Below are 70,342 nucleotides of genomic sequence, written 5' to 3'. Positions count from 1 at the left end.
GAGAATAATACAGAGATCAGAAGCAGTTCTGCACTGAAGGGAACAGTGAGAGACAGGCCGTGAAAGTGTTTTTGTTTTTTTTTTTATGCAGCGCTTATATTTCTGTTTCAGTTATAAAGACCCTTTCTCTACCAGTTTATTTACTTCAAAACCTTTCTGTTACAAAGTAGAGGTACAACCTTAGGAGGTTTCCTGTCCATTCTGTGACCGGCCATTTTAGGTGTGGATGAACTTTGAAAATGTTGAGAAATAAATTTTGAATACAGCCTACTTCCAAAGCTTTCCTTTAAGGTTGACAGAATCATTAATTCTCATTCAACAACAACAGTGTTTAGAATGTTTCAGTTACAGATCTTCAGATTTAGAACATCTTTCCTGATCTGAATTTCTGGTGCCTTGTGTAAGGACAGAGTCAATTCAGTTTGGCTCCCTGCTGCACAAGTGGATTCCTGAGATAGGAAATGAAAGAAATAGGAAACAGGGAGCTTACAAGTGACTGATGGTTATTTTATATCAAAAAGCAAAGTAAAAGTTTAGAAACTACACAAGTTTGATAGAATTAGGCACAGAGGAGAAAGACAATAAAAAGGTTGCTGAATATACAACCTTCATTCTGACAATTTTCACTCATTTTGAGGGTCAGGGAAATCAATTTTATTTTAATTAACGCTTTTCAATACCATTTAGGAAATAAAAGGTGGGGAAGGACTTTGCTGCACTCTTTGAAAGGCTTAAGTAACTGAAGTAATAGGAAAGGGAATGCCTGAAAAGAATGTGTTCTTATTTTACTGTTGTGCCATATTTATACATATTTTATCCATATTTATATATTCATCTAGTACAAAGAAAGCTCTCTTTGTCATATGTGGTAGAACCTGTAGAGGATTAGTTGTGCAAATGTAGCATAGTCTGTGAAATAAAACTTAGAATATGAACATCACTTTCTTCTCTCAGGACTGCAGAATTTCTCCAAAGGCGGTTTGAAGCCCAGCAGTACAAGATCAAAGTGGAAAAACAAATGGTAGGTAAATACTGAACCACAAAATAAATCTGTAAAAGAAGGAGAATAAAAATCCAAAGATGAATGGATGTCTTTGGAATGGCAGTCTGTAACACCGTCAGGTAGAAGGTTTTGCTCTAGCAAATTCCCTGATCTGCTCTTCAATGTTCATCCTGAGGTTTTATTTTCTCATATGAAACTGTAACAATGTATAATTCTACTGTGACTTTTTCCTCCAAAAATGTACACTTGCCTTACTGCATTCTTCAGTGGAACAGGGAGAATGAATTGAGTGAGCACTGAAGGAGAGGATTCTAAATGAAAACTCATTTGCTCTGGGATTCATTTGTGCATCCATAGGGACTACGACCATCCTCTGCTGACCCATATCATGACCAAATACAGCAGCAGAAAATAAAGGAAGAGCATCTCAAAACCCATCAGCAAAACATGTCTAGAAAGAATGAAATGAAAGAACAGGTAAATGAATTTTCTTCCTTAATTGCCTAAAACTGTCTTCTTATACTACTTGACAGTAGTATTCCTGGTATAAGAATTCTTTTTCATCAGACTGTCTTTTTGATCATCAATTCTTTTCCATTCTTTCCCATCTTTTTATAGAAAAACAACATACTTTTCTAGTTTTGCTTTTGGGTGACAGAGAAAACAAACTGATACTTCTATCTTACGTGAACATATATAAATACATTTAATCTTTCTATCTTTGGTTTATTAAAAACGTATTCTACCCTACTGTTCTTTTTTAGGAGTATTTGAAACAATTGCAGAAAATTCGGGAAGAATACCACAGTGATATAAAGGAATTCAGATTTAGAGCAGGAATATTCCAGGTAACAAAGCTCAGACATATGGGTAGTCATATTTACTTTTTTATGCTAGAATGCTTTATTAGGAATTGAACATTTTTTTAAAATGTTCCCTAGGAGAGCCAGAAAATACAAGATAAAACCTATCTTGTGAGGCAAGGAAAAGCTGAGCACCAGTCTGAAAACAAAGATACATCTGGAACAGGAGAAGAATCACTTCAGGTATCGGTACCATCTCCATCTAAATAGGTCTTTCTGAGCAAGTCCCACATGGTCTTTCATTCATTCTCTGTGACAAATCTGTCAATATCAGTAGCATCCTCCTCAGTGATCCTGGATCTGACTTTTACTAAAATGAATTCATACCAATAAAATGGCTTATAGGCAGCCAGAGCCACATTAGGACAGAATTTAGACTCCCAGTGATTTAATGGGAAAAGCATGATAATGAAAAAGAAACAATAGATTTTGGGCCTGCCTGGTGTCACCTTACTTCATGGGCTCTCCATCTTTGGAGAAACTGTATAGATGTTTTAAAAAGTAAAATCTATAAATTGTTGTGGTTTCTCCTGAGGCTGAAGACATGCACTGATTGCCACAGTTCACTGAAGAAGCTGTATACTATTATTTACTTTGCTTTTCTCTGACAGGTTCTAACAGAAGACAATCATACGAAAAGGAGTAATTAAATATTTTTAGGTGTTGCCAGAAAATAAGATACTGCAAAACATGGCTATACTTTCACAGGCATAGGCTTCCACTAAAATCTTAATTTTAATCACTTCCAAAGTTTTCCAGAATGAAATGAGTCTGAGTCATCTTGTATGTGATCATAAAAAAAAAAAAGATGTATTATTTATATCTTGACACAGTACTGTATCTTTCAAACTTGGGTTTTTGAAAAATCAGAGGCTTGCACTTTGTGCAAGAATTTCTGTTTTTCTTTTGGCCAGATAAGCCAGAATTGGCAATGAACAGAATATTTTTACAGATCTATGTACAAGGAAATTCAAGACTATATTTGCTACTTAAACAAGTCTCTTTCTTTATGAGGTATACACATACTCAGTTACAAAGAGTGTAATTCAAACTGGGTTTTTTTTCTCTCATTCCAGGACATGGAGGAAAACTTTAAACAAGTCAGACTCCAGGATAGGCAAGACCAAACAATATTAGAAAAGAAACATAACACAAAAGTATCCATCTTTACTGTTTTTTGGGTTTTTTTCCATTTTCTTATTGTGTCTGTACATTTCAAATTACTGTGTTACTGTGGTAGCTCTGGAAATGAAGTTATTTGAGAGTCAATTAAGAGTGCTGGTTTTCTGTTTGTTTACAGTTTATATCAGAAGAAAATAAATAAGCTTTTCTGATCATTTGAGGGAGATTCCCTTTAGATATTCCCACCTAGTAGTTAATCTCTATCTACTCCTCATTATATCAAACTGCATTAGTTGTGCATGGGAACTCACGTTTATTCAAAGTCTCAGTAAAGTCAAGTCAGATTGCTAATTTTAAAATATTTTGTTATAAAACATGATTCTATATACTGCTTTTTAAATCATAGAAGGGGATGGGAATTGAATTAGAAATGCACATAAGATACCAGGAAGGTTTCTGACCGTAAGATCACTGTGAAGTGGACTAAAGGTCTTTTGTGAAATATTGCATGGAAGCAGTACAGTATTTAGTTTTACTTCTGGTTGAGAACCAGCTGCAAGAACCAACTCTGTGTTGCAACTCTGTGTATTGCAATGATTTGAATTAAATGAATATCAAAGCCACTTAAAATCAAAAGTGGTTGCAGTAACTTAAAAATATCACTAAAGTAAAAGGATTATATTTAAAGAAGTCTATTTTTGTCCAATGTGTTCAACTTTGATCTTGTTAAATAGAAGAAAAATGTTGTTAAATAGAAGTTATTTTCAATAGAAGAATAATCTTCAAATTTGTAGTTCCATATAATCTGTGTACTTTTAATTAAATGCTTTCATTTATTAAAAAAATATTAATAATGTGAATTTTCTTTAGGGAGGAGTAAAATTTGAAATTAATTTAGATTTATGTTTTCCTGAGGAAGACAGTATTCAAGAAGCAGAGGTATGTTTTAATTATATTCAGAGCATTTACATTAGCAATCTGAAACCATGGCAGCTCCATAATCTAAGACTTGTTTCCATTACCATCATCCTCTGCCTTTGTTACAATGAAGCTTCCTATTGAGGATTTGTTGACATGTTGCATATGTCTGCCCTTCTGCAAGAGGGTAACTGCCCAGAAGAAATTGGGTGATGCCTGGGTCAGTCTTTCACATGGTAAAATATGAAGGAGTGCAGATATTAAAATTTCCTAAAATGGGCATGAGAGGAAGAACTTACCTCAAAACTGAGTTAGTCTGAAAATGCCAAATTTAATTTGTAGATTGTTTTAGTATATTTCTGTTTCTTTTCACTAGTATTGTATCGCAAAGCAGGAAAAACTACAGACAACATGTGTTTTCATTTAGTAAAATTACATTTGTGGCTAATCAACATGTAATAGCTACCTATTAAGATTTTTATTAGTATATTAGAATTTTAAAAAATATTCCTAACAGCAACAGAAGATTATATTTCTAGTATATATATTTTAAATTTCTAAAACACTATTTTGTAATTTTATTGTTTCACATCTCTGTGGAGCCCCGTGCAGCCCTCTGATGCACAAATCACAATGTGGCTTCTGAGTCCTGCTGCTTCACTTTCTGTTACACAATTTTCCTGTGCATACATGAGGTTGGCTGGCAAACACAGTAAAATGGGAAGAGATTAGCTATTGTACCATATTTGTTTACTGTTCCCAGAGTAACTTACTGTTTTTTCAGGTACTAGATAAACTCAATGAGACTTTAACTTTTGTGGATGGTGATAACCTTAAGGAGAAATTAGTGGAAGTTTATGAAAATCATACAGACAGAGCTTTGGAAGAACTGTCTGACTACCCAACAGGTATTTATTGGGGAAATGCAATGCTGAGTATTAATCCTGAAAATTACATAGGAGTTAGGTAAATTCAGTAACTCCAGGCTATAGCAAGTTCATCTCATGAGCTTTCTTTATATCACATAATGTTATAATCACATGGAAATTTACTTTAGAAAAAAAATCCAAAGAGCTTTGCCTCTTCTTTTTCTTCCCCTTAGAGTCCATACATTGTATGAAAAAAACCAGAAAACAGTGGCAACCTGGAGCCCCTCAGACACTACTGGACTTTTTAGCTGGTGCTGATGTCACATCTGCATGTCCTACTATGGCTGGAAACGAACTTGGTGGTGAGAAAGTTTTGGTTTTCAGTGAAAGCAGTGAGCACCTAAAATTCAGCCAGACTGGATTCATCCATACCTGAATGTTCACGTGATCCAGCAGGCTTTTACCTGCAGGACTTTGTAACATCAGAGGTTATTGTATGTGTTAAGCCATAGAAAACAGTTGTCACTTTCCCCTCTAACACTGCAATCACGTTGTGTTGCTCATACACATTGAGAGTGCTGCATTTTATGTATCACTCTGTGGCCGGGGTAAAAATCCCAATCTATTCAGCTCATCAATGCCACTTTCTCAGGCTTTGAGCTGATGACACACAGAAACTAGGGCAGTGAGTGCCAATGCTGTCCTGGAATGTGGTGGAGTTGTTTTCCCTCTGCACACAGTGGTGGTGCTACCCAGTCACAAATGCCACCTCACCCAGCTGTGGCTGTGGTGGTGCTCCACTTCAGAAAAGTCCCTACGGTTCTTACAGTACTACTGCATATATTCCCAGGCAGATGAGTATCTCCAGTGACTGGTTTCTGCAAACAAGGAGCTCTTCCAGCATTCCAGCACGCTCCAAACACCCGAGATAGACAAAAAAATAACCTGAAGAGTTTTCATAGATAGTGAAGACAAAGCAGAATATTATTAATACACCAGCTTTTGTTGATTCTGCCTTAGATGAAAGACCACAGGGCACAAAAGAAACAGGAACTTTTTTTAAGCTCTGTCAACCCCAAGAAGCCAAGAAGTTTCAGAGCAGGGACTGCTCAATGAAGCTGCACCTGTCTATTCCAGGCTTAATGGAAGTTACTTAAGCATTAAAACCGGTGTTAAACATTTTTAGCAATGAGTAGTCCAGACTAATTTTTCCCTATCCATCAGATTAAGTACTTATAAAAAACTCAGGCATATTCCATAAAGGAAAAAAAAAAACAGATTCCAGAATTACATAAATGGAAAAAATCAGTGTCGAGACTAGAAAGTCTCAATCTGACAAAAGGCAGTGCTGAGCTACAGTCATGCTTTAGTGACCTGAGAACCTTGCTGTTCTTCAGCTGACCATAATCTGTCTGAAGACATCCCAGAAAACAGGAAGCAGTGGAAACAGACACCACCAGAGACACTCCTGAACATCTTAGCAAAAGCAGAGCTGTCTGAGGATTCCTTTATCTTTTTCGAGGAAGACATAGGTAGGATATTTTTTCCTGTAAATTCTGCATGTTTTTCTTTAGTGTAATATTTCTTCTACCATTGGCAGAGGGTGTGTGATGAAAAACAACATTTTGAAGCAGCTGGCAACCTAGAAAAACAGGGAGATAACCTCTGCTCTGTCCTGAAGCACTGAGAGGCCCCTTCAGGATGTTGTTATTTTCAATAGCAGGGAAAAGGCCAAGCCCTACTTACTGGCTATTACCTTCATATGTAATTGTTTCATTTGCTTGGGTAGACAGAGGAAAGCTACTACTGCCAGCATGTTGGCAGGTACCACAAACCTGGATGTAGCCCCTGCAACTGTTGAGGTTGAAGAACCCTGTAAAAAACATTTACTCACATACATGGTGACTTAAATGAGTGGTGGCTTTACAACATGGTCCATGCTGATACAGCTGACACTGCAATTGATTCAAACTCACCTCACTGCAGCACACTTTCCTAAAGTAAGACTGTTTCAGAAATTACATTTACTTTGCATTAACAGAAGTGTGGTATTTACACTGCTGTAATTTGAACAACGAACACTTCAAGCATTTAATTATCTGCTATTCCTTTACACATACTTTTACAGTTTTCTAACTATACAGCTGAAGGAACGTTTCCCTTTCTTTACAGAAGGGAGATTAACTCTGTTGCCTCCAAAAGAAAACAAGGAAGATGATTCAGAAACCTACTCTGCTGTTGCTGTTGATGAAGGTAGACTTGAGCCAAGATCAGATGATGAAGACACGTAAGTCAAGCACATCAGAAGGAAAATCCACACAACTGGACAGTTTTCATGAAATGACAGGCTGCATTGCCTAAAGTTTTTCTGTGTTCTTAAAAATTCATAAATAAAGAAAACTTACAGAGTCTGCTAATTTAACTTTTAATTCTGTAATTTGTCACAGCCAATGCTGTCATTAAAAATCACAGCAGAAATATTAACATGGCTTTGCAGCTCTTTTCTCCTGCCTTTTAAATACAGGTAAACAATCTCACAGAGACAGAAGAAACAGTTCACATTAGGTGTGTTGCTTGTATATTATTTATAAAGTGCTTAAAAAACCCCTAAGAGTCCTTGAACTGAGAAAGGTTTGTAATAAAGTTATATTTATTTAATTAATCGAATTCTCTTGTTTTACTGTGCAGGAATTTTGAAGATTCTGAAGATGAACTCAGACACGAGCTGGAGGAATCTCTGGAAAAGTTGGCAACTTCTCCAGCAGAGAGAACCATAGAGTCTCACATCTTTTCAATAAATAAAGGTCAAACAGATGAAGAAAAGATGAGTTTACCTTACAAACTTGGAAAATCTGATGATGATTTAGAAAATAATCATGGGTAATTTGGTGTTGATGCATATAATGAAAAGATTTAAAATTAATAGAAAGCTGTAAGTCTTTTGTTTTAAAGGAAAAACAAATCAAGGTACTTTTCAGATGTCTTGAACATTGAATAATCCTCACACAGACTGAAATGCTGTTTCATCTATTATCCTAAACGACTTGGACATACCTGACAAGTCTTGCTTGAGCAAATTTCTGATTGTGTACTCTGTTTTACCATTTCTGTCTTATGTAAGAGTGTCCTATTTTGTGTATTTTATTTCCCTAGATAAATCAACTCCTTAAGAATCTCTTCCAGCTTTTCATAATCATTGTGTACTGCCAGTACAGCTTTGTAATCTACAGTTTCATTTACACAGTACTCACCATACATAGTAACATCAACTGCTCAGGAGTTTTAGATAGTAGCAATAAAATGGTTTATTAGTGCCATGAGAATTGTGCATTCCCCAGTTCCTAATAAAACATGTAAGTATGTAGGTTCTTCCAACCATTATTTTTCCATATAAAAAATTTAATATAAGCCAAGTGAATCTTAAATAAAGGGAAAACTACAGTCTATAGTCTGATTTTAGCAGGTTTTTTTAAGAATCACTTGTGTTGGAAAAGATCATTGAATCCACCTGTAAACCAAACACTGCCAAGTCCACCACTAAACTGTGTCCCTACATGTCTTTTAAACACCTCCAGGGATGGTGAGTCCACTCCTTCCCAGGGCAGTCTGTTCCAGTGCTTGACAACCTTTTCTATGTCAAAATTTTTCTTAATATCCAATATAAACCTCCCCTGGTACAACTTGAGGCCATTTTCTCCTATCACTTGTCACCTGGGAGAAGAGGCTGACCCCCCCCCCCCCCCCAGTCACACCCTCCTTTCAGGCACTTGTAGAGAGGGATAAGGTCCCCCCTGAGCCCCCCTTTCTCCAGGCTAAACACCCCCAGCTCCCTCAGATGCTCCTCATAGGACTTGTGCTCCAGACCCTTCACCAGCTCTGTTGCCCTTCTCTGGACACACTCCAGCACCTCAGCATCCTTCCCGAACTGAGAAGCTCAAAACTGACCACAGGATTTGAGGTGCAGCCTCACCAGTGCCAAGTACAGGAGGACTGTAGATTCTGGGGGAAAAAAAATCTGGTTACAAAGGCTACAAAACAAAAGTGTTGACTTCAAAAAGTGTGACCGTGAGTAGAGAGCCATGTAACAGGTGAAGACTGAAAATACTCAATAAATAAAAGAGGTTTCTGATAAATAAAAGAACTTCCTGATGTAGTTCTGTTACCAAAGCACTATCATGGTTTGTGAATCCAGAGGGTTTTTAAGTGCACCATACTCTCATGTAGTTAACTTAGAAGCATTTCCTTCCCAGTAAAAAAAAAGTCTCTGTTTAATAAAGCAGACAGCCTAACAGAAAGAAAACCAACCTTTTTATTGAATGGGACCAAGGGATCTTAGCTTAGCTATATTTACATGTGCCACACAGTCAAAAAAAAAAAGTTAATTTTACCTATATTCATTTTACTTATATACATTTATTTAAATAATGGCTCCACAGATAGCAGGAATGTGTCTTCAAAATGCTGGTCAGAAAACCTGTGCACAGAACGCCGAGCATTTTCTCTGACCTCCAGTCTTTTCTCAGGAGACAAAGAGAAGATATAAGCCATGGTCTCAGCGTAACTGTCCTCGTCTTCTGCCAGGAAGCCTGTGACATGTCCTTCATGAGGTACCACGATGTCCAATTTGGGGCCTCCAGAATTGTGAGCCAGGATAACTGTGCCAGCTGCCATACATTCAACCACTCCTGTAAGAGAGACAAAAAATGCTGATATGAGCATGCACATCATGTGCTTCGACCTTCTATAAAACACTGGAAAGTTAAACCAGCAGTTAAATTCACTACAGACTGCCATTCCAAATCAGCTGGAAAAATACAGTGAAAATGGTCCTGTAAGAAACACAAATTTGAATTTTTCAGTTCTAAGGACTGAAATCATAGTTTCTCTTAAACATATAACACTGAAATTAGAAACTGGATATAACTGGTTAATTTGTGGTTCTTGTAACATACTTGATTTTAAATGTTTGGAAGATGCCATGAAAAAGGTTGACTATGCACATTTCAATCAGGTAATACTCAGAAGTTCAGTATTTTGCAGATGAACAAATCTTTATAGCTTTTGACAACTCAGCAAGACACTAGTAAAAATTGTTATCTGTACATCTTTATTTTTGATGGAAGAAACTTTAATGAAATGAGGAATGAAATGGGAATCAGTAAGCTTTCCTCAGCCAAAAGCAGGGGGATAGGAACAACATAATGTATACAGCAACTTCAATTCTCCTCCACGGTTCCAGAACAGACTCAGTAATGCTGATTCTTCTCAGTTCTCATTTGATTTCTATAAATTCCCTCAGCTCAAACATTGCCTACTATAAATAATGCTCCAAAGTTTTGGAATATGTTTTTTTATACATAAAACCCCCGTTAGATGAAGGTGAAATCCTGCTCAAATTCAAAATCACAGTGCAATTGCACCACTTTTAAAAAAACAAAACTGTTCTGTGGGAGAAAAAAAGAAGACAATTTCCAGTATTTTGCAGTTGCTTCTGAGAGACAATTCAGTGTCAATTTTTTTATACCAAGTTCCTACAGACCATAAACTACTACTCCTGACACTTAACCGGTATTCTAATAAAGTCGGAAGACATTAACTGCAGTTTAATTACATTATAGCCAAGTATGGCATCCATCTGCTTGGCTACTAACTTACCCAACCGTTGTAGGTCTATAGCAGATGGGCCCATCTAATCCCAACAGAGCTCCATAATTAATTCTGGGTCCCAGCTCCTCTCTAGCATTCTGCTCCATGCTACACCAACTAATTTAAGGGCTTGATACATTTGCCTCAGCAGAGATACCTAATGCAATGAGATGGCCTAAGGCACCTGGTGGTATCTACAGGGGGGGCTTACTTATACCAGACAGGATGTGTGGGAGACTCACACGCCTGAAAGAGCAGCTGGAGCCCCATGACATATACTAGACATTTCAAATGGCATTTGAGGCAGGTGAAACACAACCAAAATCTCTAACATGGATGTCTACACATGAACTGTCTCTAAGCTCCTCGCACAGTCAGTGAAGCCAATAGGGCACAATTTAAAGTGCTGAAACAGAAGCACCTGCAGCCTCCTGAGGCTCCAGAAGGCTGGCAAACCTAACCCAAGGACAAGAAGGTGACCCATGACCTTGCAGGGCTATAGCTGGAGGTCAGCAGGACATTCTGGGCAGCACAGATGGACTACATCTGTGTTTAGGTGACCAGAGGATGCACAGAATTAACAGCCTATGACTACAGCACTTCAGCCTGCACTACAGTAGCACCTAGTGATGCATCACCTGCACCACACCTGCACTGCTCCTGTAGGCTTTTACGGCAGCTCCACTGCCTCCAACGGGAACAGGAGCTGGACACTTGCTTGGCAAGCAGACCTCTATGCTCAGACACCTAGGGACAAGCAGCTGAACACTCAGGAAATGTACTGACCGATCCCAAAGTGCTCATTCCACATGGTATGCAGGCCAATGGTGGCCTCGGCCAGGTGTCTCTTCAGCTCCTCAAAGGGAATGTTTATCCTGAACACCACATCGTCACTAACTCCCAGCTCTTCACACAGGCGTTTCAGGTTATTTACACGCTCCTCATCTTGCTGGTTACGACAGCCACCAATTAAGATCAGCTTCAGTGATGGCTGCGGCCCCACTCTCTCTTTCAGCAATTTAGCAAAGGCTCTGATTTGCAAAGGATGATCTTTTTCAGGCCTGAACTGGCTGACAGAAACAATGGAATATTCACTGGTGCTCTTTTCCACTTCCAGTGGAATATCCAGGAAAGTCTGAACATCGCATGGTGGATACACAACACTAGTGCAAGCCCCAGCTCTCCAGAGGGAAAGGATGTGATTCAGTGTCCAAGAAGAATTCACCATAACCACATCACTGCAGGAACCAACCAAACCGTACATGAAAGCGAAGAAGTAGTAGTAGACAAGCTTAAATTTGCTGAAGAGAGGACTGCTTGTAATGAAGGCAGCATTGTTAAACCTGGTATCCTGATTCCTCACGACAGAGAGCATATCGGTGCTGATAGTGGGATAATGGACGTAGCATCCAACGCGACAACCTCCTAGGTATTTGAAGAGGGGAATTGTGAAGGCATAACCCATTGAGTCAATATAAATATCAGGAACACACTTTAGAAGAGCTTCCCAGCCAAGGAACACTGATCCTAAACTTTGTCCCAGCAAAGTGAAGTGAGGATAAAGAGAAGCTTCCACAAGGAAGCGTTTTTCTAAAAATACAAACTTCACAGGATGGATTAACTTAATATTGAATCTTCTGAAAGCACCTTCTACTATTTCTTCTCCAGTGGCATCTCTATCACCAGTGTAAACAACACATGTTACATTTCTGTACCTGTAAGAATAAAGAAAAATAATTTCATATTCTTCTATTTTTCAGCAAGAAACTAAAATATAATCCACTTAAAAGTACTCAAGAAGAATGTGAAAAGAAATGTCTGGCCAAAAAATGATTTTAACTAAATTACACTTTTCCTTATATTTCAGGTTTTTTTCTGATCTGCAGAAAAACATACGGCTGAGAAATTGGGGAATATTTTAATTTGAGTAAAACATAAAAGGAGCTCAGTATTATTCTACAGACTTCAGAACACCTTGCCCTACATTAGGAGAGATCTGTCTACCACATAGCAGGAGAAAAATGGAAATTATGGCAAATCAATGGATGCACCCATGTTAAATCCACTTTAGGTATTAACTCGTTTTGCCCCCTGCACCAAGAGGCAAGTGTAAAGATGATCAGTTATCTACTGAAGAGTTATGACTGTACAAAGTTCCATACCAGTAGTGGAAAACTGAAGAGGAAGGAGGGTTTCTCTTAAGGAATGAAAGGAAAAAAAGTGAGAGGTGCCACAGCAGGAAATACCAAAATATAAAGGCATGAAGTAGAATGCAACCACATGAAACTCAAGATGTAAAATAAAATGTAAGACCAGTAGATTAATGACACCTACTTAAATATGTAAAATGCCAACATATGCATAAAGAATGGCATCAGAAGCTAAGAATGAAATATGGTGTTTGATAAACACATATGCTTACTTTTTCTGGAGCGTTCTTATGGCACACCACAGGACTCTCTCCCCTCCACCTCCTGCATTACAATACGGGTGAAAAAAGGCCACCAGCAGTGGCCGCTTCCCATCTCCTCCTGCTGAGCTCAACTGTTTCTTCCTTTGTATCCAGAGCCGTATTCCCCACAGCAGTACCACCAAGCAGACGCACAAAATTCCACTTAGAAATAACGCAGGGAGTAATAATGAGCACAGCAATCTGAAACAAGCCGGAAATTTTAAAATATGTAATTGCTTTAAAGAAATACTATGTATGACATCGAGCAAGAAGCGTTTAAAGGTAGAGTTGCAGGGAGTTGAACAATTTCTTGAGTTCTTCTAATCTCAGAAATCACCAGTGTGTATGACTTTTACAACTACAGAAATGAAATCACTACTCTGCATTATGCAAAGATCTCTTTTTGCCCTGCTGCTACCTTGCAATCATTTATTATTGTTTATTCATGCCCTATATGAGTTATCTATATGAGCGTGCTCTACACACTTTGCATCCCCTTAGCAACCTGGCAACACACAACTAGCAGAGTGACTTCTAAATTGATTTTTAAGAGGGTTTTTTCGGTCCGATCTCCTCTTTGCCTCGCTCTACTGTGAACTGCTTTGGTGCCGAGTTACTGGGGCCAGGCATTTCCCATTCCAGCCTTCAGTTCCCATTCCCCGGAGGCATGAAGAGCTATGCCAGCTGTCCAGAGCAACTCTGTGCGGCTTCCCTGTGTAGAGAGACCCGTTTCCTCCCGTCTCTCAGCCACTGACAGGAATATTCCCCCCGCTCTCCACCGCCTCCGTGACAGCTCTCCTAATCCTGTAGCGGGAGGATTCCTGGCCCAGGAGCCTGGCAGGGAGAGCGCCTGTGCCGCAGTGCCGCTACGCTTTGGGATAAACAGCGTTTACTCGGCCGCTCCTGTTTACGAAGGGAGCGACCCACGTGTCACGACTGACACATAAGGAAGCACTTTCATTTTGGGCCGGGAGCGGCGGAAAAGCACATTAACCCCCCCGAGCCCGGCGGCACAGCGCGGAGCCGGGCAGGGGCCACCCCGGGGGGCCGGAGCAGCGCGGCCGGGCAGGGGCCGCCTCCCGCCCTCCCCGCCCGCCGCCAGGACGCGCCGCCCCCGCGCCCCGGTACCTGAGGAGCCCACACAGGCACAGCCCTCCCGCCACCATCTTGGGCAGCGCCGCGTAGCCTTCCCGGCGGAAAGGGCGGCTCCCGGCCGGCGGGGCGGGACCAGCCGGGCCGCGGATCCCGGCTGGCAGCGCCCCGGAGGGGCGGGAGCGGCGCCGCCGCTGCCTCCGCCTCCTCCTTCAGCTCCGTCCCGCCTCCTTCTCCGCCTCCTCCTCGCCCTCGCCCCACCCAGCAAACACAGAACCCGTACTCCCGTGAAAGGAGGGAGCGCCGTAGGTTGTGGAGCGGACTGTGCTCCTGGTGGGAAGCGTTTTTCTCAGACATGTCAGAAGAGAGTGGACAGCAGCACAGCACTGGCACAGCTTAGTCAGACATAACCCGTGCTGCTCCTTGAATTGCGCTGCATCCTCCTCAAGTGATGTCCTCGGGTTCCGCGGGCAGGATGGAAGGGGGGGCACTGTGAGGAGGCGGAGGCCTCCCGGGAACACGGGGTTTCTTCTGCATCCCACACTCCCCCAAGTTTTGCCTATGTAAATGCTGGCCCTTCTCTCTAGCCAGGAGAGGAAGGGGCTCGATATCCTGGCTTGCAGCCCTGCCGTAATCTCCTGCTTGTCAGTGAATTTCTCATTATCGAGAGATTATGAGACTGCGACTGTGTGCAGGTTGATGTTGTGAGGCCGAGGGCAGAGTGTCAAACATAGCCTGAGCCTGGCACCGTCTCCAGAAGGATCCCAGGAACACGGTCATGGAGTCCGTTTCCACTGGAGGTTATCTCTAGCTGATACACTTTTCCCCCTGCTTTGTCTTGACTGGAAAGTATAGGCACAGACCAGAGGGTCAGTGTAGCAGTAAGACTGAATGGTGCAGTTTTGTCAAAATCTTACTAATGATGTGTCAGTCCACGTCAAGACTTCATATACCTAAAATGTCTTCCTTGGAACAACTTAAGGAACTCATCCTGCTCTCCGGGGTCCTGGGAAGCGTTTAGTGAAAGTACCAGACTCTCTAGATCAGGACAGGCTTTGACAGAACAATCCAAAACATTTCTGATCTCCTGTCACATTGCTACATGTTTCTTTTCCCCCACCACACTCTCAATTTTAAAATAATAAAATGCTTTATATGGGAAGTTTGATCCAGATAACTCATTCTTCAGTCTCTTGTAGAATTGAGGCTGTCCAAAATCTGAGGGAATTTCAAACCTTGTTTCTTTAAACAGGACCTTTCCAAAAGGTAAATTGGAAGAGGTCTGTGGGAGGTCCAGCAAGCATGGCCTAACATTTCATTTCTGAACCAACAGCTCTCATAAGGAGGGTGCAACAGGCATTGGTTTCTCTCCCTCAGTCTTTTACCTCTTCCCTGACAGAGCTGTTGCCTTAAAAGCATGTGGAATGTTTACAGAATAGATCTCTGCTGGATTTACATCTCTCAACTCAGCACACCTTTCTTTCCTCAACATTTGAAGATGATTGCCTGAGTTCAGAGAGGAGGCAAGTTATTCTAGGGAACAGGAAGTCCAGACTATTTTAGATGATGAAATTTATGTTTCTCCCCACTGACTTGAAAAGGAGTCCTTGGTCACTCCCTTGGAAGGTATGAATCTTAGACCAAGTCTTTAAGAAGCTGAAGGACCACAGGTCACAGCTTAATTAAGATGAGACTTAAGTAATAATGGTGAAGAGTTCCTGGAAGCAAGAGGACTAATTAATGAGGGACACACCTACATACCTGGCTTTTGAATTTCACTTGCTTGTTTAGGGAACAATCTCCATGGTGGTGGGAGTATCAAACAGTTTTCTCAGCTCTAATAATTTATAGTTCACAGAATCACAGAATGTCTGAGCTGGGGAGGAATTGGTTGGATGGATGCAGCCAGAGAGTTGTGGTCAATGGCTCAATGTCTAGGTGCTGTAGCTGGCTTGGGGCAATCCCACACATGAGTACAGAGTGGAAGAACTCATTGAGAGAAGCCCTGCAGAGAAGGGCTTATGCAGTTCTCATGGACAAAAAGCTGGACAGGAGCTGGCAATGTGCAGTTGCAGTCCAGAAGGCCAACAGCATCCTGAGCAGCATCAAAAATAGTGTGGCCAGCAGGGCGAGGGAGGGAATTCTGCCACTCTCTCTGGTGAGACCCTACCTGGAGTTCTGCATCCAGCTCTGGTGTCTTCAACACAGAAGAGACATGGACCCGTTGGAGCAAGTCCAGTGGAGGGCCATGAAGATGGTCAGAGGGCTGGAACATCTCTCCTATGAAGACAGGCTAAGAGTGTTGAGTCTGAAGAAAAGAAGGCTCCAGGGAGACCTCACTGCAGCCTTCCAGCACTTAAAGAGGGCTTATAAAAAGAGGGAGGGTGGCTTTTTACATGGACAGGTAGTGATAGGACAAGGGGCAACAGTTTAAAATTAAAAGAGGAGCGATTCAGATTACATGTTAGGAAGGAATTCTTTATGGTGAGGGTGGTGAGGTACTGCAACAGGCTACCCAGAGAAGTTCTGGATTCCTTATCCCTGGCAGTGTTCAAGGCCAGGTTGGATGGGGCCCTGAGCAACCTGATCTAGTGGGTAGCAATCTTGACCACAGTAGAGGGCTTGGAACTAAATGATCTTTAATGTCCCTTCCAACCAAAACCTTTCTATGATTCTGTGACCTCTGGAGGTCATCTTCTCCAGCCCCCCTGCCCAAAGTGAGTACCTAGAGCAGATTGTCCAGGACTTAGTCCAGATGAGTTTTGAATACCTCCAAGGATGGACGCTGCACAACCTCCCTGTGTAACCTGTGCCGGTGCTTGGTCACCCTCACAGTGAAGAAGTGTTTCCTGATGTTCAGAGGGAACTTTGCATGTTTCAGTTTGTGCCCATTGCCTCTGGTCCTGCCACTGGACCCCAGTGAAAAGAGCCTAGCTCCTCTTTGCACCCTCCCTTCACACATTGATGAGATCCCTCTGAGCCTTTTCAAGGCCTCAGCAGTCCCAGTTCCCTCAGCCTTTCCTCACAGAAGAATTGTCCCACGCTCTTACTCAGTTGTTTTATTTTATTTTTTTTTAGTCCCTCTAGTGGTAATTAAAAACAGATGTATTAATACTTCCAAAGTTCTTCTGTTATCTTTTCATTAATCACAGGCTATTCAGCTGCTCATGTGAGCAGTATGAAAACTGTGCTGCTGACAGACTTGCAGACTGCAAAGCTTACCTTTAATGTGCGAATGGCCAACGCAGGCTAATTGAGTCATCGACACACGGCAACTTACCCACCTTCATGCATATGTAGCAGAGGATATTGCATGCATGCATTTAGGGTACTGACAAGAACTTTAGCAGGAGCAGTGATGAGCTCTCTGTGGTGTTCCCACTCCAGCAGTGAGAATGCAATTCATAACCTTGTCTGTAAAAATTCCACAAGGCTGACGTGCCAGTGGAAGTAAACTAGGCTTGTTATGAAATCAGTTTTGTTTTCACCTTCCCAGAGATGTACCAAGTTTTTAATCTTCTGTTGCCTCTGTAAGCACTTTTTGTCCTGTTTTAATTGCTTTCCTTATTAAGCTCCTTACTTAAAAGTAAATGGGCTTTCTAAAGTGACCAATATTTAGAATAAATAGCAGAATCCACTCACTGTGTGTTCTCCCCAAGCCTGCAAGGCATGTGAGACAGTTTTAAAGTATATTTTTGTAACTCTCATTCTTTCTGAGTACCCCTCATATGAATAACTTAGTAAGATAAAACCACTGGCAAGTATTAATAGAAAGAAACTGGATTAATATTGTGTAAGGATATTCATATGACAGTCATGTGGTCTGTTATACTTTCTTGTACAGTTAGTTACTTTCTTTCAGAAATATTCACTGTGTAGCACCAAGTCTCTTGTTCAGGGCTGCTGTCTGAGCTACCAAAATGCCTGGGACCGTTTTTAGTAGATGGAATCTCAGATCGTTCATATACACAGTAAGTTTTTTCACTTTTGTATGTGTCTTGTGATAGGCTGTTGAACATTACAGTACATTTACTTTTCATTGCATTGTAACAGGAGGCAGAAATAAAGTTGCACCAGTTCTGTGCTAAATATTTGTGAAGCAAAATCCAAGCATTGGCAATAAATTATGGCATTGATAGGAAAAACACTATAGGGTTATTTTTACTGATATCTTGTAATATTGAAGCTGCTAAATATAAGCAATTCTAGTAATTTCTTTTCCACTGTCATCTTTAATTCTGAGTTACATGTTCTAGGGCATAGGTGTTCACACCACGTATCTGTGAGCAAAAGCTGCCCTGCTTTTTTTTGGCAGAAGCAATGAAGAATTAAACAACTTGGATCTACAAATAATTTTTGCAGGAGAGCCTATAAAGCACGTTTATTTATATCACCAGGCAATTTATGAAGGTTGAACCCATATCTTTTGATTAACAGAAGGTTATTTTCACACAAATTGTTTCAGTTGGGCAAGGACCACGAAGGAAAACAAACTGGTTCCTGTAGATTTTGACAGTGTTTTAAACTCCCATGGAATCTAAACATCTGCCATTTTTTAGAGTGGCTGAAGGAAATGTTTTCAAGCAACCTCAAGCGCCGGCAGAAATGAGATGGCAAATGATGTACCCCTAATGATAACATCACTGAGCTTGCAAAATAACATGGGGACTCATCTTAAGTCCCAGCTTTTTCAGGTGGAAGTTTGGAATTCTTGAGGAGCTAGGGACCAGTTCTGTGGGTCTGTAATAGCAGATCCAAACCCTTTTTGCTTTTTATTCTCCTTTATGCAGATAGTAATATATTTGTGGCCATCTGCACCTAATTAGGACATGAAGGGTATCATGAAGGACCACCTCTTTTACAGTCATACCTTAATACCTGCTTAAATCAACTGTGAAACTCCTCAGGGAGCTATAAAACTTCACCGTGAATTTTTTACTGAGTGAGGTGCTTCCCTTTTCAAACTTTAAAGGATTCACAAAACTTGTTCACTGCACAGACTTGTTCAACCTGCATTTTGCCACATGTGTTTGTGCCCACCTCTCTGCCTGCTTCAGGAAGCAAGGAAGAGTTCTATTCAGATGAAAATCCAAGTTGTTTCACATGGAGCCAGGACAAAGCAGGATTTGCATTCTGTGCTCGTGTCTGGCTCCTTGGCACTGATTAGGAAAGAGAAAGGAGCCAGAAACTGCCTGCAGAGCAGGACAGAAGGGAGTTGGAGGAGACTGTTTGGCTAGTCCAGGCACGAGATGTGGGTACTGTGCCTCATCACCTCCTCTGACTTATTTCTATTCCAAGGATGAAGAAAGCTTGAAAGGTTGGTGATTTTCCCATGAAGTAGATTCAATCAAAGATTCTCTTTCAGGGGTGAACTGGGGCTGCTTAAAAGTAGTTCCCTGCTGCACTACCTCTTCTTTCAATAGGCAGAGGTACCAGGAGGGAATGATAAATGAATTGAGCTTGAATTTCCATGGCTAATATCTATGCTTTCCAGGAACTGAGGGCAGTTAATAAATCTCAGAAGGTTGCTCAGCAACTCTCAGGGTTGGTACTTTCTTTTATGCTGAGCTGTAGAATGCATTGGTTTTGACTAAATGTGTCCTTGGAAGAAACATTCTTTGCCTAGAGAACAGACTGATGTGACCTCTGGAAATGAGAGTATTACTGAGAGCTGAATAAACTCAATTTCAGAGTTAGAAAGCTTTTTTGTGTTTTCCTTTTCTCACAACTTCAGGCTCCCAGGAACTGTTTCTTTGGGAGCTAGATGTCTCCAGTTTCCTCTGTGTCCTCATGCAATAAATGAATGCTGTTTTTACAGTGAGTTTGAATCATGATGAGCCAGTGTGCATGGCATAGGAAACAGCCCGAGACAATGTCTGCATTTGAAACCAGGATTTTAACTGTATTTCAATCCAGGTGTTAAATATTTCAGATAAAAATACTTGTAAACAGAAAGAGGTTGACTCTGTATTGCCATTTCCCTTAGATCTTTTTCAAAGCAACTGTTTGCATGGAAGAGATTACAAAAAATTTGTAGCAGTTTCCTGTGTTGATACTTTCATCCCTGACTGTTGCTTTAGTTCTGACATTTGTACCTGAATTCTTACCAATTATTGTAGGCTGCCAGTGTTACATTATTCAATAGGGAGTTATTATCAGGTACTCCAGCAGAAAAAACCCAAAGAAACATAAAATAAAAAAACCAATGACAGCAAATATATTTTCATTTTTATTTTTTATTTCTCTTCTTCGTTTCTGTAAGTCTCTTCAGTGAATCAGTATGTCTCTATACAGGCAAGTTCTACTTATTTTCATGGTCACTTGAAGTATGTTTTTTGCACTGATAGAAACTGGCAGCTCTATGCCTTTGGCTCTTCCCTGAGAGTTAATGTAAGTTTATGTGAGATAATAGATGTGGACAGGGCACTGTTATATAGTTCTTAGCCCTGGATAGCAAATAATTGACAGGACTTTTGTAGAAATGCAAGTTAGCTGAACAGCAGCTCACATACGTTACAGTTTTGATCTCTGACAACTGGAAACAGAAAAGCCTTTATTCCATGTTCTCATCAGAGGTTCCCCTCTTCACTTCTTGACTGCTGGGGCAGAGTGGGTCAGCCAGAGAGCTGGAAAATCTTCTTCCCTCTCTAAATTGAGAAGAAAAATGCACCTAAGGGCAGCACTGTATTTGGGGAGGCCCCGGCTGCTGCCCCTCGTGTCCTTCAGCCCCACCATGAGTGCGGTGATGCTGAGGTCAGAGGTGTGGGAGCACTGCTCTGGCTTGTTTGCTCGTGGAAGGACAGTGGTCTTGCCTTGGCAGCACGTGGCACAGTCCAAAAGGGCGAGAGGTGGAAGGCAGGTGAGAAGGGCCCTCATGCCAGCCTGGTGGGGCTGTGCCTGAGCCCTGTGACACAGGGTCACCTGAGAGATTGTGCTCTCTGCAAGAGTGAGGCCACAGAGAGGGCTCTAACACCATCTTGCCTTTTTCTACCCAGTAACTGCAACCATTCCACAGGGAGAGGGAAACAAGAAGTAAAAGACCCAAACAAAAACTGGAAACCCCTCTTCCCAGGCAGAGTTTTGCCTGGATCACTGAGAAAGCAGACAGGACTTTGCTCAAGGCACTATGTTGGAGGAGCCCAGCTGTGGTGAGGAGTGCAGCTTTCAAGCTTATTTAGGGATTTGGGAGTTTCTGGAAACTCCTCTCTTTGTGTATGTAGGTGGTTCCTGCCAGTCTGACATAGACAGAAATAACTGTTAAGATAAACTGAATTTGGTCTTGCCTTTACATATCTAGCCTGCCCTAACAAAGGCAGTATGTTTGTATTTTAGATATGGCATCTGTAATGCAAACACAAGATGCTGGTTTGTTTTTTTTTTTTTCTTGAATTCAGAGGCTGAGAAGTCGACTGGCCATAGAACCTGAAATACAAGCTTAAATGAGAGTTATCAGTTTCTGTCTTGTTTTTGGTGTTTTGGTTTTTTTTTCTTTCCTTTTTCTTTCTTTTTTCTTTTTCTTTTTTTAGTTCTTTTTTTGGTATACTTTACAAGTATGATGTGATTTATGCTATTTACGTAGTCTCAGGTGCTTCATCAAATCTTTGTTTCTGTCTGTCAAACATGAGCACAAGAGTATTTTGAAACAAGTACTGGAAAGGAACTAATAGTAAGTGTAAATCGTGTGGACTGTACTGTTGGGGACAGTTTGGAGGGTATCTACTGTGTATGGAGGTCACTTAAGACATAGGCTTACATCTGTATAGGGGAAAACTTAATTGCAGATTTGGCAGGGCATCTTGGGGTCTGCTATTAGTTTGCCTGCTACAGAGTGAATGGCTGCTTACTTTGGGAAAAAAAAATTTAAAAATCAGTCCTCTCATTTACTTAAATCACAATTCAGAGACTTATCACTTCATATAATCAAAGCAAGTGTAAGAGATATTTTTAAAATGCTACAACAAATACTGAGAAGTTTACAAAATAAAAGTGGAAGTAACACTTTAATTATTTCTTATTTCTAAATGTGGATATTAAATATTAGTTCACAAGTAATAGCTCTTTGTTTTCTCAAATTAGCCTTTAAAAACAGTTACTTTTGTAATATTACTTATTCTCAAGTTGTATTTGAAATATTGCTGTTAAAATGGGTAAAATGCAGGTCCCTTTTCTCCGCATGGAATTCTAAAAAGCTTTTGCACAAACTTCACAAGACAAAACCAGCTCCGAGCAAGAGTAAATCATGGACAAGATCAGAAAATTAAGTTGGAAACACAGAAGTAAAAATACTGGTTTTGTTGTGGTGCTGCCTGACAAGTTCTGCCAGCCTTCTTAAACTACTTGGTGCATAAGCATTAGTGGAAATCTTGACTCAAATTAATTAATGCAGATTGCAATTGTTCTTTGCACTTAAACTCTGACCCAAAAGGTGTGCCTTTTTGTGAGATAATAAGATCAGCCTGGTAGTTTCCAGGCTCTTGAAAACAAATTTCTGCAGTATAAACAGATAACAGAAATTATCATAATGAAACCAACACTACTAAAAGCAGGCAAAGTACCAAGTCCACACAATTTGTGATCATACCAAAAGCTGTGGAATTAAAAGAATCAGTACATGTTTTGGGGCCCTGTTACAAACAAGGTACTTCGTTCAGTTTTGCTGGTTTCGAGCAAACAAACCTTTTTTAAATATTTGGAGAAGATTGAGTCTGCTTCCTGAAAAACTGAAGCCAAAGTCTGAACTGATTTGATTTGAAATGAGGTCATCAACTCTTATGCAATTTTAATCACAGCAGGTAGGAATTTGTTTCCCTGTATTTCAGATTTCCTTTTTTCCTTATAATGTAAGAAATAATGATTATGCTTCTTCATCTGTTAAAAGCAATATCTATACCATTAATGCTATAGAAACACTTGTTGCTGACAGTTTTCTTATGACTGTGGCCAAAGAGTTCTTTCTGATTTTGTGGCTCCAAACTATATGCCAATGTAGGTTAAGAGAGAGTTTTGTTGCTTCTTCAATACAAATCAAGTATGGCCTTTTTCTTTTATGTTGGGTAACAAGTATGTCAGTTAGGAGAATAAAGGACACAGTTAAGTACCATGAATATGACCAAGCTTCCGCTGAACTTTCAGCTGCAATTGGTTGATTCACGGAGGGAATGTGAGGCTTGAGTTGCTTAGTAGGACTGAAAAATGATTGTGGGGCAAGCGCAGGGATTTGTTTGAAGAAAAAGTGGATACCTTTACTAACTGCTTCTCTTTTAGCTTAAAGAGGGCCCTGACAGAGGAGAAATCGTTGTTTCACACAAGGGCTGGGTGTTTCACACATTCCCTCTCAAGCAATGTTTAAACAATTTGTTGTTACCTGTGAGTTGCCAGCACTGTTGTTTGTGATATTACATACTTTACTTCCCCCCCACCCTGACTTCTTTTTTTTTTTTTAACTCAATGCTCCATTTCCTGCAGTTGCCTTATATGTGTTAAAACCAAATACAATCTAACTCTTCTATGATTGGGGAGCGAAGGAATTCAAACATTTTAGCCGACAGCATCCTGAAGACAAATTAGGAAAAACTCAAAATATTGTCAAATATGAAATGACTTGTGGTTTAGCCTTGTATCATTGTTTGTATGCCTCATTGTATTCTTGTGATGATTTTATGACTGTGTTTTGGGATGACTGTATCATTGTATTTTGGTGGCTTAAAATGCTGTCTGAAGAGGAGAGTAGGAAAATGATTAACATCCAAAGGCAAGACTGGATTTCTAGAGTGATATATTAATACCAATACATCCCTCTTTGCACTGATATGAAGTGCACACATCTGAACTGATTCCTCTTGTCTGTCTGAGGGGTTGCTGCCTTAAGAGTAAGGCTAACTTTTCTGATGTGTTAAGAGGAAGGAGATTTGGCACAAAATAACCCCCCTTTTGTTCCGTCTGGATCTCAGGTATTACAGGGACTTGGGACAGCTGAGTGATAGCCCATTCAGATCTAAGCATCAGAAATGCAGAGCCAGTGTGGCACTGCAAGTCCAGGTGTGCTCAGTAAGAAGCACCACGGTTACAGATGCACAAACATTCACGTAAGTCTGGTTGTGCCCAATGAACTTTCAGAGCCAGATCTGAAGTCTGGTGGCATTCAGGAACTCTCATGGCCAAGTACAAGGTAGTGTCATTTACGGAGCAACAGAAATGCAGATAGTTACTGGATTGCTGGTGATAAATACACCATCTGAGAAGCATGAGTGAATACACAAAATATGAATAATACAGCTGGTGACAAAGACATTAAATTGCCAGATGGGTCTATAGGGCTAAAGTACAATCACAAATACAAGCTTGATTTCTGAATTTCCCAAAGAAGCACTCAGTATAGCTGAGTGTTCGAGTCCTACTTCATAGGCATTCACAAAGGTGGAGTCTCCTTTAGCCTCCTGCCCCACTTAAGCTATATCTGTATCATTTTCTTTGAGGGAGGGGAAAAAGGGAAATGTTAAAGTTGATGTCATTTCATGTTTAAGTGTAGTTTGAGAGACTTTGGTCATACATGTAAAGCATGTACAGGTTTTAGTCTGTTAGCATTTGAAGAGACATGAAAAGTAATATGTATTTTTGAGTTAGTGAAGCAAAGTTCAGCTTTTGCTCACCATTTGGGTCATTCCTGAGGCTTAGTTCCCACTAGCTGCACTGTTTTAAACAGGGCATGAGCACACCTCCATGCTGCTGCACCCTTTGTTTCATGCCTCTCTTAGGGTGATACACCAAGCTCCTCCAGTGTTTCTGCTCCTAAGGTATGCAGACACTTTGTTCCTGATGAACTATAGCAAACTCATGTGCTCCTTCTTGCTGAACTTTGTTTTTCATTTTTTCTCCCCACACAGATAAAAGAAATAAGACCCCCTAACCTCCAGATCCGCATTTTTTTCCTTCAACCCAAGCATCTCATCTTCCAAGGCATTGTTAAGAGTATTTAAGATGCTTTCTTTGGGCACAGAACCAGAGGGATTAAACGCAGGCCAGGATATCCTGTAAAGCCAAGGATGAATGCACCTGGGAAACAAAATTTATGTGAGAACACATTGTTCTTGTGTGTTTATCATGTAATCTGATAATACAGGTAATATAAAGGGGAAAACATGTTTTATCAGTTCTGAGCCTTTAAATCAAAGGGATTTAATTTTCTTGGAATGTCCTGTGTTTTCTGACATGAAAATGCAAACACCATTGCTGGACACTAGCAGAAAGCTGTGAAGGCAGCAGGCATGTCTTCTATTTGCCATCTGAATTTCATGCTACCAAGCCAGAGTGATTCCTCCGGATGAACATCCTAAGCTGTGCAAAATCCTGCCTTAAACCAGAGTGGTATTGGTATCAGATGAGAAGGGCAACATTGCCTTTCCTATTTCAGCTTTAAGTAAAAGGCTTACCCTCAGTTTGCAGATGACACAATTAGCTTAGTCTCTAAAGGAGCAATTAATTGAGATAGAATGGAGAAAATATTTTGGAAACCAGTAGCAGTCTGTTGGAGTGCAGCAGCAATCGCAGAGGTTAATTCCAAGCATTTGCCTTACCTCCCTGGGAGGCACTGCCAGCCTTGAGGTGCCAGTATTGGATCCCTTCCTGAAGTGTCTCCTGAACCATAAGAGAGTTGTGCAGTGATTGATGTGGGGCAGGACCTCTGAGCTTTCAGTCTCATGTATTAATGTAAATAGGAATTACTTCGCTTTAAAAGATGCTTAGTGGTTTCTGCTTTGTGAATGGTGTCTCTTCTCCAAGAGCTGCTGGACACTCTATCAGTGGCACAGGTTTCATTTGCCATTGCTCTGCTCCAGCCCACAGGTAAACTAGGTACTGAAAGTGGTTAAAATATATCTTATGTCCCTTTCATCTGAAGAACTATAGCAAACTTTTTTCCCCCAGCCAAATAATTCTTTTTAATGTGGATAAATACCTTGAAAGGTGAATGTGCTCAAAGCACAACTTCACGTGTTTTTTCTCTATCTCCAAATCAGTGTTCAGGACTCTGCTGAAGGCAAAGGACTGTGGGGCACTAAGCAAGAATTTCTCTCCATTGCTGTTAGAAACAAACAGATTTTTACCTTAGGGTTGCTCAGAAGCTGTGGGGGGAAAAAAGGAGGGGAATAGGAGAGAAGATACTCAACATCTTGTTATTCTGTCAGTCTAAGTTGAGCTTTCCTGGTGAACCTGAAATGAAGGAAAAAAACCCTTAAGTTGTTTTTACAGCCTGTTTCATCACAGGATACTTTCCTGAATATTAGTTACTTGCAAAAACATGCTAGGTAGGGTTTGGGATATTTTTAATAGTAAAGATACTGTCAGAGATGACTGGATCAAATATATGCTTTATTGATGGCCAGAAACTAGAATTCCAGTTCCCCAAGAAAATCTAGAATTTGAAATTGCCATTATTTGGAATTTCTGAATATCTTTGATTTGGGATGAGAGGCCTGTTTTGTTTTAGAAGGACAAATATTAGTTTTTAACTTTATATATGTACTTAGTATGTAGTAGATGTAGCTTGGTATTTAAACACGTTGTGCTGAAATTTTTCATGTAAGTCAAATTATATGATTTTCAATTGCTCATTTCAAAATCAGTTAAAATCAGTAATTCCTGAAATTATTTCACCTTTAACACAATTTTCTTTTTCAGTAAAATGTTTGAACTGAAGTCAGATGTTGTTCTAACTGGTTTCACTGGTAAATGCAGAATGAACACAGATACATTACTCTTTGTAGTAATTCTCTTTAGAAGAACCATTTCTCAAAATGTTTTCAAAATAACCCTTTTTAAAGGTTTAATATTATCACTGTTTTTTTATATTACGACAATGATACAAAACAGTGCTGCAGCAGTATTTGGAGTTTCACTTCTCTGGCAGAAGACCTTTTTTTCCCAAGAACTGAGAATCCATAGTATTGGGGAAGTTATGACAGGGAGACAAGCTAGGATGCTAATGTCCTGCATGGTGGCTTTTTGGACCACTCTCTATGTGACACGGGTGTGTGGGGTGTACCTCTGCCTTTGGAAGGAAGAAGAATCAGAATTTGTCCTGTCATTGGTTTTTAGTAAAGCTAGCTGATGGTATAGAGGCACATTTTAGAAAGTATAAATGTTATACTAATTCTTTTGTCAGGTGGAGTGTCTGTCATTGATCCCTCAGGTTTTGTGACATGACAGAGATATGCTGAGATTTTGACCCTGTGTGCTAACCTCTGCATGGGAGTAAATTTGTTACTTTTTCCTACAAGTCCAAGAGATTCTGATTAAATTTAAACCAATTATTTTAAGGCTTGCATGTGCAGTGATATCACTGCGCAGCCAGGGAGGGTGGAAATTGCTAATACATCTATTATACTTTATAAATTTTATAAATGCATGGCCCTGTTCAGCGGTGCCTTCAGAAGGGGACTGCACTGCTGTGGACTTGGGAACAGGTGATCCCACTTACTGTGTTAGCACAGTGCTGTGAATTTGCTGTGGGCAATCCCAGAGAAATATATTCAGGCTTGGCTCAAGGCAGGCAAGTGGCAGTACCTGTTGTGTGTATGGCTGTCTAAAGTAGATATTCCTGTTGTTGCCCAGAGAATTTAAGGAGAATGTATCTTACTTTCTTCCTTTCTTCCTTTCTGGCACTAATTGCTCATTTAATTTTTTTGGTTAATTGGTTTTTAGTAAAGCTTGCTGGTGGTAAAGAGACACATTTTAGGAAGTATAAATATTGTACTCACTCTTTTGTTTTCCCTCTTGAAACAAAGAATGAATGTTCTTGTGCCCTGAATGAGTGAAAGACCTTTGGTCTAGGAGCCTTATCTAATTAGGTAATTGTGGACATGTTGTCACTGTTAGAAGGGACTTCATTTTATCCAAGAAATCCCCAGTAATTTTATAGAAGAAGGAAACAGAACAGTGTTTTCCCTGTGTAGGAGCTGTGATTGTGCACATGGCCACAAGGAGCTAATGCCTGTCTGTGTGGGCTGGTTACACGCTGGCTGCTGCACACAGGTCATGTTTGAGTAGCTTGTGAAAGACAGCCTTGGCTGAGCCTGCTGCAACGCCGTGTGCAGAGATCAGCAGTGCCGAATGCAGTTTGGAAAGCACCAGGGATGCCAATTGGTGCGAAACATTCAAACTGGCAGGGAGAGCAGGTAGCTGAGTGCAGCAAGCAGCCTACATAAGGATCACAGGTTCCATCTGGGATTTTGTGATGAATGCCTAATGAGCACATGGATTAGACGGGCAGAAGTCTTCATGCTTCTGTAAATGTAGCTGAAAGAAGCGTGGCTTACAGGACACCAAATAACTGTTCCCGTAAAACTTTTGTTTGGCGTTGCAGCATTTAAAGTCCAGAAAAATAATGGAGAGAAAACTGGACAATAAAATGAAAAGGGAACTGTCCTACTTAGCTACTTTAAACGACAGAAACATATCCCTGGTGTCTATTCGTAAGCAGCAGGCAGCTCGTGATGTGCCTGAACTACTGATTATTGGTGAAAAGTCCAAGACAGCATCGCTGGTAAAAACAAGCAGTAACTTGCAGAAAGAAGAGGAACTTTCTCAGAGTTACTCCATGGGAATGACAGAAGTCAATACAGTTGAAAGACAGGTCAGTGAGCTGGTGTGTGTGGGGGGGTGTGTGTGTGCATGTTGGGAGGGAAGTGGTGTTTCTGAACTGGTGAATTTAAAACAAAGCATATTGGACATGGGTTGTATATTAAAGGAGGTTAAACCTTCTTTATCTAAATTGTCTCAATCCCCAGCATGGATGCTGGCCAGCCCCATAACAAGCAGTACAAATGCAAAGTCCTCTGGAGATCCTCTGAAAATAATCCTTGAAACGAGATATTAATGATGACTTATGCCATAGAACCTAATGAGCATTGTTTCAGCTCCACCTCTAATAATACAGAGTGGTGATTCTTAGGAAGGAAACATAATAGTATTTCTCCCTTTGAACTGCAATTGCTTGAGTAGTTTGACAGAAGCTCATACTAGTTTGTTGTCTGGAATAACAGAAATTGCAGAAACATTAAAAGGTCCTTATTGTAGGTAAGTAGTTTATTTATACCTACTAAGTGGGTGCTAGTGAAGTTCTTGATAAATACATCTGTGGCAACTTTTTTTAAAATTCAGTGTTGTATATAACTGTGGTATTTTTGGAGATTAACTGCTGTGGTGAAGAGACTTAGATCAATGCTCATAGAAACATGGTGAGGTTTATTATTTTAAAAGAGGTTTTGCTGTTTAAAATGTATGTACATTGCAGTAATGTAGTTTGGATCAGTGAATATTGTGAATATTTAAGGAAAAGAAACTCTCAGAACAAAACTCAGTTGGTTGGAGTATGGCGCTAATAATGCCAAGGTTGTAGGCTTGATTCCTGCATGAGCTATTTGCTGAAGAGTTGGACTTGATGATCTTTGTGGGTCCCTTCTGACTCAGAATATTCTGTGATTCTGTGTTTTCATGTTCTTTGAAACTATGTATGCTTAGAATGGCTGAAATAGTGTCAGACTGGAATGAAATAACAGCCAGAAGAGACCAAATATACCTCAAGGCTTTTTCTGCCTTGAGTTACTTCTTGTATTATAAATGTTTGCTAGAAAACAATCCTGACATAAATGACTTTGTTCTACCAAAGGATCTCTTCTCTGTATTCAGTTCACTGAGGTATATATGTTGCTTGTACTGGTGCTATGAAGAACATCACAAAGAGGTTTGCCTTGTTTTAATTCTAAATTATAAAGACATTTCATTTACAGCAAGCCTTTCCCCTTTCCCTTAAACCAAATGTGGTTTATACAGTTCCCTTTAATTTAAAAGTGCCTGCTAAGGTCTCTGAGGTTTGTTGACTACAGTGTAGGTGTCATTTCAGTAAGACTGGCTGCAACTGCCTAAACCTTTTCCCATCATCTGTACTGTTAGAGAAACCTGATCCCAGATGGGGAATAGCAGTCCCTTGGCAGAAGCATTAGTATAATCAACTTAGTATTTTAGAAACAGAAGCTCCATAAAGGCTGCTTGGTAGTAATATTCTCATTGAATCTTGATATTCAGGTTTAGAGGTGTTTTTTCCCTCATTTAAGACTCAGGAACTGTTTGAAAAATAACAAATTGTGTTATAACTAGGTACTGAATATAGTAGCTACTGACATTTGTTAATTTTAGTTTGGGAGAAGAGGGAGAAAGAACAACCAGTTAAGATCTAATACATTTAAACAATATGCTCTAATGAGATGCACTGAAAAATGTTAAGGAGGGAGAGGATTGATTTTCTGTCTACTCAGAAGTGCTGCTGTTACAGGCACAAAATTGAAGACTCGTGACCTTTGATGTTTTTGTGGCTGCTTTGCCGTCATTTTGTTGTTCACTGTCTGTCTATAATAAACTGGGAAACATCTGAAGCGTTTAATTATTAGTATGTGGCTTTTCAGTTGTGTGCTGCTGCTGCCTGAATCCAAAGCCATGAATCAGGCGGTTGTGAAAGAAGGAAGTAGGGAAGGTAAAACACAGATAAGATAATTCTTTGGCAGTTGTGTGCTCAAAGGTAAGAGGGCAATAACTGATTTCAGCCCACAGAGGTGCAGGGAAAAGAGCAGCCCAAAACTTCTGGACATAGTGGATGAGAGGTTAAGTGAGCTCCAGAATTTGTGGATGAGCAGGCAGGGAGAGGCAGAGGGGAGGTGCTGAGTGGGCTGGCCCCCATCGCCTCCCTGGTTGATCGTGTGGCATCACCCTGAGGAGTCTGGTGCTTGAGTTTCAGGATGTGAAAGTTGCCATCCCTGCAGGCCAGGCAAAGGAGGGCAGGAGAGCAGGACCAGCCAAGGGGGGAGAGCCTTGCTGGATGAGCAGAGAGGAGCAGTACTGTGCTGGATCTCGGTGGGCATGATGCTCAGGGAGTTGTGGAGTGCATCTGTCACAACCTCAGCCTTGTGCTTCAGAGGCCAAGAGTGTTATACTGGCATTTTGGAGGTGGCTGCACCTCTTGGGAAGGGGAAATGGGTGGAAGGATGGCTTTCCTGGTGACAAGCCACCCCACAATGTGACCATGAAACACAGCAATGGAGGCAGCACGGGGACTCAGCCAGGGTGGCTGGTGGCTGGGCCGTGAAGCCAAGGAGGGCACAAACCTTGTTGAGTTCACAGCCATGGTGTTGCATCCATTCTCAAGACATGGGTCACCATGTGTACGTGTGTGTGTGTCTTACCCAGTGCTGTGGTTTCCTTGTCTTTGGGTTTTTTCTAAGTTCAGTTGTTTTTCTCACATTTATTATGTATCCCTTCATTGCTTGAACTCTCAGCCTTTGCACATCTGAATGGGAGTATCCAAAAGAAGGAGCCTGTTTTGGGGGACCATGGGTCAGCATGATGCTAGGCCTCTGAGGGTAGCCCTCATTGGGGTGGGTTTGCCCCACCAGCCATACAGACCATGGGCGAGGACTACCTTTCCCAATGGACCTGTCATGAGCTCTGGATACTATGATGCCAAGAGCTGTATGCCAAGGGCTCAAGACTTGGTGCTTCCAATCCAGCAGAATCTCCCTGCCCTGCTCCACCTCCATGCTTTTGCAAACAGTTAGTCCAGCCCCAGGGCATATTCCTGTTGGATGATCTTCGTCCTGCTGGCTGGAGACAGTCAGAAAGTGGAGCATGAGCATCTGCCTCTTCCAGCTGTTCCCAAGCCCTGCTTTGCCCCAGGACGGGCATGAGTGCTACAGCTCCTGTCTGAGACATCAAGGGTTGTTCTTCATGCCTTGTTTTTTTGCTTTGAAATCCTCATACTGGACATGTGCTTCAGGTTCCACGCTCCTGCACATTTGCTACTCATCTTGGGTCTGGTTCAGAGCTGTGTCCTGTAGATGCAAGTGTTTTCCAGCCAGCTCTGGTGCTTTCTTTAAAGCTCTCTCCATCTATTACTGCTTCTGTGTCATTAATTTTTCAAATTTCTTCTTTTTTTTTTTTTTAATTGTTCATATGAGCTTCATAACTTCTTTGTGTCAAGATTCTTAGCTTTCAGACTGGAGCCTCGGTCTGCTATGTGCTTTCAGTTCCAACCTTTACTTGCAGAACAAAGGAGGAAAAGAATTGTCATCATTTCATGTGCAATTATTTATATATTCTTTACACAGATACTGTAAAAATATGCATGAGACTGGTAGAGCAAACAGACTTGGTGTACACCTGCCCTTAAATGTCACCCATTCTCCTTTGGTGTGAGAGACGAAAGAGTAACTATGGCCAGTTCTTTCAGACATTCCCTTCTGGATGTAGAGTCAGATGCATTTCCATTATTTCATTCATGTTTCTCTCTAGGCAGAAACAAGCCTGAGACTTCCAAGCACCTTCTTTGGCATTTTTGGTGGTGATTGCTTCTCTGATCCTCTTGCAGATGGTGTCTCTGAATTACTATACAGCCTCGTAGATTCCATTTTATATGTGGGTGTTGGCTGGCATCAGGAAACCCTTTTCTGACACCCAGCACGTGCCTGAGGAGAACTATGGACACATTTCTGTATGCCTCATCCACGTGTCCTTACATGAATCTGCTGTTTTCCTCTTGTCTGGTGTAGAAGCACTCTTCTTGCAATTACACACATAGATGTATTTGTGCCTCTTCTGTTTGTGGGGTTTTTTTGAAGCTGTTAAAAACAATACTAAAGGCTTTGTAAATATTTTATTTGTGCCTGTGCATATTTCTTGGTTTTGGGGGGAGGTTCTTCAATGTTTTGGCACTTGTGTGTTTTTGGTGGGTTTTTTTTTAAAGGAAAAAAGCTTTTTAGTTTTCTTATATCCACATCCCCTCTATTTTTCCCTTGTCATTTAAAAATTTGTGTGCAAGGATTTTTCTCCTACAGAGCACAAACATCTGGTTTTGACAAGTAACAAACAAAAAAATTTTGCCAATTCTTCTGAATGTTGGGATAGCTTTTTATGCAAAACATAAAGCAGTGGCCAAGTTTTGAAGTTTCTGTGGCTTACAATGCATTAAAATAGCAGAATCAGTCCTTGCTTTTATGTTTTTCAAAAGACTGGATAATGAGAAATACCCTCTAATATTTTTACACGATTAATTTGAATTGCTTTTATGTCATGGGGTACCTAGGAAAACTGAGACAGTAAGGAGGGGGGTGGAGGGAACACACTGGAGGACATAAGGCCTGTGATGGTTCCTGAGTTTCATCTGCAAGTGGTGGCCAGACAGGCAGTGAAGCAGAGAGCGGAGGATGCTCGTCTTGCCTGTTTCACCAAAGGATGCAGAAGGCAAATGCCTTTGTCCTGTGAGCCTAAGTACACACACAGGGTGAGCTTCTGTAACTGTCACACAGATTTCACTGGGTGTTTGTGATAAGAGCAGGCCACTGCGAGCAGTGTCCTTGGGGGACTGGAGACAGGGAAGAGCAGATGAGGGACAATATTCACATAACAGTTCTTGAGGCAGAATTTACAATAAGTTTGAGTTTAGGCCACATTTGAAATGTGGTGGTTGAGAGACTGTTTTCACATGGGTTTTTTCCCACACGCAAGGCCAGGATATTATTTCAAATTATGGGAAGTCACAATAACAGGAAGACACAAGAATGGGAGTGTCTTGGTTGTCTTTGTGTGGTGCTTAAACAGGGAGCCACCTTTGCAGGGAAGTCTGATTAACTGTTAATGCTTTGTTTTGAAAGGAGGTGCTTGTGGCACATTTCCATGTATGTTGGGGATTTCACTAGCTTCTGGAAAGGGAAGTGCAAGGAGAGCAGTGTCCGGGGTGCTGCCAGGCCTGTGGGAGGAGAAGGCAAAAGAGGATGCTGGGACTAAAATATTCCTGTGACTCTTCTTTCCCAGCATCTCTGGAGTGCAGCCATGAGGCCAAGCAGAAAGGGAGGGAGCAGGAGGGAGAGTTTGCTGTCAGGATAGTTGAGGGGCTGCACCATAATTCTGAAGAGTTGAACTTGCTCATTCCTCCTCCTGTTCTAACAATTACAGTATGGAAAAGGCTGAAAGCAAATTTCTCGTCTTAAATTTTTGTTGGTTTGGTTGTGACCCCAGACCTCATTATTCCCAAGCTGTCTAAGCGTGAAACAAAATCAAGTTAATGAATTTTGAATACTGCATCAAATGAACTGGATGCAGTCTAGTGTTACTAAGCAGCCTAAATGCTTCTCGTCCATGCTGTGGTATTGAGAAAGGAGTTTTCTTGTGGGTCACAGGAACAGGATCTGCAGTACTGACCCTGATCCAGTGGCCCCTTCTCCAGGCTCTCCCTGCAGTAATGCCCAGCATCGGACATTTTACTGAATGCCAGAGAGCCCAAGGCTTTGCAGGCAAGAGAATAGATTTATCCTAGTGGCTTTCATCTAGATCTTTAGTATTCAAAGTTGCCCTTAACCATGGACGTGAATTTTCATGTTCTTTCCATGAAATCTGACAATCTAGGACTTGTCCCTGCCCTTTTCAGTCTTCCTCATCACATGGCTTCAGCAACTGGAGACAGAGTCTGTGCTCTCAATACTTGTTCTTGAGAAGCATTGGTGCTTTTTTTTTTTTTTAATATTTCATTTTCAATTGAATTGAGTGCATTCAGCTGTAGAGTTCCGGTACTGCAGAGCCCATGATCTGACAGAGATAGTTTACTTCTGGCTGGCCTATTTCAGTACTGGCCATCCTGAAAACCAGTGTTGGATCAAATCAGTGAGTTACTGTAGCACAATTTACAGTCCTTCTCAGGTGACTCACAAGTAGGTAAATAAAATTAAACGACAGTGAAAATATTTTCTTGTAGTTCTGTGTCTTTCAAGGCCTTTGTTAGATACAGATTTCAAGGTGTCCCGGTTTGAGACAAATTAAGGGAAATGCTGTGGGAGGAACGTCCCCTCTGATAGAAGGCAGGTTTCAGCTGCCCCTCCCCCACCAGGTTCGGAAAGAAAATTCATCGAAGGAAAGTGAAAAAGGGGAAAAAAACCCCCTATTTATTTAACAAACACAATGTACGCAGGCACGTGAAAAGAATAATGCTAAATAATAAAACCTCTCGCTGTGGAGAGAACCTGGTCAATTTCAGTCCTTTCTGTGGGTGTGGCTTTCTCCTCTTCGGAGCTGGGTCGGCTTGGGCCCCTCCGGGCCGAGGTGTAAGGTCTCCTGGCCGATGTTTTGGTGTTGTTGAACGGTCCAAAAGAGAAGAAGAAGAAACCGAAGTTTCAGGAAAACTCCCTGCTTTAGCTAACGAACAGAAAGCTAGCTAGAAAGTGGGAGAATGTCACTCCCTTCCCTGCTGCAGAGCTGAGCTGAGCAGCCGGAGCAGAAGCCAGCGAGCTTATCTCTGTTTTTGAACACGGCGCCGGAGGAATTCCACCGGCTTCCCCCCGCTTAAAGGTCTGCCTTAAAGCTACAGAAAAGGCACAGGATTCGTGTCTGGGCATAGAGCAGGCGATAGGGGATACACATCATAAAGTCACCCCAAGACACAACGTAAAAGGTCTGTATATTAAATGCAGAGAGCCCAAGCCTTTGTGTGCATGCATACAGCTCTTCAAGTATCATGCAGCAGACCCTCCCTGCACCAACTTGTTTCAGGATTCTGGAAGAGTAATGATTCTGTTTTCTTGGGCTTTTTGGTTTTCTTTGGTTTGGTTTGCACTCCTCCTGAGAAGTAGCAGGTTGGCCAAACTGGGCCAGTTTATGGTCTTTTGGAGAGGCAGTCAGCGCACTCTCTACTGTGACCCATTGTGCCAGTGACAGTGTGCTCTGAAGAGCAGCCCAGGCTGTGTGATGGAAGTGTCCTGTGGCTGCAGAGAACTCAAGTTTTAAATTACTTAGTTGGGGTACGAATATTGAGTCAATTCTGCTTTTATATCCCTAGTCAGTATTTTCTAAATTGACGCTCAAGAGACCTGTCAGAAGCCTGGTTCATCATCATGGGCATAACTCGCTGGTAATACATTCAAAGTGTAAAATAATGTTGTAAAGGGTTAAAAGGGTTGTGACCCCATAAAGGCTTGTAAAGGTTTTGGCCATATAGACTGACTTGAGAGCACTTCTAATATGTGCTTGAGAGCATATGCAGACTGTTGTTGCTTTTACAGGGCTGAAGATAACATGCATTTATTTTTACTTTTTCTTCTTAGGCTTTGTCCAGCACTGATTCTCCTCCTGGTTGTGAGCTGAAGCCTACAATGAAACATAATTTTGCTTTTGACAACATGGGCTATGAGGAGAGCTCTGAAACCATGCCCTCTCCACCTTCCCAAGAGCATAGTGTGGTAGTCAACATTGTGGGAATGACTTGCCAGTCATGTGTGCAGTCGATAGAAGGCCAAATTTCCAAGGTGAAGGGCATTTTGAGAATTAAAGTCTCCCTTGAGCAGAACCATGCTGTTATCAAGTATCTGCAGTCGGAAATAAGTCCTGAACAGATTTGCCAGGAAATTCTGGATATGGGCTTTGATGCCAACATAGCAGAAGATAAGTTGACAACAGCAACTGTAAATTTGCCAAGCTTGAAAGAAGCAGTAGTTAAGCTTCGGGTAGAAGGCATGACGTGCCAGTCCTGTGTCACCAGCATTGAAGGAAAGATTAGGAAACTACACGGTGTAGCAAAAATCAAGGTGTCACTTGATAACCAAGAAGCAATTGTTGCTTACCATCCTTACATCATTCAGCCTGATGCCCTCAAGAGACACATCAGTGACCTGGGGTATGACTGCACCATTAAAAGCAAATCAGCCCCTTTGAAGCTGGGTGCCCTTGATCTCCAGCGCTTGCAGAATGCAAACCCTAGGGAGACACCTGCGAGTCTCAAGAGTGATGGGCTGGATCCACTGGTCACTGAGATGGGTAGCACAGCTACAGTGACTTTACAGATAGAAGGCATGCACTGCAAGTCCTGTATCAGAAACATCGAAGGAAATATATCAGATCTTCCTGGCATAAAAAGTATTAAAGTATCTTTGGAGCATAAATGTGCTGTGGTACAGTATACCCCAGATTTAATCACCCTGTCAGCTTTGCAGCAAGCTATTGAATCCCTTCCACCTGGAAACTTTAAAGTAACACTCCATAATGGTTCAGAAGCAGGCAAAGCAGCATCTCCCTCAGGTGCTTTCACATACGATCTCATCAGACAGCCACCACAAGGCACGACACTTACGGCTGTAATTAAGATTGATGGCATGACCTGCAATTCTTGTGTACAGTCCATAGAAGGGGCCATATCACAGAGGCAAGGAGTGCAGCATGTAGCAGTTTCTCTAGCTGGCAGTACTGGGACCATACACTATGATCCAGCTGTCACGAGTGGAGAAGAGTTAAGAGCTGCCATAGAAGACATGGGATTTGATGCCTCTGTACTGACAGGTAACTTTTTTCTTCTGTGGGTAGCGTGCCAAGCTGGGTCATGCAACATCTTCACTGAGATTCCTTTCTGGAGAGAAACTTAAAGCATCACATTGACATTGTCTCTTCTGAATGTCTGGCCTGATTCCACCTTGCTTAGCAAGGGAGAGAGGTTTCAGCTGTAGAGCACCTTGTTTTGGCCCTTAATAACTGCAGCAGTGGGTATAAGAGCTGAGTTACATTATGAAGCTAAAAGGTCTGAGGTGCGAAGTCTTTGAAATAGCTCATCCCCTTACCCCCTGAAGTAGGTTTCTTCCTATGTCTACAGGCTGCTGTAAGTAGACCTATCAAACCAAATGTTTTCATTTATATTCCAGAATAATAAAACCTACAAACTTAATGAAATGTCTTTCATTTAAAACCACTTTTTACTTAGTTAAAACCTCTTTTTAGCATCTTTAGCCTTTGAACTTTATTTCTCAAGTATTTTTACCTGCCTTACTTCACTAAACCTCGCTTTAGGCAAGGTAAGTGGCAAAATGCAGGTACTCTTTGGTGGAAACAGCTGCTTTTACATGTCAGCTGCAGTAGTGTGTGCATTTTGCACATGTGCTCAATGTTTAAAAAGTTTTGATGTACAATCTCCTCTCTAGCAAACTTCTAATGTGGCGATTTTTACCTGCTTCAACTAAATATATCAGCTTTGAAATACTGATGTAGTTTACCTGAAATTAAGCAGTTTGATCACAGAAAACCACATCCTATTCACTTCTCTCATGGTTCCAATCCCTCTGAATCTGTGGTACTACTACAAATGAGGAGGGGCCTTTATGTGGCGTTAATTATGATTTGTTAGTTTATAATTTGTTGGTAGGAGACCTTCCAATACATCTGTGGAAGAGGAGGGAACCCCTTGTGTTTAACATGTTCAGAGGCAACTCCTGCTCCTTTACACAAACCTCTGCCCAAGGGAGGTAGTTTGTGAACACAGCTCGAGTTGTTGTGTGTCTGTTCAGTATCTGGCAAAGGGTAAAAATGTTTGCAAGAGGCCTGTTTGTGTTCAGGTCTCCTGGGTGCTTCCAATACTCATTTTGCAGTACTTGCACTGTGAATACTGTGCCATAAAGACAAACCTGTTGAGAAACTTGTTGTTTTCCTTGTTGAGATGAAGTGATATGAGTTCTGCACAGATGGCAACAATGACAGAATGGATATGACTGGACTACATTCTCTGTGCTGGATAAGGACCTTCTAGATACCAAGATATCTTTATCAAGTGGAGGTAGCTGTCAGCTCTAGGCATTGAAATTGCAGGGAATCATTTGCCATCTGAAAGTGGAAAACTAGTTCTGTAGAGTTAAATGGTCATGCAAGTTGTACTGGTGAATGTGTATTTTTATAAGCATAGTAACAACCTATATTACTTCCATGTGGAGACCAAGGTTATCATGTCACTGTCCAAACAACAGTGAGGGTTTGTGTGGTTGATAAATATGACTTGTTTGTACTTCTGCATCATCCAGTCACACTGTAAATAGTGTGTGTTCAGTGTATTGTGCATTTATTCAAGATACTGCTACTGGAGAACGCTGGTGCCAGCCTGATGCCAGCAAAGCTGCCGTGAAACCTGGAGCTCCAGAGCCTCCTCACCAAGGCTGTGCCTCAGATGCTCTTCCAGACAGTCCTCACCTTGATGGGTCAAACAGGCGCAGTGGAGCCACAGAAGAAAAGTGTGTTTTACAGATCACAGGCATGACCTGTGCATCGTGTGTATCTACCATTGAAAGAAATCTGCAGAAAGAAGATGGTAATAAATTTAAGATTCCTATAATGAGTCTATCAGCGACAATGGGATGGAAAAGGCATTCTATGAGATTAATGGAAGAGGCTGCCATACATCTGGAAGTTAAATAGACTTAATGCTCTTTCTTAATGCTAATGTAACTATGCCACTGTTCAACTGTCCTATTGCACTGGTGGACAAACGATGAACATACTTGCAACAATAATTTGTTGTAATGTGATAAAAAATTCAAATAAGTCTGAAGACAAGAACGGAGAAATGGTTCTCATTTAGTTTTCAGGGCCTTGTTGGTTTACAAAGCCATCCATCTCGTCCAGAGCCGTTGAGACCTCTGGCATGTTTGTGATGTGAAACTTACCCTTCAGGGCATATTTGCACAAGCAGGTACAAACAAATGTATGGCTCCACTGCCAGAGTAAGCTTAGGCACAGTGGTGTTTACTAGTCTAGAAGTCTTCAGGCTGGGGCTGCCTTTCCTCTGGCCATGTAGAAGATTAACAGATGAGCCTTAGCAATGTCTGGTTTCATTTGTATCAGCATGCCTTTGGGAGGTTTTGCTTTTGATTTCTGTGTCCCCACTCTCCCAGTGGTGGTCTCACTGCCTTGATTTAAAAATTAAAAAATGCATTAGGTCTTCAAAACAATTTTATTTTTTTGTCTTGTGATTTTTATGTTTTGCTTTTCAATTCTAAATGTAGATTTCTGTGGGTTTTTTTATTTATTAAAATATAAGGACGGGTGGAGAACAGGAAAATAAAAAGGTCTAGCATTGTGCTGTGTGGCTCGTTCCAAACGACAAGAGTCTAGGGTAGATCTTGCAGCTATGGGTGTAAAGATTGCTTCCAAACATCCTTTTTGTTTCATTACATCATAGCAAAACTCACCTCCTTCCATGTGTAAATCTTGCAATTCCTCTCATTGCTAAAGGAAAACTCAGTGTGGCTGTGTCTCTGTACAAACTTTGCTGTTGTGACTAGGGAACAACACTAGAAGGAGGCAGAGAGAAATCAGTAGGCTTATAATACCTCTAAGTCGTTACAGTCCTTAGTGAGAGTCACTTGTAATATTTTATTTTTGTTTCCCTCAAGGGAGCTACATTATCTAATATTTTTGTTATTGCCACTGCAGGAATTGTTTCAGTGTTGGTAGCACTGATGGCAGGTAAAGCAGAGATAAAATACAAGCCAGAACTCATACAGCCTCTTGAAATAGCACAGCTGATCCAGAATCTGGGTTTTGAAGCTACTGTCATGGAAGATAATGCAGAAACAGAAGGGCAGGTGGAGCTTCTTGTAAGTCATGTGTATTTGAAATTATATGTTGGTTTTGGAAAAGTCAGGTCTGGAAGACTCATTTTCTTGCAAATACCTTTGCTTGAGCAGTTGTAGCTTCAGCAGCTCAGTTCTGGCTGGTGATGCTGTTTTTTTCATAATTGCTGAAATGACAGAATCAACTTGTCTTAAAAGAACCTATCTGTTGGGGTCCCTCCCCAAAAGCACTGAAATAAAAAGTGATAGTTCTATGTACAGATTAGACTCTTCTTAGAAAGCAGAAATGAAACAGAAAGGTTTTTTTCTCTTAAGGCACTTGAGTACAGACTGGGTAACTGAGAATGTGTCAACAAATATGTACTGCTAATGTTAAGGGCTTTGTGTAGAGGTCTAGGAACTTTGGGTAAAATCAGTAAAATTAGTAAATTGTTTATATGAAGGATGGATTCCTCAAATACTAATTTTTATTCTCTGACAAATACTTACTGCAAGGCAGATAACAACAGTCTGCTGCTCTGTTAATAGATCACAAAGTGGGAACATGCCTTGTTGAAGCCACAGGAAAATTTACATAAGTGAGATGAAGTTACACATGCAGAGTTTGGCTTTGGCAATGTTGATGTAGGTGTTGATGGAACTCTATTAGTTAGACTTTTACAGTTAATAGCATGTGTGAGTGTTGCCATACAAATACATAGCTGTGACTAGATCTGCTGTCTGCACAGTTTTATAATAAAAGTGGATAGTTATGTAAAACCTTTAGACTGAGGCCTTGTCTCAAGTACACCTACAAATATTGGGTGAATGTGGGGGATTGCTAATGACTCAAAACTGTGTTTTATTTAGATTACAGGGATGACTTGTGCTTCTTGTGTTCACAATATTGAATCCAAACTCATGAGAACAAATGGCATATTCTCTGCCTCAGTTGCACTTGCGACTAGCAAAGCTCACATCCAGTTTGATCCTGAAATTATTGGCCCTCGAGATATTATAAAAGTAATCAAGGTAGGCTTTGGAAATTTTTTATGTATGGACAATTACCTGGTGAAATTTAGAAGGAAATAAAGCAGCTGATATTTAAGAGGTTTCACTGATTTTGTAGATGCCATAGTTATTGCCATGTTTTTACACTCTTGTGGTGAGGCTGCTGTGCTCCGCAGGAATGCATAGGCTCCCCAGCTGTTACTCTAAAAATACACATACTAAAAACTACAAAAAGAACCTTTTTTCATCTGTATCTGGCAAAAGTGTCCTATATTAATTTTTTTGCAATTCTGTATGTAGAATGACAGTCATTTCAGTGAAGTGTTGATAATTCAGAAAAAAATTATTCTTTCTCTTGATAGTGAAAAAGGCTGTAAAAGAAGTTTTGCCACCGCTCATGCCACAAGTATTACATATCTCTGTAAACACTTGCATCTGTTCCCACATCTTTTCAAATCAAAACAGCTTGTGATACAGCCTGATACTAAATGAAAAAAATCCTGGCTTACCAGTAATCACGCAGATCATATATTCCACTGTTATCATGGCCCAGATGTGGACAAAACTTCTTTCTTTTTTTGTTCCACCAGAAGGGAAGAGATCATACTGTATGAGGTGCACACAGTGAGTAGTCAGGAGGACAGCAGAGACTGTTTGCCTGCCGTGCTGTAGAGTATTTACTCAGAAAAGATCTCCTAGACCACAGAACTGATGCAGAAGCAGTTATTAGCATGTTAACTAGTAGACTGTTCAGGCTGGTAGAGTAGTTCTCTAAAGCATATTTTGCCACAGAAGCATTTCATGATGCAGGTATTGTTCTTGCAAGTGTGCTTTGGGTTTTTGGGGTGTTTGGGCGGGAGGCATGGTTCTACTGCAGTAACTCACCCGAGTGTCAGCCAAAGCTGGCTTTTTGCCTGTATTTGTTTCTGGGATGCTTTCCCCTCCAGTTTGTTGTTCTATGGGTTTAAACTGATTTTAGACACTTTAATTTTCGATTTCAGGTGTATCTATTAAACTGATGAAGTGTTAGGGACTGGCTCACAAGGTTGCCCAGTGGCTTGTGCATTTTTACTTCCTTTGTGGTATGTCCCATCTCTCCTAATTATTCCAGTGGAGGTGAAAGGGCATATATTTCCCTTTAGGAGGAGTACAGCAGAATTCCACCTGTCAGTGGAAGCTTCCTTTGCCTAAGAACTTGGACACTTACTGCATCTATACACTGTTCATGTATAGGTACCAGAAGTCCTTTGCAGTCTGAATTTTGAGTACTGACTGAAATATCCACTCATTTTGGCAGGATCTATAATAAATAAATAAATAAATAAGGGGTTGGAATTTATTAAATATGGAACAGTGTCCTTTTCTAACATATCTTCTTAAAGTAGTGTCATTTAAGTGTGTTATAAGTAATATGGTTAGCTTCATCAAAACAAACTTATCTTTCCTTCTGTTTCAATAAAAAGGAAATTGGCTTTCATGCTTCTGTGGCTAAAAGAGCTCCAAATGCACATAACCTGGATCATAAAAAGGAAATACAGCAGTGAGTATTTCTTTTCTCCCTCACTAATGAACATGTCCAGATCATATCTTGTAACTCTACTCCCCCCAGTGCCCCTCCCAGTTAATTAGATTATTCTTGTGTAAAGCATGTTTAATTTTACTGTTCATCATTTGGTTCAAGTACTTTTATTACTTTCATTAGTTTTAGTTTTTAACTGCCAGAAGTCTATGTAATTGAATACATAGAAGACACTGAAGCTGTTGCAAAATACTGGATCTTTGAAAATATCCCAAAGCTGTGTGTTAGTACAGTGCTAATAACCCCAGCCCTGAGCTAGCAGCACAGTTGGGCCTGAGTGCTGTGGGGTGTAGAAAACCCATGGATTTACAGTTTTTCCTTTTCAGGTGGAGGAAATCTTTCTTGTACAGCCTAGTGTTTGGTATTCCTGTTGTAGTCATAATGATTTATATGCAAATACCCAATGGTGGGGACCGCGGGTCTAAGGTGCTGGAACGGAATCTCATTCCTGGATTATCTATTTTGAATCTTCTCTTCTTTATCCTCTGCACTTTTGTTCAGGTATGTCTATACTACTTCCTAGGGGTTTCCTTTCTATCCATCTCCCATTTATGTAATCTGATGTGATAAAGACAGGCTAATGGAAAGATTTAGTGGATTAGGCTTGCCCTCTTGTCTGTACCACCTATGCAGAATAAAGTGGCACTTTTCTGCAAGTTATCCATTGTGTATTTACTCATTGCTCTTACTTCTGCCAAAGTTGCATCAGATACTATCCAAGTGGAGAAGGTAATATTAAAATAAAGAGATACCTGATTGTCTGCAAACTAATTGGGTAGCTGTAGGTAAATCCTTTCATTTTCTATGCCTTGTTTCCTTTGCATTGCTGAAGAAAAGGATGATATTTTCTGGTTTTGAGAACAAGGAAGTGCAAATTAGAGGATGTCAATGGAGTCAGTCTCCTAGTAGACCTGAAGTTATATCAGTATCAAATTTGTGTGGATCAGCAATGCCTTCCCTTATGTACTAAATGGTTTTAGTTCTGCTATGGGCACTGTTATGTACTCTGCAATCACTGCTGTGGTTACTGTTGTGATCTTAATACGAGTCTGTCCATGCTTACACCAACAGTTCCTGGGTGGATGGTATTTTTACGTACAAGCTTACAAGTCACTGAGGCACAAGACGACCAATATGGATGTGCTCATTGTACTGGCCACGACGATTGCTTATCTGTATTCCTGTGTGATCCTGATAGTAGCAATCATTGAAAAGGCAGAGAAAAGCCCTGTCACTTTCTTTGACACTCCTCCAATGTTGTTTGTGTTCATTGCACTTGGCAGATGGCTGGAACACATAGCCAAGGTAACTCATCTCCACACAAATATTGTGTATTTATGATAGGAGTAGAATAAACTGTTCAGAGGAATTTTGAGTCAGCTGTTTCTGATGTAGTCTGTAATATGAAAGGTTGTTTAGAATTCATTGTGTTAAGTACATGTCAGGATTTATGTATCTCAATGTATCTTAAACATTAATCTCTGGTTTTTAGGGTAAGACCTCAGAAGCTCTTGCTAAACTTATGTCTCTTCAAGCCACAGAAGCCACTGTGGTGACTCTTGGACCTGACCACTCCATTGTCAGGTATATATTTATGAATCAAAATCCCTTCAGCCTGCCTGAGTCACAGACTAGGCTTGATCCAGTTAACATGAAAGCTGATGGCATAAGTAACCTGCCTGTTCTACTTATGTCTTTTGCAGGGAGGAGCAAGTACCTGTTGAACTGGTTCAAAGGGGTGATGTTATAAAAGTTGCTCCTGGTGGAAAGTTCCCAGTGGATGGAAAGGTCATTGAAGGCAGTTCTATGGCAGATGAATCTCTCATTACTGGTAACTTCCCTTATCTTACACAAAGAAGTGAAATCTTCTGGAACTGTTACAATAAAAGACAGTAGACCCAACCCAAACACTGCTGTCTGAATAGCCTCCCACCTTAATGGATGCTGTGGCTTGCCTTTGTGAGCTTGAGTTCAAATCCTGTATCTGCACACACCCTAAAACTGAACGTTTTCCTCTCAGTTTGGCCACTGATTGTCATTATTCCAGTGATCTGGTTGGAGTCTCCCCTGGAATGTATTTGTAGAGATGGTACCTCCTCAGAAATAAATTCTAAAGGATGATGTAGAAATATTGATGAGAAGTTTGGGTTTGTATGACAAGGCAATGGGCAAGGAGTGGGAAAGAAAGCCTCAAAATTTGATGTTTATTAGGGGTCATGGGACTTTTTATATCTTCTGAAATTTTCATTTCATTTTGTAAATATAATAAGGATTCGATGCCTTGTGCAATTCTTAAAAATAAAGGATATTAAAAAATTACATTGGCATTGGATTACTTGTTCTAGTTATGTTCTTATTTTACTTGGGAAGAGGGACACCCTTAGATTCAGAGATCCAATTGTTATCACTACCACTAAAAATAGAGAAAACAAAGATGTTCTAGAGCTAGTATTCTTGGAGAGGTAGTATGGGAGCAGGAGCTTTTCCACAGAAAAAACTTTCTGGTCTTTGAAAACTGAGGGTCATGGAGATAAAGACAGATTTCTCAAATTCCTACTGCTATGCAAATTGTTAATGGAGAAATTCCTAGAAGTTCCTTTTCCAACCAGTTTGCTCCTGGCCCTTTTGAGGGATGGTGTACCAAAAAGCTAAGACCAAGGAAACAGCATTTGCTTTGAAATTAAACATAAGAAAAGGTTTGTAAAAGTATGACACTACTTATCCATGTCTTCACCAGACAGAGATACACAGTATGTGATTTCTGGTCATTATTGCTTAGCGTACTGATTTTGCTAACATAAAATGAGCTGTGTGCTAATGGACTGTGCTGTTGGGGGTATTGGCTCATTTATTACTACCTTTTCTTTCCAGGGGAACCTATGCCAGTCATTAAAAAGCCTGGGAGCACAGTGATTGCTGGTTCTATAAATGCACATGGCTCACTTCTTGTTAATGCAACTCATGTTGGTAGTGATACCACTCTGGCACAGATTGTGAAATTGGTGGAAGAAGCTCAAATGTCAAAGGTAAAAGCAATAAAGAAGAAAACCTTATTCAGAGATTTGGATTGAATAATAAAAAGATTTTATGTTTTGATACTTGCACACTTCAGCAAACAGTGTTTTTCCAGACTTCAAAAAAGAATCAGATAAAGGCTATTGTGTATTTTCATAAACTCTGCATATTTATGTGTTTCGACCATGAACATGCAAATAACTGTTTTTCTTTTTTATAGGCACCCATCCAGCAACTGGCAGATAAATTTAGTGGATACTTTGTTCCATTTATCATCATCATCTCAACTGTGACATTGATAGTATGGACTACAATTGGTTTTGTAAATTTTGATATTATTAAAAAATATTTTCCTGTAAGTAGTTTTATTATTATAATTGGATTTTTGTATTAGGATGTCTTCCAATGTAATTAACATACTTTCTCCAGATAAGGTTTGATGTTATAATGACCCTGGGAGGAGCTCAGTTGGTTAGATTGTGGTCCTAATAACGCCAAGGTTGTGGGTTCAATCCTTGTGTGGGCCATTTACTTAAGAGTTGGACTTGATAATCCTTGGGGGTCCCTTCCAACTCAGAAAATTCTCTAAATCCTTCTGTAAAACATGGTGTTTTCTACACAGAGCAGATAATGATGCTATTTAAAATCTCTCTGCAGATACAAATACATACTTGCATTCACCCCATAGTTCTGCATGGGGTTCTTACAAATGGAAATTATCAACAGCCTTTCTGGACTAAACATGATCCACAGCTGCACTGCAAGGAGCTGAGCCATTCCTGTCATGTCTGAAATTTTTGTGGGCATTCCTGTTTCTGATGGCAGATAGTGGTTTTGGCTTGAGAAACAAGCTGAGCTTCTGTTGTCTTTAGGATGTGTATTTGCTATGCTCAGCAACGGGGGGTGGGTCTGGGTACCTGGAAACAACATTCTTCTTTGCTAAGCTTTAAGGGAAATTCCAACAAGTTGTGTTTACATCTGGGAGCCTCAGAGCAGAGACAAGCATTATGCTTGAGAAGCAAAAAATCCAGAAAATACTGACATAAACAATTCATAACATTGACCTTTCTTTAGCATTACAGTAACAATAATAGATTGATTTCCTGTACTGGAGTTTTCCAGAAATGACTGATTGATTGTACACCTATGTTATCTGCTGTCAGCAATCTTAACATATCTTTCTTTATATTTTTTCCCCTTTTCTTCCCTCTTCTTGCAGAATCAGAGCAAAAACATTTCAAAAGCTGAAATAATACTGAGGTTTGCATTTCAAACCTCGATCACTGTGCTGAGCATTGCATGCCCTTGCTCTTTAGGCCTGGCTACCCCCACAGCTGTAATGGTGGGCACAGGAGTGGCTGCACAGAATGGTATTCTCATCAAAGGTGGAAAACCCCTGGAAATGGCACATCAGGTGAATAGTTCATTCTGTACTTTTGTAGCTTACCCAGCTATTGCTACATGAAATATAATTGCCCAGGAAATCCTGCAGGTCCAAAGGAAGACTGGAAACTTTTTTTTTTAATTGATTGCTGCCTGTTAAGGTAAAGAAGACAAATCTGACCTTCTTTCTTCAAAGTAGTCACAGCAAAGTGTTGAGAGCCAACAGATCCTACAAGCTCATGACTGTGAGGTTCCTAATCCTCTGCAAGGCCTCAGAGGTTTCTGACTTTTGCACTTTCTTCATCTCTTCTGCAAAAGAGCCCAATAATTCGGTGGGGTTTTTTCTTTCCTCAGAGAGCTGTTGTGAAATGCATACTGTCTATGATCAGTAGTTTAAAATGTAGAATGTAAGAAAAAAAATGATTTGAAGTTGTTTTAGTGTATAGACAAGAAAGATAGAAGGGAGGCAGAAAAAACCTTCATAGACACAAAAATTATGAAAAGAGAAGGAAGAGGTTGAAGGAGAAGGAGGTTTGACATGTCCACAGCCGCTGAAAAGAATATGAATCGAAACCATGCTATATTAGACATATGCAGAACATTTTAAGGGAGGAGGATGGTAACAGCAGGTTAATCAGACTGATAATTCTTATTCTTACTGGACCGGTAGTTTAAGGCTCCGTGAAAAAAACCAAACCAAAAAGACTGCTAACTAATGCTAGGAGTTTTTACCTTTTGGATCCATGCAAGGCTATGGTCAGGGCTTCAAAAATTAGGTGACCTGTTGGATTCTGCAAGGTTGATGTGTTGGAATAGCTGGATATGGAAGAAGTGCCTACTTTGATAAGTTTTTTGGGTTTTGTGTTTTTTCTCTGCTGTGTTTATTTTCAGGATTAGAATTGACTTTATCTTTGGTTTCCATTATATGTGGGGCTGTGTTTTTTGGTTCATTTCTGATTCCTCAAGACCCATTGGCCTGGCTGACAAGTGATGGCTGAGTTTGGGGACTAGCATGACATCAGTTTTGCTTAGGTTTTTGTTTCTTGAACTTTTTGCACTCTTTGCATCTTCTCTATCACGAAACCACTTCCTCAGTCATCTTTCCTCAGTGTTATTTTTAATTGTTTAGAACTGCAGTCATAAAAGCCCTCTTTGCATCACATACCTAGTGGTAAAAGTGACTAAGGTGCCCATTAAATGAATCCTGTGTGTGAATGCATGTACTGTCCTTTGTGTATGCATCTCAGTCCTACATTACACTGAGATCCTGATATGGGCACAGAATGATCTTGTAGCTTTATTAGAAGTGAATAAGAAAGTATAAGGAGACCTACTATACAGGTAGTTCAATGTATATACAGGAATCCCTGCTTCTGTAGGTTTATTCTGTCTTTGTGTGGATAAAAGTCTTGACTGTATTTGTGTGCCATAAACATACAAGCATCCCTATGCTTGCAGGGCTTAGGCAGCAACTCTGGTTTATTTCTTGCAGATCAAGACTGTGATGTTTGATAAAACTGGGACCATCACCTGTGGAGTTCCTAAAGTCATGAGGGTGCTTTTGATGGGAGACACAGCCGTGCTCCCCCTGAAGAAGGTACTGGCAGTTGTTGGTACAGCAGAAGCCAGCAGCGAGCATCCTTTAGGAATGGCTGTCACTAAATACTGCAAAGAGGTACTCAGCCTTCTTATTTCATCCAAGGCCTGAAGCCATCTGTGAAAATGCAGCAATGTTGTATAAAATCATCAGGCCCCAGAGGAAAAGGCCTGCCTAAACAGTAACAGGCAGGAAAGCTGGGAGATTGCATGGTTGTGCATCTTGGTCTGGACATTACCAGAAGGTGTATTACCAGAAGTGTTTTTTTCTGCTAACACTGGAAGCAAGATCTTACTAAATTTATCTTGATCTAATGAGAAAATAAGGAATATATGCAGGAAGAATACTTAAAATGACATAATGAAGCAAATGTGTGTAGTGACATTTCATATGTTACCTGACTGTAGTCACTTGCTTATTTGAATAAATTAGGCAAAAGGCTTTAAAGCTTGAATATTAAACTGTGATATTTGTGAGTTTCACAAATGAATGAATACATTACTCAAGTCTTTGCAAATTTCACATATCCTCAGAGGTCATTTATATATTTCATGTGTTCCTCAAGCTTCAGGAAGAAGGAAAACACAAGTCATAGTGAAAATAGGAAGCCTGTGTAAATAAGCAATTTATGTCTGCTAAGGAAAGTCATTAATTGGTTCAGGGAAATAATAATTTTAAAAAAATGTCAAACTTACTAGATCTTTCAGTGATAAAATTTAGAAATAAAAACATAAATTTAGAAGGAAAAAGAGAATATAAGCAATGAACCAGTTGCCTTTCTTGTATTTTACATTTTCTATTTAAATTTGTTTTAGTACCCTGACACTTCTGTAGTCATCCCATGCAGCAGTTATTACTGGATCATGGGCTTCTATGAATTGTAATGCTATACTGTTGTCTGATGTTGTTACCACCTGCCTTATCATCCCTGTGTTTTAAGGTCACTGAAAGGTACATATAGTTCTAACTTCCAGAGACAACCCAGAATAACTTGTTTATAAATTAATATTTTCTCCATTCTTTTTGTAACTCATAGGATCCTGATAATGCCTTTTCTCATTTTGAAGGTACTCACTGCCTTCTCTCCCTAACTCAACAGAAAAACCCAGTTTCCCTAACATCCAGACAGATCCCTCCAGGAATTAGATACAGTTTTTCACTGTACTTTTACATATATATAAAAGGTCTGATTCACCACAGCCAATTGTCTGTGAGGTCAACTAAAGTTGCATCTTTTAGAAGCTGCATGGCTTAATGTTATAATATTTCTCTTTAATTCCTAGTCTTGGCCGAGGTCATGAATCCCCAGTCTAATTGTTTCATCCTTGAACTACCAGAAAAAGCTGTTCCTTATGGTTTGCTGGTGCTAGGGCTGAGACCTGGCCGTGATCTGTTTGGCTTCCCTTTTCTAGAAGTCTTAACCACAGCACACCCAGAGCATTCTTATTTTTAGTTCTGTGCTACTGATACTCCAGGCTAGTTTTCAGTTGGTCAGTCATTATCAAGAGGAGGAATGAGGTCTCTTTTTGGCAGGAGTTATCTAATATTTGTGCCCCATGTGGGCAGGACAGACTGATGATGGCCTCTGGTTACATTTGCAGGAGCTTGGCACTGAGAGCCTGGGATACTGCACTGACTTCCAGGCAGTCCCAGGCTGTGGTATCAGCTGCAAGGTCGGAGGAGTTGAGGCCATCCTTGGCAGTAAGCTGGATGCTAACATCAGTGGGGATAGCAGTGCTCCTCTGGGAGATAACGCAGTGATCACGCTCTTGGAATCACAAGGTGAGTCTGCCCCTGCTGCCCCTGTTCCAGCTGCAATGTGAGAGAGAATGAATCAACAGCACCAACCACTTGCCAAACTGTGTACAAGAAAAGGTGGATTTGGGACAGAAGGAAGCAAAGAACAGGAGGGACAAAAATGTGCCCTAACAAAAATTAAAGCTCTCTCTGCAACTCTTGATCTCTCTGCAATTCAGAAACTTAAATGAGAATTAGGTACGGTGTTGGGTACTTGAAAATTCCATACCATACATAGACAATAAGGCATACCCAGAAATACTCCTTTTGGACAGAGGAATGGTCCAGCAGATAGCAAAGTTTGCCGTTTAGCATTATCTCCCCATTTAGAGCAGTTACCTTTAACATATATTATCTTACTGCAGCTTTTTATATCCTACCCTTTAGTTCCATATTAACTTGGACCTTTTGTTTCCTGTTCATATTTTTGATTAGGTCAATAGGTTTGTTTCAGACTCTCTGGAAGTCACTTTGCTATTTTGTAGTGTAGGAGAGAAAGAAAAGGTATTTAAAGCCTTCCTTAAGAAGCTCATCAGTTCTCTTCAGAAGGCTGTGCTGCTCTTGACCTTTTTGGGAAAGCTATTAGAAGAATTAAATGGAATAAGAACTTCAATCATCAGAACTGTGCCATTTGTGAACGGTGTTAATGTAGTATTTTCTCACCTGCTCATATGGTTCTTGTGAAGTTGGATTGAATTCATAATGAGGGGCGTTGTTTGTTAGAACAACACTACTTTTTTCTTGTCAGAAATGGCCTTTATATTTGAAAGTCATTAGTTGTGAGAACAAAGCAAGATGACATTTACTAAATGTGCATGCTGCACTTATTCAGAGAAACAATGCCAACTGGCAAAGGCAAACACAGGCAAACACTTCCATTAAGTCCATGACGCAGTTCTGTGTGTAAACAGGCACAGATCTTGAAAGAGAAAAGTTTTTTGAGGCTGCCTTCAGGCCGGTGCCTACGCCTAATTTGTCTTCCTCAAACATCTCTGCTTGTGTACACTGCTTTTGAGATGCTAATTTTTCTTTTTGTCTGTGCACAAAGGTCCATCAGCTTCTCAGAAATACTCGGTGTTGATTGGAAATCGTGAGTGGATGCGACGCAATGGCTTGAGTATTAGAAATTATGTAAATGATGCAATGACAAACCATGAAATGAAAGGACAGACTGCCATACTAGTGGCTATAGATGGTAACTGCTCTTCCTTAGAGTGTCTTAATAAATATGAGTAAATCCTGCTGTGGAATGGATGAAAACAATCTGGAGCAGTTGATCACTGGCTTAGTGTCAAGAAACCACTAATCTTTTAGTGCAGAACTGCTTTTGAACTGTGAAGTATTAAGGTGTTCTTAAAAGAAGCCTGTACCACAGAACAGTGTTTGTAAGATTTTGTTGTGTAGTTTTTAATTTAAGAATTAATTTTTGAACCCCCTGCTCTCTAGGATCATTGTTCAAAAAAGCAGTGCCAATACAGTGCCATGTTCAATCCTTAATTTACACCAGTTAAGGATCATGGACCAGCCTATTGCATCACTGGTTTCAAAACTTGCAATGAATAAACATGGTGAATCATCAGATCAGTCAAGTATAATAGATTAGACTAAATGAGTTTTGCCAGTGGGGTTCTGTTCTGTGCTATGCAGAAAAAGATCCCGGACAATACCTTGATATGAGAAATTATTGCACTGGTGATAGATTGCCTGTGTACCTGTGATCTCCAAATGAGACCTATGATTCATATATGGAACAAACATTCTTGGTGCTCCTAGAGAGCAATTTTGAAAGGCATTTGCTTGTGAAGGAAGTGTGGATGCACCTTTGAGTCAATGTACTGGAAGGCAGATGCAAGACTTCTCAATTAAAGTAATTAATTCTAGTAGAGATCCAACCCTGAAAGACTAGGGAACATAAAACCGGACTCTATATGCTTCCTCTTGGAGGAGTGGCTTCAATATCTGACTTGGGCACAAAAACTAACACTTTCTCTGCCCCACTATCACATTTGTCCATACCATAAAACATAGGAGTCAGGCATGTCTAAAAGCTACTCTCCTCTTCTGCTCTTCTTCCTGATCCCTAAATATCAAAGGTGTTTATTGTTTGATCAGAAGCAGGCAAATGATGAAGAGACTGTAAGTGAGAAAACTGCAGACATGAGTGTCAATATTGCCCAGAATGTGTTATTTCACAAGCTGCTACAGTGTGATGGAGGGGGAGCCCTGTTCTCTTGCTGCCACTTTGCCTCCCACAGCTCTCTCTGACAGAGGATGTTTTTATTTGTGCAGGTACGTTGTGTGGAATGATCGCAATAGCAGACACTGTCAAGCAGGAGGCGGCCCTTGCTGTGCACACACTGCAAAGCATGGGAATAGACGTGGTGCTGATAACAGGAGACAACAGGAAAACTGCAAAAGCCATTGCTACTCAGGTGTCTGCTTCTCTGTGTTTCAAAAAGCTGCATGATGAGGTTCTAAAAGTCTGGCTTGCCCCAGTGAATTTGAAGCAGGAACTTCAGTTTCCCTGGATACATTAAAAGAAGACTTAACTTTTCTTGAACTGGACTGAAAATCAGGTCAAGTCCTAGGGCACAGTAGAGGCCAGTGGCTGCATTAAGATTCCACTGAAGACATGCAGTCCATACTTCTCCAGAGTAATAGCTTCTTGCAGTAATTTTGGTTGATGTTCTGAACTGTACTGTTCCCTTTGCTGAAAGGCAGACCTGTTTGGTTAGTGATGAAGGAAAGTTTCTTGAAGGTCCAGGTCGGTCACAGTTAGGGAAGTGTGGATTTGTCGTATCTTAAAGGGCAACATAACAATATGAATTATTGTAAAGAAGCATGGCAGTCTAAAGGAGGCTGGGTTTATATGAGATTTCCCTGATCTCAAACTATAAATGAAAAGTCAAATTGTCACTCTACCTTGCTATGTTTCCACTTTCTCAATCTTCCTTTCCCTCTTTCCCTTTGCATTGGTCTACTTCTAATCTCACCGTGTGCCACTTTGCTTTCCTCAGGTATCGCACCACACAGCTGACTCAGCCAGCACTGTGGTATGCACATTCTTCTGTGCTGTGAGGTCTGTTTTGCTTCTCCATGTGATTCTTTAATCCTCCTCCTGTTGGGTTTCACACTTTTCCTTTTGTGTTCAGTTATGATAAAGTGCTTTCCCACCCAACTTTCTTTGTCAAGGGAATAAAGTCTTTCAGAAACAAGCTTGAATTTATGGTTCCAGAAACTAAGATGAATGTTTTAAACAAGCTTAGTCTGTGTCGTCCTACATTTTCATTGAATTTTTGGAGCATACTTACTTTCCAATGGAAAGAAATGGACAGCAGTTCTAAAAACATTATAAAATGTTACTTTTTAAAGGGTTAAAAGAGAGCTTCTATCTTACATGGTGAAAAGCTGCTTCTGCCTGGTAAGGCAGCCAAACAAAGGGCATTATTCCAGCACTGTTTAATACACTCATCTATTTTTAAACTACAACACTAGATCTGTTGGTAGCAACTCCACATTAGTTGAGATGTGGATAGGTGGAGGCATTTAGCCAGCCATCTGCTTTATTTTTATAATCTCCCTGAGACTTGCACATACTTGTTGTCTCTGTGTTTCCCCTGCTGTAACTGCTTGATCATACAGGTGTCTTTCTTTGTATGTAGGTTGGGATCAAAAAAGTCTTTGCGGAGGTGCTTCCTTCTCACAAGGTTGCAAAGGTCCAGGAACTCCAAAATGGAAAGAAGAAGGTTGCGATGGTTGGTGATGGAGTCAACGATTCCCCTGCACTAGCCAGGGCTGATGTTGGAATTGCAATTGGAACGGGCACCGATGTTGCCATTGAAGCTGCAGATGTTGTTCTTATCCGAGTGAGCATTACAGTTTTGCCCTGTCCTCTTTTATCACTGACACTCTTCTTTTTGATTTAGTATTCTGAAGACTGCATGTGGAAAACTTTCAGTGTTCTTCTGTCTTGCAGAATGATTTACTGGATGTAGTTGCCAGTATTCACTTATCGAAGAGAACAGTTCGAAGGATACGGATAAATCTGATTCTTGCCTTAATTTATAATATGCTTGGAATACCCATAGCAGCAGGTATGTGACTGCCAGAGCTCAGCTTGTCAAAGACAGCAGCACAGCTGATCTCTGTGGTGCCTCTTGTAGGATTGATTCCCTGCTCAAGGAACTGAGGAGAGGTTCCTAGATTATTTAAAACTTCGCAGAAGGCAAAAGAAATACTTTCTTTTTCATATTTTTTATCTTTTTGCTTGCCTCTTGGGAATAAATACTTCTAGATGAAATGAAAACCATGCTCTTACTTCAAATAGCAGTACTTGGGGATTAGTTTCTGTATATTCAAACCCATCTCTAATCAGGTGTACCATCCCACTTTTGGGTGTTCCCTCTTTTATTTACCCTGAATGGCACATCTTCTCTCCTACTGCTTGTATTCCCTGTGCCTCTGTCAGACATCTTTTCATGCTCCAAATTCCTACTTAAAACTTACTTAAAGTATTCCTTGTTTTGTTTATGAGTAACTTCTCCCTCCTTTTCCCATACAATTGCCTTGTCTTTCTGTTGCCTTTGCTATATTTCATATGTGCAGAATATCTGGAAGGGACAAATAGTCTTACCCTGTGGCTGCAGTCTTGTAGCTGTATTGGTGCAAAGGTCATCCCTGGCAATGGAAGGGACATGTTTAGTAGTAAGTGAGTAAATACATATATTGATCTAGTTGTGTTTATGGAGGTCTCAGCAAGTTGTGTTGTAGAACTGCTGATCTGTTCTATGATATGCAGGAATGGAAATGCCCGTGCTGGGATGAGCAGCTCTGGCTCATGTCCATAATTTGTTTTGCTAGGTGTGTTCATGCCTGTTGGCCTCGTGCTTCAGCCTTGGATGGGATCAGCTGCAATGGCAGCTTCTTCTGTGTCTGTCCTGCTGTCTTCCCTGCAGCTGAAATGGCAAGTTGTCTTGTGTTTATCAGCTGGGGAACTGTGGCAGTACTGAGGCTGGGACTCAAGTGAGACACTACTTTGGGTTTCTACATCTAAAAGTACCTGAAAGTCCATTAGCTTGGGGTTGTTCTGTCTAATCCTTGGCTCCAAAAGAGACAACTGTCACTATGATGAACTTACCTGGACTAAGACAGTATGGAGTATCCTTTAATTAGCAGCTAAAAGTGTGACTGCATGTCACCTGGGCCCATGTGGTGGAGATCTAGTTCAATACCAAGTAAAGTAATGATCAGGATGTTTTGCGTGAATATCAAATGAACAATTAGTTTGAAAGATAATTCTTCATAATGTAACAGTAGATTTTAAAAGAAATATTTGTACCTGTTTGGTTTTTATTTTTGTCTATTTAAATTAGCCAGAGAGAAACAGGGAAGCGGTGTCTTTATTCTTTTGCACCTTGCTACAGATAAGGCATCTTTCTTTATTCTTTAGGAAGCAAACCAATTTCTGAACTATAACAAGATTTTTCAAGTTCTGTTCATTTTAATGCTACATTTTTTGGGTGCCCTTTTTGGCGGTTACAGTGGACCTGTTCTTAACAGCATAGAAAGCAAACACTTTTCAATAGTAAGACTTTTTATGGTGTCTGAAATTGGTCCAAACCTTCACATATTTTTACTGTAGCTGGTGTCTTCTGTATGTTACAGTACAGTACAGTGCAGTATAGTATAAACGAATATAGGAAATCTGTTACTACATCATGTTTCTAATCCTGCAAATGCTCAGTGAGACCACAATATAAAACACAAATGACATACATACATGTCTGTTTGCAGAGCCAGCCCTACCACTACAGGATTCTCATCCTAAAAGGTTTCTGTGTATAGTTATCCAAAAGATGAGAAATTTCTATAAAGGGATTCCTTAATTCTTCATTTCTTTTGACCTTGTGCTGATTGCATGAATGTCACACACCATTGTGGGTAGATATTGAGAACCCCCTAAAAAATATTTGGCTTCAGACTTATGGAAGCTGTATTACAGTAACTCTTTAGGATAATAATCTTTCTTGAAGCTTCGGATCAGGTGAATAGAACTTCAAAGAACACAATAATACATATATATGTGAAGAAGACCATGCACACTTGCCATTGCTGGGATTTGACTTAGTATACATTGAATCAGAAGTGATTTTTGGGTCACTGGGTCATTGAGTCCATTCACCTGCAGTTGTCTTCTTTGAGTCTTCTCATAATTCAGCAAACTCATAATTTTTCTTAAAGAACCTCACTTTGAGAGTCCCTCTCTTTTACTATTGAAATGTTTTTATGCCATGTGACGAGTACTCTTAGCCATTAACATTATGCCTGGAGTGCATGGAATCATAAAATCATCCAGGCTGGAAAAGACCTTTAAGATCACTGAGTCCAACCATTAACCTGGCACCACCAAGTTCACCACTAAACCATGTCCCTCCCTAAACACAACAGAAGAGTGCTCAATCAGTGGTATGTGGTCTTGAATGACTGAAAACTCAGATCAGAGACATCTTGAGCAGTGTTCTGCATTTCTCCATCATCCTCCCTGATCTTTCTGTGCTTGTCTTGGCTTGAGAGAATTAGCAGGTTCAAATTCAAGTAGTAATAAAAATTATTATTTTGTAACTGATTTTTGAGACCATCACATTCTTGACACCACACACTTTAAATTAACTGTTTGTGAGCTATTAGATAGGAAACTTAATTTAAACACATGTAATTCATCTATAAATGTATTTTTTCTATATAAACATTTTCAATACATTTAGGTTATCAGTAATTTCTGATTTGTTCTAGTGCCAGATGCTTCTACACATTGACCTCCTGTTGTTAACATCTCTTCCCTTTCTCCTCTTAGTTACAAGAAGCCAGACACAGAAAGGTATGAAGCACAAGCTCAAGGCCGCATGAAGCCACTCACTCCTTCTCAAATCAGTGTTCACATTGGAATGGACGATAGGAGGAGGGATTCTTCCAAAGCATCTCCCTGGGATCAGACTAGCCAAGTGTCCCTCTCTTCCTTGGCTTCAGACAGGCTGCCAAGACGCAATGGTTTTATTGAGGAGGAAGGGGGCAAGTGGTCATTGCTCATAAACGGAGCAGATGAAGAACAGTACATCTGAAGCACTGGACTCTTGGTACAGGGGGAGATGTTCCTCCTCACCACTGAGGGGAAGGACTGATACTTCATCAACAGCTTCAGAGTTGTAAGTGAAGTATTTCTTCAGTTCATAAGACATTTGCAGCTCAGCTCAGTGTTGGGTTGTATGGATTGTGGATTTTTTTTCAGGTCACCAGTTATTTCTAGTTACAGAAATAATCTGTGGCACTATAATGAACTGGCTTGTTTGCACACAGCATTTTGTGAAATAATGTAAAATTGTAATTTTCAGAGTTTCTGAAAAAGAATTTCTTTCTCTGTGACTCTTTGCTAGGAACCAAATGTCATACTTTTCACTCTTTCAAACTTTATTACTTCCAGACCACATGAAGCAAAAGTATTTTCAGAGCTGCCAAATATGAATTTCTGTCTAAATGAAATTAGCAATGGCATAAGGAACTCTGTGGTCAGAAGTTGAATTTTTACACAGAATCGTAACTAGACATGTCACTGTGAGAACACTTTGTATTTAGGATTCATGGCATCTCCTGGGACCAAAAGTGCTTTGTTGTTTCACCTGCTATAACTCTCTGAAAGGTCTTTTTCAAAGATTTTCACTTGCTTTGAGGTATTGCATCCTTTTGATGCGCATTTCTATTGCTCTCCTAGATTTTCTCTTTTGCTCCTTATGAGCCCTTTTCCCCTTTTTCTTGCACAGGAGGTCTTCTATGAGTTATCATTATGCTTACAGATATTCCTGTCTGGGACAAACTCCTTTAAGTTACCAGGAATCTTTACATTCCTATTGAAGGCCATAAAGGCAGAACAATTCCTGGTCCCAGTTATCCAAGATACCTTGCAGGACCCGGGGAAGCTCCTAAGAGTTGGGCAGCTGTCTGTCTCTTTCCTTTGACAGAGTGAAAAATTTATGCCAGTGTGAGCAAAGGTGGTATTTACCTTGGTATGACTGAGCAGAACTAGCACTGGTGTGACTCCAGCATAGCTGCACAGAGTGAGTTTATTGCATAGCTTAACCCCAACTTGCTGGTTGCTTAAAATGGAACTAAAAGTTTAAATTATAAAATGGCCTTAAAGGGGGCTTCTATTTGCTATCATATAAATAAATAAATGCCGGGACTTGAACTAAGAAAATTTGTAATTTAAATTTGTATTTATGTTTTGCATTGGTTTTAGTTCCCCTCTTTACTTCAGTGAGAAATCAAAGTGCTGGACGACCCTTTTTTGCTTTAACATCTTTACCAAAGCTTGCAGTAATTTCATCCCTGTGGATGTCAGATTCACCCCTTAATACTTTTTACAGTCAGGACAGTGGGAATCAACAGCTTTGGTGCACTGGATCCAGAGTGCTGTGTTGTCCAGGTGTGGGACTCTGATGTAAGCAGAGTTTTATAGTCTAATTTAGAAAGAAGAGGAAATACTGTGCTAAACAAAATGCAATAACTACTTCTTTTCATTGACTGAAATATAGAGCTGTTTCCAACACAGGTTCAAATCCTGCTTCTCCTAATGTAAAAATGAAAAACAAGTCAGAGAGGAAAAGAATTGTGCTTAAAGCATTGGACAGGTCTTCCTATTTTCTCAGCAGTGTCTTAAATTACAAATCAGTTTTAAAACTCTATGCAGGTAGAGATTGTTTTCATATCACACACACACTTTTCAAACATGCCATAGATGCATGTCCCTGTGAGAAAGAGGGTCTGAAGTTTCACTTTCTGTGTTTTCTTACCAGTTCTTACAGTAAAAATATGTTGGGGTTTTTTTTGTTTGTTTTTTTTTCTTTTTTAAATCAAACAAATAACAGTGTGTCTTTGTTTTTCTTTTTTCTTGAAGGGTTCAGAATAAAAAGAGCATAAACAGAGGTTGTTGGATTGCAGGATACATATGTATGAGGTTTTGTGACTGCTTTGTGATCTGTTTCAGGCAAGATATTTAGGAGGGAAAAAGAGACTGTGTTGTATTATGTTGAGACAGGTGAGGTTGCAGGCATGTTAAAGCGTGGAAATAGAATTCAGAATCCTCTTGGGAAATTGGACAGAACCAGCAAAGTTTGCAAACAGAGCAGAGAGGAATTAAAGGTCAGTGCAGCTGGAAAAGGTCAGCTGTTTGTCTGGCATTCATTTTGTGACCCATTCTAACAACAGAGCGATGCTGCAAAATGAAGAGAAACATAGAGGCATATAAAGACTGTATCACCCATATGACATAAAATACCTCGTTGTGCTCTGGAGAGGCATCAGCTGAAATATCAGGTCTAGTTTTATATGTCATACTTGTTAGGAAAAAACAAGCAGTTCTGAGAAGAGCAACGGGATTTAACAGAAATCTAGAAAACGTCAGAATATATGAGAATGAGAAATACAAGAAGATTGAAAGAGTTTGAGTAGGTTTACCTACAGAATACCATAAGGAAATACAGGTCTCAAGACACAAAGAGAACAATTTATTCCTCTGATCTTTTCAGTGTCTTTTATGTCCATGGTGACTAGAACAAGAACATAATAGGCTTATTGAACCAAAGAATATTTAGATTAGTCACTAGGGAGGAGCTGTGTAGCAGGAAAGATTGTGGAGCACTGGAAGAGATTGCAGAGGGGGGCTCTTCAGATGCACATGGCGATCAGGCACATATTTGGTGATAATGTGTTAGCCAGAGGTGAATACTGCCTTGGGGCAAGCAGCTGCCCTACACCAGCTCCTGAGCTCCCCAGATGGGCTTTCTCTTATTCTGTGAAAGTAATATGAACTGGAAAATTACTGGAACAGAGGACTGACCACACTATCCTGCTCTCAAGAAGTGCTGAAGAACCAGAAGAAAGATTGACTTATTTCATAATTTGAAATTAACTGGAAAATATGTTAAGGTTTGCTAATTTATATTTGCATAATGTCTTAGACTTCAAACTGCTGTGAAACTTGCATAAATCATAGAATGGTTTGGGTTGAAAGAATCCTTAGAATTCATCTAGTCCAACACCCCTGTCATGGGCAGGGACACCTTCTACTAGACTGGGTTGCTCAGAGCTCTGTCCAACCTGGCCTTGAACACTTCCAGGGATGAGGCATCCACAACTTCACTGGGCAACCTGTTCCACTGTCTCACCACCCTCATAGTAAAGAATTTCTTCCTAATATTTAATGTAAACCTACCCTGTCAGTTTAAAGCCATTTCCCCTTGTCTAATCACTCCATGCCCTTGTCAAAAGTCCCTCTCCAGCTCTCCCTGTAGGCACTGGAGGGTGCTCTAAGGTCTCCTTGGAGCCTTCTCGCCTCCAGGCTGAACAGCCCGAACTCTCTCAGCCTGTCTTCATGGGAGAGGTTCTCCAACCCTCTGAGCAGCTTTATGGCCCTCCTTCTGTCGTTGTTCCAGCAGGTCCATGTCCTTCTTATGTTGGGGACCCCAGAGCTGGATGCAGCACTACAGGTGAGGTCTCACAGAGCAGAGCAGAGGGGCAGAATCCCGTCCCTCGCCCTGCTGGCCACACTGCGTTGGATGCAGCCCAGGACACAACTGGCTTCCTGAGCTGCGAGCACACATTGCTGGGTCATGTTAAACTCCTTGTCAAGAAACACCCCCAAGGCACAAATGTCTATGAGAAAGTTAGAATAGTTATACTTAGTCAAGAAAAAGAAATGTAGGTGATAGTCCTGACACTTGTGATCATGTGCTCTTGTTAAACTTGAGCTTTCTCACAGGGGGGGTGTATGAGGTGGAGCTCAGCATTTGCATTTCTGCATAGCCTAATTATGAACTTTTCCTTGTCTACACTGGGCTGGCCTGCCTGCAGCCCCCAGCAGAGAGAGATGCTGGCCTGGGGCTGCTGCCTGTGCTGCCCCTCCAGTTAAAGAGCTGGAGGAAGGTACCTGAGAGGATGGACTGACTCGTGGACTCCCTAAGCTCTGTGCCCCAGGTGCTCAGCAGTGTGCCACACTTGTCCTCTTCCCTAGGACTGGGTATTTTGATGGATTACGCAGTGTGGAGCAACTTTTCAAATCCCAGTTTTGATCTTAGGTGTCTGCATTGTGCACGTTCTCCCAGCATGACTCAGTTGCTGCCTGTCTGACAGTAAGTGTTGATATATCTGATGATTTACAGGGGACATCCAGTCATTTTGCTCTGGGAAAAATCAATGAGTCTTTTGTTGTAACTTTTTAATTCTTTTTTAATGAGCACAGAAGACATTAATGAATCAGGTCTTTGACTTTCATGTTATTTTTAGTGCAATAGCTCAGGAGTACTGTTGCCTGGGAAGTTTTTCAACTATTTTTCTTCTCATGTTACAGTTTTGCCATAAAATTTTTTGGTGCCCTAAGTTCACAGGAAAGAAATTATTCCATTTCATTTCCTCCTCCTTTCCCCCTTTTTTCAAGCAAATAAGCTGTCTGATTTCTATCCAAGCTGATTACAACCTTTCTCTGCCTAAGTATTCGTTCAAGGATTGTATTTTATCTAAATGCACCTGTGTGTGAAGAAAAATAATGAGTAGGTGGTGAAATTTTACAATGGTGTGCAGGGATGTGAAATCAGATAACACTGAAATGTCAGATTTAATTTCCTCTACTAAGATGCCAACAGCAAGCGTGTTGGTTTTCAGTGGGAAATTGTTTGAGAGTCACAACAAAAGAAGTGGTGAAGCACAAAACATCCTGCTCACATGTGAGTCTCAGACAGACATAAGCACAGGAGGAGACCGATTAACTCCTCTCCTTGTCTCAAATTAAAAGCACCAAGGCTTTGTAGGCAAGTACAGCCCACCCACAGGCTCTCTGTGCAACGATCTGATTTTCATGATTGGTTTACCTTCATGCTTAAAAGGATGATTTCTGAAGTCTCCCTGGTGTAGCAGGTGAAGGTGAAGGGATGTGGCAGGGGTAGGTGTGTTGTTTTCCCCCCGGGGTGTTCAGCCACCCCAGGTGGAGGTGTGTCCCTGGGGCCTGTGCTGGTCAGCGCTGAGCAGTGCTGTGGTCCAGGGGCATCAGAGTGAGGTTTGGGTTGCAGGGCTATGCCACTTAGCAGCCAGCACCTCACCTCGTGGGGGACCACGAGATGTCACTGCAGGTCCAGCCCAAGCCACAGAAACCCTTTAATCTGTAAAGCATCTGAAGATCCAGTACATTCACTGCTGGTTACCAGCAAGGGGAAAAATTTAAAGGGGATAGTTTAATTCATGTCTAAAATTTTGGTCTGACAACATTATATAGCCCAGGAATAGATTTTAGGCTAGTGTGTGTTTGCCTTGAACTCTGAATTGGTACTTGGTATTATTTGATGCTTAAGTAAATCCTGAGCTGCACAGATGTGTCTGCTGAAATTGCTTTCTTCTTCCTTTGACAAGCTGAGATTCAAGAAGAAAAGCTGTGCTGAAAGAAGTCAAAGTAAGGTGCCTGCATCCTCAGGACAAACCTGCACCTTGTGGTGTGACCTTAAACTCCCCAGGGAGCTGAGGGTGCAAGACTGCTTGTTGGGTGGAGTTCTGTTTCAAGCAGACTCTTACCTTAGGGGAAGTCACAGCAACCCTGAGCTTTCCTACAGGGCACAGCATCAGACTCTGCAACATCAAGCACTGGGAGCTGAGCCACTTGTACCCCACGAGCAGGTTGCCAGCAGGTTACATTCTGACAGTGCTCATGTCCACCACACCCAGCTCACTCTGGCAGCACTGGCAAAATTTTACTCCCAAGGCAAATCAGACCTTGCTCTGTAGCCTGCCCATGTGTTCAGCAGTGCAGGGAAGGGTGTGCAGTGCCAGGCCCTGCTCTGAGAGACTCGCCTGCATCCTCGCAGAACGGGGCCTCCCTTCCAAGGGTTAATTTTATTTTAAGATACCTCTGCATTGCAGTTGCAAATCTGAGCGGCTGGGAGCAACCTGCTGAACGGGAAAGAGCTCATTAAATATGTACTGTCACTGATTTATAAGAGAGCACAGAGACAATATAATTACAGTAATTATGTCAGAATCTTGCTGGAGAGTTGCCATTTGGGTTGGGAATTTTATCCTCTCGCTATGGCAGGAGGATTTAAAAACCCGATACATCTGCCAATAATTTGTGCCACAACTAACTTACTCCGAAGCCTTTGTTTGATCGTTCTCTTTACAGATGATGGAGCTTTTTAAGTCTATCATCATCTTAGGGATGAACAAGAGGTGGGCAAGGCTTTTGGATAGCATGCTGCTTTCTTCATGTCCATAGGGGAGGCAAATTTGGGCTGTAAAAGGGACCTGGCCAACACTACTCTGGCCAAGGCCATGTTACAAGGAGAAAGTTTAAACCAGTAGCTCAACGAGAAGCTGCTGGAAGGGTGGTTTGGGTGGAAGATGCCTGTACTCATCTGCTTCTGCTGGTGCAGGTACCCACAGGTGGGACAGGTGGGCTGAGAAAGTGTGTGTGAGGTGTAAGCTCTTCTCTGGACTCACTCCAGCACCTCAATGTCTTTCTTGTGGTGAGGGGCACAAAACTGAACCCAGGATTTGAGGTGTGGCCTCACCAATGCCAAGTACAGGGGTACAATCACTGCCCTGCTCCTGCTGGCCACTCTATTGCTGATACAGGCCAGGATGCCATTGGCCTTCTTGGCCACCTGGGCACACTCTGGCTCATGTTCAGCTGCTGTACCAGGTCCTTTTCTTCTGGGCCACTTTCCAGCCTCTCTTCCCCCAGCCTGTAGCATTGCAAGGCATTGCTGTGACCCAAATGCAGGGCTGAGAGAAACTAGGACATGAAGGTTGCTTTTATAGGGAGAGGGCACCTGGATTTTTGGGCCACCAGGGCACTTTGCTGGAGGATCCCAGAGAGTGAAAAGCCTCAGTCATTTAGAGGGATGCCAGGGTCTGACCAGCAACCACCTCAGCCTACAGCTGGAGCCAGGAGAACCCTAAAACCTGCAAGTCCAAGGTAGGTTTCACATAGCACCTCTGCACCAAAAGAGATGTCAGATCAGGACTCCTTTCCCAAAGGAAACCATTAGCCAGTTATTAATGGTTACAGTAACAACTTCAGAAGCTTAAATAGAAGAGAGGAAATTGGAATTCAGCTGGAAGTTCTCCCTTCTGAACACAGTAAGCTGTAGGAAAAGGTCCTCTTGATTAAATAATGAGCAGGTTGGACAAATATAAGCAGAAAAATAGCTTGCTCTCAAGATGTCTTTAAAGTAACAAGAAAAGCAACTTTGCTTGGAGAGTTTGGTCCAGGATCTAAGGCCAGAGAGGACAGGACATGGAGGGGGAAAACAAGGCTGAGCCTAAAGCAGCCTCACTATCTTCCTCCTTTGAAAAGTGTTGAATTCTACGGAAAAGCACACCGTTGATTTGATAATGCTGTCATTGCTGTTGTTAATGTTGTTAAATAACTCCCTGTGCAGTTATTAAATGTAAGCCCTGAGATAAAGTTGCTTTACAGCAATAAAACATCAAGCCACTTAAACGAGGAAAGCTTTGGTTGCATCTTACACAAAGCTGAGCTAAGGCACAGGTGAAGTGACCTGAGCAGTGTCTGACCCCAGCAGCAACAAGGATATTTTGCATTTCAGCTGTCTCTTCATCACCATCTTGCTTTGTTCTCCTGATTGCCTGACTTGTTTGTAAAAAAACTCAAAACCCACCAATAAAATAAAAATTGAATTAAAAAAACCTAACTTCTAGCTTCATAACAACAAATGAACAAAAACATAACTCGCCAGCAGACAGGTTATTGGTCTCTGATTCAGAGATGTATGATTGCTTTCCCATCTTCTTCATCCTCCCCATTCTCATCAGCTCTTCCGTCATTTTCAGCATCTTGTATGAGTAAGTCAGGAAAGAAATCTGTTGGAAACCCCTGTAACAAGAGACCTGAAGGGGAATGAGATGAGCAGATTTAGGGTTCTGCTACGGTGAGTGTATTTGTGTATCGTTTACCCATCTGCGCTGATGACAGCACTTGCTCTGCGTGCTCTCCTTCTGCTTACCTCTTTACCAATTAAATTACATGTTCAGGAATGGCAGTGGGTGTGATGAGGATGAGAGCACCTACACCAGCATTAACACACTCCCTGTTGAATTTGCTGTGCTGTACACACACACATCCGGTGCTGTGAATGGCTGCAGTGTTTTTGCAATGCATACACTGGCTTCAGCAAAAAAGAACTTTTAATACACAAGAACCAAAAAAGCCAGAGACATAAATGGCTTTTTTTTTTTTTTTAATTTTCTTTCATCTGGTGAGTTGTTCAGACAGATGCTGGGCCACAGAGCAAGCCACTAGACTCCATGACTCTTGTCTACCACTCACCCTGCTACCCATTCCCTGGTAGCTCCATGTGATCAAGCAGTTCTCACAGCTTTGGCTTATTGCTGCTCTTGCAGGTGGTTGTAGTGTCAAACCCATTAGACCCTCTCATTTATTTATCCTGTGACCAGTCATGACAGTGCAACTTACAGCCCTGCATGCCCTTGAGTACCTACATCTCTTTTTCTACCTGGGCTTAAAAACTATTAGGCAGTCCTTCTTGCATGGGTTTCTTTCCATTTTGCCTTTCTCCCCATCCTATTTTCCACACTAAACAAGTTCAGACATTTTTCAAAAACCCATTTTTAATTTGCTTTATTAATACTTTCAGGTTCTAGTTTGGACTTTCCCACTGTATGGCAGTCTTTAATCTTAGTATTAAAATGCTAGTGCAGGATTTAAGTGATACTGCTTGCAGAAGGAATGGAAAACTCCAGTGTGAAAAGTGACTGCAAAGGGCTACTGAAAGATGTATCTGTCTGGTTTTGTGAAGAAAATGATACAGCTCCTAAACTGCTGGTAAAGCTTTTTCATTGCTTCAGGAATGGCCCAGCTCTTGTTTCCCTCTGGTTTCATTAGCATTTGGCTGAATCCCAGTTCCTTGTGAAAATAATTAATTGCAGAAAAGCTATCTTTTTTAGTGTTATTCAGCCCCAACTGTATTTACCACAAAAGCAATTACCACAGAGCTGGGAGATGGCTTTCCCACTTGGAAAGACTGGTTTGACTACAGGAAGAGCCAGGAATCAGAATTTCCCATGGCCTCAGAAAGCTGGGGAATGCATTTCAGCCACAAAAGCCCATGTGGACATCCTGTCTTTCTGCCCCCATCAGATCTGCTGTTCCCACCATCAGTGGTCCTGTACCAAGGATCACATGGCACCATGTTGGGAATACGCATTTCCTGTCACTGTACAGGAATGTGCTGCTTCTCCCTGCCTCCAGAAGCTGAGAATTGGAGAGAGGACCCCTTTTCTCCATGTCACTTCATCGTTAAGAAAGCTTTAACATGAAAGAGCAATGAGCTAGGACCAACTGGGTTCACAGAGTCACAGAATGTTTGAAGTTGAGAGGGACCTCCGGATGTCATCTGGGCCAACCTCCTGTGCTCAAGCAGGGCCACCTAGACCCAATCGCCCAGGACCATTTCCAGATGGCTTTTGAAAACTGGCAACCTCTGTCAGTGCTTGGTGACCCCCACAGTGGCAGTTTCCTGATGTTCAGGGGGAAATTCCTGTTTCAGTTTGTGCCCATAGCCTCTGGTCCTCACACTGGCCACCAATGGAATGAGCCTGGCTGTGTCCTCTTTGCACCCTCCCTTCAGGCATTTATACACATTGATGAGATCCCTCTGGGCCTTCTCTTCTTCTGAACAGTCACAGCTCTCTGAGCATTTCCTCACAGGAGAGATGCACCGCTACCTTCATCATCTTCATGGCCCTTCGCTGAAGTCTCTCTTGTACTGGGGAGTCCAAGACTGGACCCAGCACTCCAGGAGTGGCCTCACCAGAGCTGAGCAGATAGGAAGGATCACCTCCTTCAATCTGTTGGCCTCTCCTAATACAGCCCAGGATACCATTCACTTTATTGGTCCTAAGTGTACTTTGTTGGCTTATGATCCACTTGGTGTCCAGCAGGACTCCCAGGTGCTTTTCTGCCAAGCTGTTTCCCAGATGGATAGCCCTCAGCACGGACTGGTGCCTCAGATTGTTCTTCACCAAGTGCAGGACTTTGCACTTCCTGTTGAACTTCATGACCTTCCAGCCCATTTCTCCAGCCTGTTGTGGATGGCAGCACAACCCTCTGGCATAGCAGCCACCTCTGCCTTTTTGACATCAGCAAACTTGCTGTGGGTGCACTCTGCCCCGTCACCCAGGTTAACCCTTTGCAGAGTCAGCTCAGTGATACAGACTTGGTGGTCTCAGGTCTTTCCATCACACTCAGAGGACTCTCTTCCAGCAGAGACACTGCATCCTGAAAGGTTGGGGATCCTGGAGCTTAGCCATGATTTTCAGGATATTTAGTCAAACTTGGTTAAAAAAAAGAAAAGACAACACTGATTACAGCTTAAAAAGAGACATCCTTTTCTCCAGCTCCTTGTAGGCTGTGGCTGATATTTAAAAGCAACAAGAGGGTGATTTTGTCTCTCACTGCTGTCTTCTTCTGGCTGTTTCTGGGGAATGAGAGGACAGCCATACCATGGATGATCTCTACCACTGATTGCAGTTGCAGTGCTGGACATTTAAAGGCCATGATGACAACCACAGCAGAGTTGCTCAGTGAGTTAAACTGGCTGGGTACATTTTCATTACAAACATTAATTGATAAATGAGGAGGACAGAATTACTGATGACATCTAACACAAGAAATGTGTTGGCCAAGAAATGGCACCAAGTAAGTTGTTCAGAACATATAATAAACCAAATGATGAGAATTTACTGGTGTCAGTGTCTGTTTCTTCCAGATTAACCCATAAACTTGGTTTGGTATTGCTGAGAGTGGGAATGCTTTTGCTGAGGCAGTAATAAACTCTAGACTCCTGCAAGACTCTAATAAAAACTTGTCTAGCAGTGTAGCAGTGAGAAACAGGGACTGCTGCATACCCAGGCTGCCCAGGAAGGCCCTGGGGCAGCCACCAGCAGGCTGCTGCCAAGAGTTTCTTGTGTTTCTTGTGTTCGCTGTCCTAGTGCAGCCCTGCTTTGTGCCAGCCCTGGGAGTGGTGTGGAAAGGTCAGAAAGGGCCTTTTGGAGCAGGGACACGGCAGTGCACAACAGGAGCATGAGGCTGCATTGATGCCCCCTTCTTCACCTGCTTTGCACTGGCTTTTCTTTTTGAGGACATGCCTTGGAGCTGGTTGTGGTGTTGGTGTCCCTTGCAGAAATCATCCTTTAGCATGGGAGGATTTTCACAGAACAGTGACCTAAAAATCATGCAGGACCTCTTTGATAGATTTGCAGGTACTAAAATACTTCTAATCCCTTGGAAATGGCTGGCTGACTGGCACTCAGCACAAAACCCTGCAGAAGACCTTGGTTAAAGGGGAATTAAGGTTGCCTCTGGTACCTTCTGTTGAGGGCTACATACTCCAAACCTCTGAAGACTTGAAAAGGGCATTTAAAACTAAATTTCTGGAAATCAGGGAATGCTGACCACTTAAAACACTATTTTACATGAATAGGGTACACTATTCATGAAAACACAGCTAGCTTCTTTTGAGGCCTCCTGAATTTTGTAGTAGAGGGGACTGGTGGCTTCATCTGTGCCCCTCAGGACTCTACAGACCTTTTTCATTTCTGTCTCTGCACACTTCTTTTTCAGGAAGAACTCTACAGGACCTGTCCCACATTTCCTGTTCCCTGGCTGGTTGGATTGACCACTCCTGCTCTGCCCACCCATGACTCCTCCTTTGCCCTGGCTGGGGCTTTCCCCCACCTTCCTGGCCCCACTTTGCATCCTTGCAATGGGTGAGTTGCAAGAAGCCTAGTGCTGTCCTCCAACTCTCCTGTGGCTCCTTGGCCCCACCTATCTTCAGGGCTCAGCTCAGCCCTTCCAGATTCTTGTGGAAAAATGACATTATTTCTTGAACAATTCAGCACTGATCTCATAGAACTGTGAACCCACTAAAATCTAATATTCAGAGCTTTTCTCTTAAAATGAAACTAAGGCAACTGGGTGCAGTTGTTATTGTCCTAAGGACAGTAGGTCTTCAGGGAGTCCAAGGGAGAAAACCAGCCCTATCCTAATCACCTGTGAGTGAAATCATCCTGCAACCCCTAAGCAGTATGTCCCTGCTTGGGGACATGGTAAAATGGGCAGAGTAACGAAAAATATTTCTGCTGCTATCACAAAGTCTTTAACATGGAAAGCAAAAGGAATGTCTGTACAGCCTCAGAATTCCTCTGGACCTGAAATAAAAGCAGAGTCACTTGGCCTTTTTTTTTTTTTTCCCCACACTGGTCATTATATCCAGCTAGCTCAGGAAACCATCTTCATTCCTACTGGAAAAACATGTGAAAAAATCATCAAGGTACTTTGAAACGACTACAAATGCCTACAAGAGTCTAAAAATACACAGCACTGACAATGTGGGCAGCAGCAGTTATTGTCTCTGTGCTTGAGGCTGCAAACTGATAATTTCACATGCCAGCATTAAACTCAGGAGTCCAGCATCTCTACCCCCAATACAAATTTTAGCAATGAAACTTTACCTGTATTTGTCACTGTTA

At 41.2% G+C, this 70,342-nt stretch overlaps 3 protein-coding genes across 8 annotated transcripts in view; 2 read left to right on the top strand and 1 right to left on the bottom strand.

The window, feature by feature from the left end:
* The window catches only part of NEK5 (NIMA related kinase 5), a 27,121-nt gene extending 18,648 nt beyond the window's left edge, over positions 1–8,473 (top strand). The window contains exons 14-25 of one of the 2 annotated variants that reach the window (XM_069030245.1): positions 955–1,021; positions 1,361–1,480; positions 1,768–1,851; positions 1,945–2,049; positions 2,943–3,023; positions 3,859–3,927; positions 4,691–4,814; positions 5,009–5,137; positions 6,173–6,307; positions 6,948–7,062; positions 7,300–7,340; positions 7,464–7,498. In XM_069030245.1, the coding sequence (XP_068886346.1) occupies positions 955–1,021; positions 1,361–1,480; positions 1,768–1,851; positions 1,945–2,049; positions 2,943–3,023; positions 3,859–3,927; positions 4,691–4,814; positions 5,009–5,137; positions 6,173–6,307; positions 6,948–7,062; positions 7,300–7,303 (1,033 nt within the window). In that variant the 3' untranslated portion in view covers positions 7,304–7,340; positions 7,464–7,498. Of the gene's footprint in view, positions 1–954; positions 1,022–1,360; positions 1,481–1,767; positions 1,852–1,944; positions 2,050–2,942; positions 3,024–3,858; positions 3,928–4,690; positions 4,815–5,008; positions 5,138–6,172; positions 6,308–6,947; positions 7,063–7,299; positions 7,341–7,463 lie in introns of both variants that reach the window. The other variant, XM_069030238.1, reaches the window with a different exon arrangement.
* A 588-nt stretch (positions 8,474–9,061) lies between these two features.
* On the bottom strand, positions 9,062–14,133 carry ALG11 (ALG11 alpha-1,2-mannosyltransferase). Its single transcript, XM_069011408.1, has 4 exons — positions 14,002–14,133; positions 12,844–13,074; positions 11,208–12,136; positions 9,062–9,460 (listed from the first exon to the last, which is right to left on the bottom strand). Exons 1-4 carry the CDS (start codon positions 14,037–14,039, stop codon positions 9,189–9,191), a joined length of 1,470 nt encoding a protein of 489 aa, XP_068867509.1. The 5' UTR covers positions 14,040–14,133; the 3' UTR covers positions 9,062–9,188.
* Positions 14,134–17,925: 3,792 nt separating this feature from the next.
* On the top strand, positions 17,926–65,977 carry ATP7B (ATPase copper transporting beta). 5 transcript variants are annotated; one of them, XM_069011390.1, is made up of 21 exons: positions 17,926–17,936; positions 36,099–37,326; positions 38,876–39,112; positions 40,237–40,400; positions 41,226–41,387; positions 42,830–42,906; positions 43,272–43,446; positions 44,017–44,250; positions 44,438–44,529; positions 44,649–44,776; positions 45,817–45,971; positions 46,181–46,315; positions 47,180–47,374; positions 48,836–49,018; positions 50,542–50,722; positions 51,786–51,932; positions 53,027–53,169; positions 54,400–54,603; positions 54,714–54,831; positions 55,598–55,700; positions 57,591–65,977. In XM_069011390.1, exons 2-21 carry the CDS (start codon positions 36,147–36,149, stop codon positions 57,853–57,855), a joined length of 4,278 nt encoding a protein of 1,425 aa, XP_068867491.1. In that variant the 5' UTR covers positions 17,926–17,936; positions 36,099–36,146; the 3' UTR covers positions 57,856–65,977. The 5 variants fall into 5 exon arrangements, 4 of the variants coding, with proteins under 4 accessions (XP_068867491.1, XP_068867470.1, XP_068867462.1 ...); XM_069011369.1 differs by lacking the exon at positions 17,926–17,936 and adding an exon at positions 22,589–22,757; XM_069011361.1 differs by lacking the exon at positions 17,926–17,936 and adding an exon at positions 27,956–28,594.
* Positions 65,978–70,342: the final 4,365 nt, after the last annotated feature.

Source organism: Aphelocoma coerulescens, chromosome 1 (assembly GCF_041296385.1).
Source record: "Aphelocoma coerulescens isolate FSJ_1873_10779 chromosome 1, UR_Acoe_1.0, whole genome shotgun sequence".
NCBI classification, from domain to species: Eukaryota; Metazoa; Chordata; class Aves; order Passeriformes; family Corvidae; genus Aphelocoma; species Aphelocoma coerulescens.
The sequence above is the reverse complement of the archived record's forward strand: the minus strand, read 5'-3'. Positions and strand labels throughout refer to the sequence as shown.

What these genes read in the sequence shown, in the direction of transcription:
- ALG11 (XM_069011408.1), bottom strand. Translation starts at nt 14,039, where the DNA reads ATGGTGGCGGGAGGGCTGTGCCTGTGTGGGCTCCTCAG. An exon ending in ATAAGAACGCTCCAGAAAAA is followed by an intron (nt 12,137 to 12,843) that starts GTAAGCATATGT and finishes TTATTCTTACAG; the next exon opens with GTACAGAAATGTAACATGTG. An exon ending in GAATGAGCACTTTGGGATCG is followed by an intron (nt 9,461 to 11,207) that starts GTCAGTACATTT and finishes TCTCTCTTACAG; the next exon opens with GAGTGGTTGAATGTATGGCA.
- ATP7B (XM_069011361.1), top strand. Translation starts at nt 28,346, where the DNA reads ATGGAGAGAAAACTGGACAATAAAATGAAAAGGGAACTGTCCTACTTA. An exon ending in CCTGACCACTCCATTGTCAG is followed by an intron (nt 44,530 to 44,648) that starts GTATATATTTAT and finishes TGTCTTTTGCAG; the next exon opens with GGAGGAGCAAGTACCTGTTG. An exon ending in TTATTAAAAAATATTTTCCT is followed by an intron (nt 46,316 to 47,179) that starts GTAAGTAGTTTT and finishes CTCTTCTTGCAG; the next exon opens with AATCAGAGCAAAAACATTTC.